The sequence below is a fragment of the Triticum dicoccoides genome, chromosome 1B (genome assembly GCF_002162155.2).
Source record: "Triticum dicoccoides isolate Atlit2015 ecotype Zavitan chromosome 1B, WEW_v2.0, whole genome shotgun sequence".
Taxonomy (NCBI): Eukaryota; Viridiplantae; Streptophyta; class Magnoliopsida; order Poales; family Poaceae; genus Triticum; species Triticum dicoccoides.
The window spans coordinates 59,835,475-59,887,975 of record NC_041381.1 but is presented as its reverse complement, the minus strand read 5'-3'; the positions used below and the strand labels follow the sequence as shown (position 1 = coordinate 59,887,975).

Below are 52,501 nucleotides of genomic sequence, written 5' to 3'. Positions count from 1 at the left end.
AGCCCCGCCGGCCGCCATCTTCTTGTTGGGGAACGTAGTAATTTCAAAAAATTTGCTACGCACATGCAAGATCATGGTGATGGCATAGCAACGAGAGGGGAGAGTGTTGTCCACGTACCCTCGTAGACCGGAAGTGGAAGCGTTATCACAACGCGGTTGATGTAGTCGTATGTCTTCACGATCCGACCGATCCAAGTACCGAACGTACGGCACCTCCGAGTTTAGCACACGTTCAGCTCGATGACGATCCCCGGGCTCCGATCCAGCAAAGCTTCGGGGATGAGTTTCGTCAGCACGACGGCGTGGTGACGATGATGATGTTCTACCGGCGCAGGGCTTCGCCTAAACTCCGCGACGATATGACCGAGGTGGAATATGGTGGAGGGGGCACCGCACACGGCTAAGGAACGATCCGTAGATCAACTTGTGTGTCTATGGGGTGCCCCCCTGCCCCGTATATAAAGGAGCAAGGGGGGAGGCCGGCCGGCCCCTTGGGCGCGCCAAGGGAGGAGGAATCCTCCTCCTAGTAGGAGTAGGACTCCTCCTTTCCTACTCCTACTAGGAGGGGGAAGGAAAGGGGGGGCGCCCCCCCTCCTAGTCCAATTCGGACCAGAGGGGGGAGGGGGCGCGCGGCCCATGCTGGCCGCCCCTCTCTCCTTTCCCCTAAGGCCCATAAGGCCCAATACTCTCCCGGGGGGTTCCAGTAACCCCCTCGGCACTCCGGTTTACTCCGAAATCACCCGGAACACTTCCGGTGTCCGAATATAGTCGTCCAATATATCAATCTTTATGTCTCGACCATTTCGAGACTCCTCGTCATGTCCGTGATCACATCCGGGACTCCGAACAAACTTCGGTACATCAAAACTTATAAACTCATAATAAAACTGTCATCGTAACATTAAGCGTGCGGACCCTACGGGTTCGAGAACTATGTAGACATGACTTAGAACCATTCTCGGTCAATAAACAATAGCGGGACCTGGATGCCCATATTGGTTCCTACATATTCTACGAAGATCTTTTATCGTTCAAACCGCATAGCAACATACGTTGTTCCCTTTGTCATCGGCATTGTTACTTGCTCGAGATTTGATCGTCGGTATCCAATACCTAGTTCAATCTCGTTACCGGCAAGTCTCTTTACTCGTTCTATAACACATCATCTTATAACTAACTCATTAGTTACAATGCTTGCAAGGCTTAGGTGATGAGTATTACCGAGAGGGCCCAGAGATACCTCTCCGACAATCGGAGTGACAAAACCTAATCTCGAATTATGCCAACCCAACATGTACCTTCGGAAACACCTGTAGAGCACCTTTATAATCACCCAGTTACGTTGTGACGTTTGGTAGCACACAAAGTGTTCTTCCGGTAAACGGGAGTTGCACAATCTCATAGTTGCAGGAACTTTGTATAAGTCATGAAGAAAGCAATAGAAATATACTAAATGATCAAGTGCTAGGCTAACGGAATGGGTCATGTCAATCACATCATTATCCTAATGATGTGATCCCATTAATCAAATGACAACATATGTCTATGGTTAGGAAACATAACCATCTTTGATTAATGAGCTACTCAAGTAGAGGCATACTAGTGACTTTATGTTTGTCTATGTATTCACACATGTATCATGTTTCCGGTTAATACAATTCTAGCATGAATAATAAACATTTATCATGATATGAGGAAATAAATAATAACTTTATTATTGCCTCTATGGCATATTTCCTTCAGTCTCCCACTTGCACTAGAGTCAATAATCTAGATTACATAGTAATGACTCTAACACCCATGGAGTCTTGGTGCTGATCATGTTTTGCTCGTGAGAGAGGCTTAGTCAACGGGTCTGCAACATTCAGATCCGTATGTATCTTGCAAATCTCTATGTCTCCCACTTGGACTTGGTCTCGAATGGAATTGAAGCGTCTCTTGATGTGCTTGGTCCTCTTGTGAAATCTGGATTCCTTTGCCAAGGCAATTGCACCAGTATTGTCACAGAAGATCATCATTGGTCCCGATGCACTAGGTATGACACCTAGATCGGAAATTAACTCCTTCATCCAGACTCCTTCATTTGCTGCTTCTGAAGCAGCTATGTACTCCGCTTCACATGTAGATCCCGCTACGACGCTTTGTTTAGAACTGCACCAACTTACAGCTCCACCGTTTAATAAAAACACGTATCCGGTTTGCGATTTAGAATCGTCCAGATCAGTGTCAAAGCTTGCATCGACGTAACCGTGTACGACTAGCTCTTTGTCACCTCCATATACGAGAAACATATCCTTAGTCCTTTTCAGGTATTTCAGGATGTTCTTGACCGTTGTCCAGTGATCCACTCCTGGATTACTTTGGTACCTTCCTGCCAAGCTTATTGCTAAGCATACGCCAGGTCTGGTACACAGCATTGCATACATGATAGAGCCTATGGCTGAAGCATAGGGAACATTTTTCATTTTCTCTCTATCTTCTGCTGTGGTCGGGCATTGAGTTTGACTCAACTTCACACCTTGTAGCACAGGCAAGAATCCTTTCTTTACCTGATCCATTTTGAACTTTTTCAAAATTTTGTCAAGGTATGTGCTTTGTGAAAGTCCTATTAAGCGTCTTGATCTATCTCTATAGATCTTGATGCCCAATATGTAAGCAGCTTCACCGAGGTCTTTCATTGAAAAACTTTTATTCAAGTATTCTTTTATGCTATCCAGAAATTCTATATCATTTCCAATTAATAATATGTCATCTACATATAAAATTAGAAATGCTACAGAGCTCCCACTCACTTTCTTGTAAATACAGACTTCTCCAAAAGTCTGTATAAAACCATATTCTTTGATCACACTATCAAAGCGTTTATTCCAACTCCGAGATGCTTGCACCAGTCCATAAATGGAACGCTGGAGCTTGCACACTTTGTCGGCACCTTTTGGATCAACAAAACCTTCCGGCTACATCATATACAACTCTTCTTCTAGAAATCCATTCAAGAATGCAGTCTTGACATCCATTTGCCAAATTTCATAATCATGAAATGCAGCAATAGCTAACATGATTCGAACGGACTTAAGCATCGCTATGGGTGAGAAAGTCTCATCGTAGTCAACCTCTTGAACTTGTCGAAAACCTTTTTGCAACAAGTCGAGCTTTATAGACAGTTATATTACCATCAGCGTCAGTCTTCTTCTTAAAGATCCATTTATTCTCAATGGCTTGCCGATCATCGGGCAAGTCAACCAAAGTCCATACTTTGTTTTCATACATGGATCCCATCTCAGATTTCATGGCTTCTAGCCATTTTGCGGAATCCGGGCTCATCATCGCTTCCTCATAGTTCGTAGGTTCATCATGGTCAAGTAATCTGACTTCCAGAATAGGATTACCGTACCACACTGGTGCGGATCTTACTCTGGTAGACCTACGAGGTTCAGTAGAAACTTGATCTGAAGTTTCATGATCATTATCATTAGCTTCCTCACTAATTGGTGTAGTTGTCACAGGAACCGCTTCTCGTGATGAACTACTTTCCAATAAGGGAGTAGATACAGTTATCTCATCAAGTTCTACTTTCCTCCCACTCACTTCTTTTGAGAGAAACTCCTTCTCTAGAAAGGATCCATTCTTAGCAATGAATGTCTTGCCTTCGGATCTGTGATAGAAGGTGTACCCAACAGTCTCTTTTGGGTATCCTATGAAGACACATTTCTCCGATTTAGGTTCGAGCTTATCTGGCTGAAGTTTCTTCACATAAGCATCGCAGCCCCAAACTTTAAGAAATGACAACTTTGGTTTCTTGCTAAACCACAGTTCATAAGGCGTCGTCTCAACAGATTTTGATGGTGCCCTATTTAACGTGAATGCGGCCGTCTCTAAAGCATAACCCCAAAACGATAGCGGTAAATCAGTAAGAGACATCATAGATCGCACCATATCAAGTAAAGTACGATTACGACGTTCGGACACACCATTTCGTTGTGGTGTTCCAGGTGGCGTGAGTTGCGAAACTATTCCACATTGTTTCAAGTGTAGGCCAAACTCATAACTCAAATACTCTCCTCCACGATCAGATCGTAGAAACTTTATTTTCTTGTTACGATGATTTTCCACTTCACTCTGAAATTCTTTGAACTTTTCAAATGTTTCAGACTTGTGTTTCATCAAGTAGATATACCCATATCTGCTCAAATCATCTGTGAAGGTGAGAAAATAACGATACCCGCCACGAGCCTCAACATTCATTGGGCCACAAACATCAGTATGTATGATTTCCAACAAATCAGTTGCTCGCTCCATAGTTCCGGAGAACGGCGTTTTAGTCATCTTGCCCATAAGGCACGGTTCGCAAGTACCAAGTGATTCATAATCAAGTGATTCCAAAAGTCCATCAGTATGGAGTTTCTTCATGCGCTTTACACCGATATGACCCAAATGGTAGTGCCACAAATAAGTTGCACTATCATTATCAACTCTGCATCTTTTGGTTTCAACACTATGAATATGTGTATCACTACTATCGAGATTTAATAAAAATAGACCACTCTTCAAGGGTGCATGACCATAAAAGATATTACTCATATAAATAGAACAACCATTATTCTCTGATTTAAATGAATAACCGTCTCACATCAAACAAGATCCAGATATAATGTTCATGCTCAACGCTGGCACCAAATAACAATTATTCAGGTCTAAAACTAATCCCGAAGGTAGATGTAGAGGTAGCGTGCCGACCGCGATCACATCGACTTTGGAACCGTTTCCCACGCGCATCGTCACCTCGTCCTTGGCTAGTGCTCGCTTATTCCGTAGTCCCTGTTTCGAGTTGCAAATATTAGCAAAAGAACCAGTATCAAATACCCAGGTGCTACTACGAGCTCCAGTTAGGTACACATCAATAACATGTATATCACATATACCTTTGTTCACTTTGCCATCCTTCTTATCCGCCAAATACTTGGGGCAGTTCCGCTTCCAGTGACCAGTCTGCTTGGAGTAGAAGCACTCAGTTTCAGGCTTAGGTCCAGACTTGGGTTTCTTCTCTTGAGCAGCAACTTGCTTGCTGTTCTTCTTGAAGTTCCCCTTCTTCTTCCCTTTGCCCTTTTTCTTGAAACTAGTGGTCTTGTTGACCATCAACACTTGATGCTCCTTCTTGATTTCTACCTCCGCAGCTTTTAGCATTGCGAAGAGCTCGGGAATAGTCTTGTTCATCCCTTGCATATTATAGTTCATCACAAAGCTCTTGTAGCTTGGTGGCAGTGATTGGAGAATTCTGTCACTGACGCTATCATCCGGAAGATTAACTCCCAGTTGAATCAAGTGATTATTATACCCAGACATTTTGAGTATATGCTCACTGACAGAACTATTCTCCTCCATCTTGCAGCTGTAGAACTTATTGGAGACTTCATATCTCTCAATCCGGGAATTTTCTTGAAATATTAACTTCAACTCCTGGAACATCTCATATGCTCCATGACGTTCAAAACGTCGTTGAAGACCCGGTTCTAAGCCGTAAAGCATGGCACACTGAACTATAGAGTAGTCATCAGCTTTGCTCTGCCAGACGTTCTTAACATCGTCAGTTGCATCAGCAGCAGGCCTGGCACCCAGCGGTGCTTCCAGGACGTAACTTTTCTGTGCAGCAATGAGGATAATCCTCAGGTTACGAACCCAGTCTGTGTAATTGCTACCATCATCTTTCAACTTTGCTTTCTCAAGGAACGCATTAAAATTCAACGGAACAACAACACGAGCCATCTATCTACAAACAAACATAGACAAGCGTAATACTATCAGGTACTAAGTTCATGATAAATTTAAGTTCAATTAATCATATTACTTAAGAACTCCCACTTAGACAGACATCTCTTTAGTCATCTAAGTGATCACATGATCCAAATCAACTAAACCATAACCGATCATCACGTGAGATGGAGTAGTTTTCAATGGTGAACATCACTATGTTGATCATATCTACTATATGATTCACGCTCGACCTTTCGGTCTCCGTGTTCCGAGGCCATATCTGCATATGCTAGGCTCGTCAAGTTTAACCTGAGTATTCCGCGTGTGCAAAACTGTCTTGCACCCATTGTAGATGGACGTAGAGCTTATCACACCCGATCATCATGTGGTGTATGGGCACGACGAACTTTGGCAACGGTGCATACTCAGGGAGAACACTTCTTGATAATTTTAGTGAGAGATCATCTTAAAATGCTACCGTCAATCAAAGCAAGATAAGATGCATAAAGGATAAACATCACATGCAATCAATATAAGTGATATGATATGGCCATCATCATCTTGTGCTTGTGATCTCCATCTCCGAAGCACCGTCGTGATCACCATCGTCACCGGCGCGACACCTTGATCTCCATCGTAGCATCGTTGTCGTTACGCCATCTATTGCTTCTACGACTATCGCTACCGCTTAGTGATAAAGTAAAGCAATTACAGGGCGTTTGCATTTCATACAATAAAGCGACAACCATATGGCTCCTGCCAGTTGCCGATAACTTCGATTACAAAACATGATCATCTCATACAATAAAATATAGCATCACGTCTTGACCATATCACATCACAACATGCCCTGCAAAAACAAGTTAGACGTCCTCTACTTTGTTGTTGCAAATTTTACGTGCCTGCTACGGGCTTAGCAAGAACCGTTCTTACCTACGCATCAAAAACCACAACGATAGTTTGTCAAGTTGGTGCTGTTTTAACCTTCGCAAGGACCGGGCGTAGCCACACTCGATTCAGCTAAAGTGAGAGAGACAGACACCCGCCAGCCACCTTTAAGCACGAGTGCTCGTAACGGTGAAACCAGTCTCGCGTAAGCGTACGCGTAATGTCGGTCCGGGCCGCTTCATCTCACAATACCGCCGAACCAAAGTATGACATGCTGGTAAGCAGTATGACTTGTATCGCCCACAACTCACTTGTGTTCTTCTCGTGCATATAACATCAATGCATAAAACCTAGGCTCGGATGCCACTATTGGGGAACGTAGTAATTTCAAAAAAATTCCTACGCACACGCAAGATCATGGTCATGGCATAGCAACGAGAGGGGAGAGTGTTGTCCACGTACCCTCGTAGACTGTAAGCGGAAGCGTTATCACAATGCGGTTGATGTAGTCGTACGTCTTCACGATCCGACCGATCCAAGTACCGAACGTACGGCACCTCCGAGTTCAGCACACGTTCAGCTCGATGACGATCCCCGGGCTCCGATCCAGCAAAGCTTCGGGGATGAGTTTCGTCAGCACGACGGCGTGGTGACGATGATGATGTTCTACCGGCGCAGGGCTTCGCCTAAACTCCGCGACGATATGACCGAGGTGGAATATGGTGGAGGGGGGCACCGCACACGGCTAAGGAACGATCCGTAGATCAACTTGTGTGTCTATGGGGTGCCCCCCTGCCCCCGTATATAAAGGAGCAAGGGGGAGACCGGCCGGCCCCTTGGGCGCGCCAAGGGAGGAGGAATCCTCCTCCTAGTAGGAGTAGGACTCCTCCTTTCCTACTCCTACTAGGAGGGGGAAGGAAGGGGGAGAGGGGGGAGGAAAGGGGGGCGCCGCCCCCCCCCCTCCTAGTCCAATTCGAACCAGAGGGGGGAGGGGGCGCGCGGCCCATGCTGGCCGCCCCTCTCTCCTTTCCCCTAAGGCCCATAAGGCCCAATACTCTCCCGGGGGGTTCCAGTAAACCCCCCGGCACTCCGGTTTACTCCGAAATCACCCGGAACACTTCCGGTGTCCGAATATAGTCGTCCAATATATCAATCTTTATGTCTCGACCATTTCGTGACTCCTCGTCATGTCCGTGATCACATCCGGACTCCGAACAAACTTTGGTACATCAAAACTTATAAAGTCATAATAAAACTGTCATCGTAATGTTAAGCGTGCGGACCCTACGGGTTCGAGAACTATGTAGACATGACTTAGAACCATTCTCAGTCAATAACCAATAGCGGGACCTGGATGCCCATATTGGTTCCTACATATTCTACGAAGATCTTTTATCGGTCAAACCGCATAACAACATACGTTGTTCCCTTTGTCATCGGCAAGTTACTTGCCCGAGATTTGATCATCGGTATCCAATACCTAGTTCAATCTCGTTACCGGCAAGTCTCTTTACTCGTTCTGTAACAGATCATCTTATAAGTAACTCATTAGTTACAATGCTTGCAAGGCTTAGGTGATGAGTATTACCGAGAGGGCCCAGAGATACCTCTCCGACAATCGGAGTGACAAAACCTAATATCGAATTATGCCAACCCAACATGTACCTTCGGAAACACCTGTAGAGCACCTTTATAATCACCCAGTTACGTTGTGACGTTTGGTAGCACACAAAGTGTACTTCCGGTAAACGGGAGTTGCACAATCTCATAGTTGCAGGAACTTTGTATAAGTCGTGAAGAAAGCAATAGCAATATACTAAACGATCAAGTGCTAGGCTAACGGAATGGGTCATGTCAATCACATCATTATCCTAATGATGTGATCCCATTAATCAAATGACAACACATGTCTATGGTTAGGAAACATAACCATCTTTGATTAATGAGCTAGTCAAGTAGAGGCATACTAGTGACTTTATGTTTGTCTATGTATTCACACATGTACCATGTTTCCGGTTAATACAATTCTAGCATGAATAATAAACATTTATCATGATATGAGGAAATAAATAATAACTTTATTATTGCCTCTAGGGCATATTTCCTTCACTTCTTCCCCGTCTCCGGCGATGCCCCGATCCAGATCTGGATCTCAGCAGGTTGACTTCCCCCCCCCCCCCTGAAATATTTGTCTTGAGATATTCACATTCCGATGCTATGTTCTACATGCCACAACTTTGTGTATACTACTTCGTTTACGGCGTGTAATATATCAAAATGTTCATCATGATGTGCTCTTAATTTCATTCCATTGTGCCATGCCTGTTTGAGTTCATCTTGATGCCCTAATCATTGTCGCAAGAGTGCTATATGATGTTAACCTGCTAAAACTGTTATGACTTGATGGATTTGTCTTTTTCCTTGCATTTTGTGTGTGCATCCTATGAGCATGAGCTCTACATGTGTTTTGTGCTACATCATGCCATCTTTACTGTGGTGCAATCCATGTATTTTTGTGAGTCTTGTAGTGAGTGCATCGAGCTCGTGAAGTAGGGTACTTGCTGTTACTGTTTTGCTTGTCTGAATCTGCTATATCATGATGCTATGTAAATCTGCTTCCACAAGTCATTATTTGCATAATCTGGAGATGTTCACTAAGGATGTTTTGTTACACATGTCATGCTATATCCAACCATGCCCCTGGTTGCATTTATAGCTTGATGTAGATTTTTCATATCATGCTCCAAACTTGCTAAATAATGTTGCTGTCAGCCTGTTAACATTAAGTTCGGTTTTGCCATCTGTTTTGCTAGTGATCCATGCAACCTATGAACTTGTTATTGCCATGTTTAGCTTTATAAATATGCCATATTACTGTTGGTCACCTTGTCATTCCATGTTTTGCTCTGTGATGAGTGGTACAAGCTCTCCAACATGTCTACTTATTGTTGTTCCTGCCATGTCTGAATCTGTCATATCATTTACCATGTTTGCATGGATGCTACCATCTTGTCTGTTCATCTTTGGAATTAGTTCATTAAGGGAGTTTTGTTCTTTGTCTTTAGTACTAGCATTCCATGTCTTTGTTTGCCATGTTAAGCTCCTGTAACATGTTGTTTGATAGCTCTAAACATTGCAACCTGATGTCTTTTCCGCTAAGTCTGTAAACTGTTATTATTTGCAACCTTGCCATGTCCTTTTGAGCATGTTCTAGTGATTTCTGGAGATAGCTCAGTGTTCATGTTTTGTCATGCTTTATCTGTACTTCATGCCCATGACTTCTATATTCATATTGTGATGTTGTAGCATGTTCTTTTTGTGCTTGCAATATGCCTAGTTGCTGTTTTGGACAGTATGCCCTTTAACCTTGTATGATGTGTATGTGTTGAACCGTTGCTCCGTTTTGAGTGTGCTCTATATGAAACTTGCTTAGAATTGCATGTAGTTTCATATTATCATGTTGCATCCATGTTTTGAGAGTGTTTGCTTGATGTTTGTATGTATTTTGCATCAATGCCATGTTTAACTTATTTTGCTCATATCTTCTAGGCCGTAACTCCGAATTAGATGAACTTTATATGTAACTTGACTAAAATCCCGTGTAGATCATCTTGGTGAATTTTAACTTGCTGTTTAACAACTTCAACTTAATGTTTGTTCAGATCTGGACCAATTTCGAAATTTGCATATGAGGACTTACCGGAATTGTTATATGTTGTTCCTGGCCTCATTTAAACTTGCTTTGATGTGTTGCTCTTGTTTGCATCATCTCTTGCCATGAGTAGCTTCATGTAGTCTTATATTGCATCATGCTTGGTTGTGCATCATGTCATGTATATATGTGGTGTGTTTACTATGTTGTGTGCTTCTTCTCGATAATTCCTGTTTCGTTGCGATCGTGAGGATTCGTTCGTCTACGCTTGGTTCGGCTTCATCCGTTCATCTTCTTCATGGACTCGTTCTTCTTCCTAGCGGGATCTCAGGCAAGATGACCGCTACCCTGGATCTCACTACTATCATTGCTATGCTAGTCGCTTCGTTCTATCGCTTTGTTTCGCTACCTATCACTTGTTCTTCAAGCCTCCCAATTTGCCATGTCAGCCTCCAACCTTTTCCACCCTTCCTAGCAAACCGTTGTTTGGCTATGTTACCGCTTTGCTCAGCCCCTCTTATAGCGTTGTTAGTTGTAGGTGAAGTTGAAGATTGCACCATGGTGGACAGGATTTTGTTGGGATATCACAATATCTCTTATATTATTAATGCATCTATATACTTGGTAAAGGGTGGAAGGCTCGGCCTTATGCCTGGTGTTTTGTTCCACACTTGCCGCCCTAGTTTCCGTCATATCGGTATTATGTTCCCGGATTTTGCGTCCCTAACGCGGTTGGGTGATTTATGGGACCCCCTTGACAGTTCGCTTTGAATAAAACTCCTCCAGCAAGGCCCAACCTTGGTTTTACCATTTGCCTCACCACCACCTACTTTTCCCTTGGGAGTAATTAACCCAAGGGTCATCTTTATTTTAGCCCCCCCGGGCCAGTGCTTCTCTAAGTGTTGGTCCGAACCAGAGCCCTTTGTAGCGCCCCCTCAGGGAAACTTGAGGTCTGGTTTTAGTTGTACGGATTGCTCATCCGGTGTTGCCCTGAGAACAAGATATGTGCAGCTCCTATCGGGATGTCGGCGCATCAGGCGGTCTTGCTGGTCTTGTTTTACCATTGTCGAAATGTCTTGTAAACCGGGATTCCAAGACTGATCGGGTCTTCCTGGGAGAAGGAATATCCTTCGTTGATCGTGAGAGCTTATCATGGGCTAAGTTGGGACACCCCTGCAGGGTATAAAATTTCGAGAGCCGTGCCCGCGGTTATGTGGCAGATGGGAATTTGTTAATATCCGGTTGTAGATAACTTGACACCAGATCCGAATTAAAATGCATCAACCGCGTATGTAGCCGTGATGGTCTCTTTTCGGCGGAGTCCGGGAAGTGAACACGGTCTTTGGGTTATGTTTTGACGTAAGTAGGAGTCAGGATCACCTCTTGATCATTGCTAGCTTCACGACCATTCTGTTTCTTCCCTTCTCGCTCTTATTTGCGTATGTTAGCCACCATATCATGCTTAGTCGCTGCTGCAACCTCACCACTTTACACCTTCCTTTCCCATTTAAGCTTTGCTAGTCTTGATACCCATGGTAATGGGATTGCTGAGTCCTCGTGGCTCACTGATTACTACAACAACAGGTGCAGGTGCAGGTTATGCGATGATCATGACGTAAGAGCGATGCTTGCTTGTTTTGGAGTTCTTCTTCTGCTTCTTCTTCGATCAGGGGATAGGTTCCAGGTCGGCAGCCTGGGCTAGCAGGGTGGATGTCGTTTGAGCTTCTGTTTGTGTTTCATCTGTAGTCGGATATTGATCTTATGGATGATGTATTGTTGTATTCGTGTGGCATTGTATGCCTTATGTATGTATCCCTATCTGTTATGTAATGTTGATGTAATGATATCCACCTTGCAAAAGCGTCTTCAAGATGCGCTTCTATCCTTGGTGGGACCTTCGAGTTCCTTTAGGAGAGGATCGCATCTTGGGCGTGACACCCCCCCCCCCCAGCTTGCAATGCCAAGATGGCGGCCGGAAGCGAGGGGACCTAAATTTCTTAGATGGTGGCAGTAGCACGGTGAGAAACCCTCCTTAGAAAGGGTAATAGTTAGAGACTACACCTGCACCAGTTGTTAACATTTGCTTTTAAATATGTGCAAACTAAATAAAAAAGAACACAATTGATCCGCTCGTCATCTAATATATTTGGGGAACTGCATGGATATTCTACCATGAGCCGCACACTTACAGTAAACCAGTACAAAGGCTATAGGTACCTTTGAAGGCATAGAATTTTTTTCAAGAATCAAAACCATAGCAATGGAAGAGTTATCATGATGAAGCAAAAAAAAAACTTGTGTGAATAATCAAGATCACTATTTATATTAAATTTAAAACGAATTGATAGTGCAATTGGAAAGTTGATGACAAAAAAATCTAAGTTTTGTTCTGCAATATTTGTTGGTGTTCTATGCAATATGAACATAATCTTTTCTTAACATAATCTCTATGAGAAGTTGAGTAAAGCTCATGGCTAACAATAATGAAAAATTCATGTTGGTGTAACCTCACAAAGAATTTCATGAGCAAAAGCATTCCAAGATCCATAACCCTAAAGAAAGTAATCCCCAAAACACATCGTAAGTTGTGGATTAAGATTATCGAACATGGAGAACGCATGTACCAAATGGGATGGAGACAACATGGTTCTTACCTTTTCCTTCTAATAAGGAGTCGGGCCATCTCCCCAATGCTCAAATTGTGAATTTCAATAATTAGACGTAAATACAACATAGGAATATGATGCACCAAAAATTAATCAATCAACTACTTCTAATAACTTCTGGACTTTATGTGTGTGGACCATCCTTTTAACCAAAGATCAAGTAGTTGCTTAATTCCAAATAAAAAAACATGATGTTGAATATAAAATAATAGACATAGGAAGTGCAATTTGTTATTATTACCTTTCCAAATTGACTAACACTGCCAAATGGCTTTTGCCGAGGACAGTCCTCGGGAAAGTCTCTGTCGAGTATTTTTGGGCCTTCATCGAGTGTCTCTTCGACACTCAGCAAAGTAGGTGATTCCGGTAGTGACCATATGATCAAATCAATTAGCAACACCCAATCATGAAAATAAAAGGGTTAGACAACACCTGCAGTAGGATGAGAGGCCTGACTGCTGGAGGGAGGTATGGGAGGGCCCTATGCCACGCCACCATAAGTCGTGTCTATTGGGGAGCTTGTGGTAGTTGACCCTGTCGGTGATGTGTCTAGTGTGCGATATCGGCACGAGGCCGTCCATGTCGTCCTGCAGCAGGTGCACCATGCAAAGTGGTTCTGGGAGTGTCATTAGGTTGAACTCCCACTTATGGAAACACACATCCTTGTCCTTGTAGTATGGATCATTAATCCCTTGCTACGTCCCCAGCTTCCTCCTTTTGAAGGGTGCTTTTGGCACTAAGGTTGCAGTAATCTAGGCATCGACCTTGTTTGGGAGGTAGGTGGTGTTTTGAACGATTGTAGGGAGGTGGGTAGCGGTAGCTCTGCCCCATCAACCAGTGTCTGATGCGTGTTCGAAGCCCATCATGTAAACCCCAACCTCCTCATGGACCTACTAAAATTGTAGTACATATGGTGTACACACATTGATGCGCCCAACATGTTGAGACACACGATCGAGGCAACGCACGACATGAGTGCTACTAGTAACTGGTGATGTGCGAAGGCAGTCGAGGTGGGATACGGTGAAGCCGTGGGAGAAGACGGCCCTGAATCACTTTTTTGCGATGTATGACTATGTCGCCACCACCCAACTCGAAATCTATCATAAATTTTGGGGTTGATGGGTTCTAAACTCATTCCTTTAGTTTTCATCTAACATCACATCTAAATTATGTGGGTGACTCCTGTTAGCTAGGGCCGGCCCCATAGGCCAGGCAAAGAGAGCATCTGCCCCAGCCCCCAAAGGAGGAGGGGCCCAAATATTAAGCATGGTAACCACTATACTATTAAGTTCAACATATTATTGCATATGTGTAAAATAAAAGTTCTAAATTTTTAGGAGCAAAATCTATATCACATCAAAGTAAGAACCAATTTGGTATATGACTATGAATCTGATAGGCAACTATGAACTTAGTTAACCTGCTAGTCTCTCTCCCCAATAAGTGTCCTACAGGTTGTACCATAATCTATGTAAACTAGATTTCTTTGTTTAATCTATATATAAATTTTTATTTTAGAAACTAGCAAGAGCTCTTGTATGCACCAAATAAAACCAAACATATAGCTGGCCATACCAAATGAACAAATTGTATCTAAGCATAACTGAATCGGCGATATTTTTCTGTTCAACGGTGATCGGTGATAGCATATGTTGAACTTATTATTGAATTTAACTTGTGATACATTTGCAAACAGTACCGTTTATACTCTACAAGGTTCTACAAATATGCACACATAATAATACACAAGAAACCACTATTAAGATACTAGATGGATATTATTCTTTAGAAACCTTTAGCATCGTATCAGATGAAACTAAACTATAGATGATCATATGCACTTACATACAAATATGTATGTGTGCACTGTATAATTTATCTAATTTTCATAAAAATAATTCAAATATAATTTTGTTACATCACTTAATTAAAATTATCATAAACAAAGTGATCGGTGAAATACGTTGCAACCGCTAATAACAAAGAACATTGATTAACTGTACCTACTAAATTAGGTGGTTAACTATACCAACTAAACAATAATATATGCTCCTTAACGCTGTAGTATGATTAAAAAAATAAGCACAAAAATTTGGGATAAAAAACTATTTATTCGATTTTGCCCATGTTTTCAACTATGTACTACTCATCTAATCACAAGTGGAGACATGGTATCTTCCTTGAAACGGAAATGCAGTGTCGCTTTTATAATTGCATAAATGAATTTCCACCGTGTAAATTTAGGCACGTGGTCCATAGATGCATCCCTACCCCTGAGTCGGCCACAACTATTATTTGGTCGCTTTGGTTCATAGATGTTCCACATGTGACAACAATTTTGTGGTGAATGCTTAATCATATTTGTGATTTAAGATAATTCATCTCCATAGAATAGAGATGTCATGAGAATTATACATGCGTGTACACATTGACAGACAATAGTTAGAGTACCCATATTGATGAATCTAATTAGAGGCAGTTAGATCACGCCATACTTATGAGGTTACTAGTATATATATCATCCTCGAGTTCACTACCTCTACTAATTAGTCTAAGGGATAAGCCTCCACATATAAGTCATCACACTATACTCCTTGCCGGTGGCGCATTTCACAGTGGCCGATGTGCATCCCTAACATTTTGCTCCTTCCATCTGAATTTATAAGTTCCCCACACAATGGATTCATATTTAAATAGATACGAAGAGTACAAGTTTTATGACATCTTATTTATATATCATTTGATCTAACTGCTGGTTAAAATAAATTTTAAATATGTGCTTGATTTATGAACCGGATGGAAGGAGGCCCAACAAGGTCAAACTGGTCTGCCCACCTGAATGAGCCTCCCTTTCTTTCTTTCTTTCTTTTCTGGTGAGAAATATGGACACTTTACAAAGGGCTTTTTCTAGATGCCATTGGCTACCCTTGATTATGTGTAAGTTTAGGCATGTGAGTTGTATAGATGCCTCTGGTTCAGCCACGCTACTGTAATGTACACAAATGCTTTCTGTGGCAACACATTTTTATTGATACAAATTTTAGTCATGAAGACTTAACGAGAGGCGATCTTGATTCTTGGATATTCATCTTGCACTTATTGATAAATTTATGCTAAAATGAGAACTAATTGCAGTCAGAGTTGAGGATTAATGAGTGTTATTTTTACGCTCGTCACATTTGAGTTTACAGTGGTTTATTTTGTAAAAACCGAGATATCCACTCTGATATGAGTACTAATGACTAATGATGCAAAGGGTTCCAAAATCCTTTCTTTAATTTGTTTCCACGTGAAATTGGGCTATACATGGCTTGGAGATCATCACTCATCATGCTCAAGCAAACATGATTAATTTGGAAGACGAGGATGAGCAGATGGTTGATCAGGAGCACTTGGAAGCTGATGTGGCCAATCATCTGGCGTTGGTCGCCATGGAGGCCAAGGCTGGCTGCAAGAATGCCCCAATAGTGGTGGAGCAGTATGAGTTCTCGGTGCAGTTTGAGCAGAATGCTCAACGCTCCCATCGCCGCCTGGCTCACCATCTTCAGCATCTCCAAACCCGTTCTAGCTAGTGATGAGGATCTGACATGTGGATGCCCTTTGAATTACAAACAGTATGTTATTTCAATGTGTTTAATCAGCAGCTGCATGCTATGTTTCGGTTTCGTACGTTGAGTGGGTTTTGCATGTTCAAACATAGTGCAACATGCAAAACTTACCAAAAATAGTAACATGCAAAACTTACCAGAAAACAGCATCATGCAAAACTTACTTAAAATGAGATAAAACTTACAATGTTGACTTTTCAAAACTTGTGGTATTGCAACTTTATGTTTTTCCCACCTACTAGTCCACACAAGAGGGCTTCATGCACTAGGATTTTAATTTTTCTAGCTTTTTTCATTTTCTTTGATTTTTCCGAAAATGGGGTAAAACTTGAAATGTTGAACATTCATATCAAATGGTTCGAAATTTTAAATTTGGTTGTCCCAAGTGGATTCCCCACCAACATTACAACATAAAATGATTTTTGTCAATTTTCAGTACCAAACAACATCGCACTTGTAGTTCAAATTTGAGGAAAATCCCATAATTCACTGTAAATCTTGAAAATATTGAAATAATACTCTGAAATTCATGAAACTTGTTCAGTGGGCTTTCAATGTGTCTACCTTCTATGAAAAATGAAAAGACCAAATTTTATAACTTATTTCAGGTATTTCCTTCACAAAAACCCATTTCTGGCACTTGAAAAATGGAAATCATATTTTTTTTATTCCAAAACAGTTATTATTCCTATGGCAACAATGTTCATGATGGTAACCCATATTTGTGCCAAATTTTAACTTATTATAATGGAATATATCATGGAAGTGGCCACGGCTATGGGTATATGTCTTGAAATCCATGCAACTTCATACTATATATGTCATTTTGTGAAGGTTTTTTTTAAGTTGTGGTATTACAAGTTTATGGTTTTTCCCACTAACTAGTTCACACAAGAGGGCTTCATGCAGAAGGATTTTAGTTTTTGGGGCTCTTTTCAAATAAATTCCCCGAAAATGGGGTAAAACTTGAAATGTTGAACATTCATATCAAATGGTTCGGAATTTCAACTTTGGTTGTCCCAAGTGGATGCACCACCAACATTAGAGCATAAAATGAATTTTGCCAATTCTCGGTACCAAACTACACTTGTAGTTCAAATTTGAGCAAAATCTCATAATTCACTGTAAATCTTGGAAATATATCAATAATACTCTGAAATTCACGAAACTTGCTCAGTGGTCTTACATTGTGGTCTACCTTCTATGAAAGATGAAAAGACCAAATTTTATAACTTATTTCAGGTACTTGATTCACAAAAAAGCCATTTCTGGCACTTGAAAAATGGAAACAATAACTTCTATTCCCGAAAAATTATTATTCCTATGGCAACAATATTCAAAATGGTAGCACCCATAGTTGTGCCAAATTTTAACTTGTTATCATGTAGTATGGTATAGAAGTGGCCAGGGCCATGGGCATATGCCTTGAAATCCATGCAACTTCATACTAGATAGGCCATTTTGTGAAGGTCTTTAAAAAAAGTGTGGTATTGCAAGTTTACGATTTTTCCCACTTACTAGTTCACACAAGAGGGCTTCATGCACAAGGATTTTAATTTTTGAGGGTTTTTTTCATTTTCTTTGATTTTTTTGAAAATGGGGTAAAACTTGAGATGTTGAACATTCGTATCAAATGGTTCAGAATTTCAACTTTGGTTGTCCCAAGTGGATGCACCACCAACATTAGAGCATAAAATGAGTTTTGCCAATTTTCAGGACCAAACTACATCACACTTGTCGTTCAACTTTCAGCAAAATATCATAATTCACCATAAATCCAGTAAATCTTGAAAATATAGCAATAATACTCCGTAATTCATGAAACTTGGTCAGTGGTCTTCCAATGTCGTCTACCTTATATGAAAAATGAAAAGACCAAATTTATAACTTATTTCAGGTACTTCCTTCACACAAAAGCCATTTCAGGCACTTGAAAAACAGAAATAATAATTTTTAATTTAGAAAAATTATTATTCCTATGGAAACAATGTTCACAATGGTAACACCCATAGTTGTGCCAAATTTTAAATTTTCTTTGATTTTCTTGAAAATGAAAAATAATAGTTATGTGCTCTAGTTTGATCAGATAAATTGTGAAAATGATGTCACTTGTAAAAAAATTCTTTTATTATAGTAAGACCATCTATGCTTACTTTGTGAAAGAGATGAAGAGATGGTCAAATATCAAATCATCATCTCCTTCACAAAGCGAGCATTGATACTCTTATTACAATAGAATTAGTTTGTTGCATATGGTCCTCTCCGCTATTTAAGGTCGGCGAGCCTCTCGCCGGTGATGAGGGACTAAACCACATCACTCAATACGGTGCTGTGGTGAAGGGGGGGGGGCGTGATCGGGCGATGTTCGTGGGCCAGCGTCTCAGTTAATCCCATCAGCGTGAAAATGTCCGTGTTTTTGTGAACATACATTATATTCATAGTTAATTTTCTAGATGGTTTTACAAATTTTTGATCTAAAATATATTCAAATATAAAAGGAAAGGACAGAAATAGAGAGAGAGAGAGAGAGAGAGAGAGAGAGAGAGAGATGAAAAGTTACGTAGCGGGCAAGCACTATGCAGCCCAGCCCACCTACAGGCAACCCCATTTTTAACCTCACACCTAGTGGAAGTGGACGACGCGTCCGAGAGCGCCTGCTCCTGCTTTGCGCCTTCGAGGCCTTCTTTGTCCCCAACTATACGCCAAGAGACAAGCACGATACCACTAGTTCAAACCTATCTACTATCCAGAACTATCCGCTCCTCTTGCTCGCTCTCCAACCATGACCGAGAACGCCATGGCCGCGCTGACATCAACCAACGTAGACACTGTGCTCTCCTCGCCTCACCACCATGTCCTTTAGCTCTGCCTCGCCATCGTTAACCAATACGACAAAGATCGCTAGATAGGACGCCATGAATCGTCGCCTTCTTCGTTGTCTGTAGCCTAGGACGCCATTGTCAATTCGTCGCCTACGGATGTGAGCTCCCTGTCAACATTTTCGTGTCGTAGTGCCATTAATCGCAACCTCCCTTTGTTGGTCCAGCATGAGCTCGTGAAGATGCTCCGGTAACCATTTGTTCACGTGACCGTGTCAAACTGCATAGCCAGAAGCTGTAGAACAACACCAGCACAAAAAATCGTTTGAATCCATGCTATAGCTTTGTTGCCTACAAACACCAAACTCCGTCACGATGTTGCTCACCCACTGCCTTTGTTTCCGTCCACCCCCGGCCACCCTGACGCCGCCACTCAACACGCACGAGCACCAGCTAACGGTAGAGGCCAAGATATTGTCCAGCCATTGCTGGAATCGGCCAGACGAGCAACAATCGGCTGGCTGATGTGGCCGTAATTTACAGTGGAACACATGTCGTATTCTCACAATCATGCATGTAATAGTCAAAGGGGCTGACCCAATGAAAATGTTGCATTTGATCATATGTGAGGTTCAGCTACACAGAGCATGGCAAAAATGAGCACAAGTTAAAGGGTTGGGCAAAACTGAGTAGAACTAAGGAGCTGAGGGCATGAAAATAGAAATCTCTTTAAGAAAATTGCATCCCAACATGCAAGAAAAAAGCAGCGCGGGAAATTATCTACTCCCTTTGATCCAAATCACAACACTTATTTTGGATCAGAGGGTAACCGAAAGTAAGAGCACACGTCATTTTATTTTGGGCAGTGATTGGTGCCGGTTCGCCGGCCGAAACTTTCGGCCGGTCGGCTCTCAGTCGTTCGATCGCGCCAATCGTACGTGCACAATCTCGCGGGCCCGTCGCAGAAAAAAGGGGGAAAATCCTCCTGCACGGATCACTTCGTCTATCTCGTGACGCCAGTAGTTCCTGCCCAGATCCACAGCTCGCGCCGCCGCTGGTCTTCCCTCGTCGCCACACTCAAAAATATCCGCACAGCTCGTTGTCGTGCTGGTCGTCGGTGGTAGCTGCCGCAGTCGCTGGTTGTAGAAAAAAAAGTGGGCCGTCGCCGTCGCCGGAGATAGCTGTCCTTGTCGCCGATTGCAGCAAAAAATTGGCCACTGCCGTCGCCGGTGGTAGCTGCCGCTGTCGCGGTTGCAGCAAAAACGGCCGTCGTCGTTGCAGGGCTGCCGCTGTCGAGGGTTGTAGCACTGATTTTGCTGGTTCCAGCACTAGGCTGGGTGGTTCCAGCTAAATACACTAGGCTGGATGCTTGCAGCTAAAAAACGATGCCGCCGCTGCCGTCACACCACGGGCATCGCCGATGGTAGCAAAAACAGCTACCAATTGTATCATTCGGCTGGCTACTTGTAGCAAAAACTGATGCTGGTTCCAGCAAAAATCAAGACGGTAGTAGCAATAAAGGATGTTAGTTCCAGCAAAACAAAAGGACAGGTGGTAGCAAAAAAAGGGCGCTAGTTCTAGCAAAACAATCAAATAGACTGCAGTAGCAAAAAATAGGAAAGGTTCCAGCAAATAAAATCCATGATTCCAGCAAAAATACCACCGTCTTCCGTCACTGGTCGCCCAGTCGGAACACCTTTAGTCTTTGGTTCCAGCAACTCCAAGCATGATTGTAGCATTCCTCACAGCGGTTCCAGCACCACGTCTGAAGCTGACAGGGCGGCACGTTGCATGTTTCAGAGCGCGGCAGCCCTGGCTGCAGCACCAGTCAGCCATCGGTGGAAACATCGACACCGACCAGATTCCAGCCAACAGTGAGACCATGCATAGCGCTGCCTGTCCTCCCATCCTCAAAGGCACGACTGCCTCGAAGCGTGCGACCATGGCTGATAGGAAAAAAGTTGAAGGACGATTCCCTTTTATTTTCCTTGTTTTTCTTCCTTCCTGTGTCACAGACCACAAATAAAAAAGAACACGTCGTACCATTTTTCCTTGGATGGTCCAAAAACCGAAGCGCTTGCTCAATCTTCACGGAAGCGCGGGTTTCTGGAAGCAATTATTATTATTTCCCCTGCTATTCATCAAGAGTAAAGATCCAAATTTCCCTTGCCCATTCACAACGGTTATCACTGCTCAATCCAAACGAAAACCACGTAGCGGTCACACGGCGGCATACCGTTGCTGATCTCTTCAAACACGCCAAACACCAAAGCCGAGCCACGTGGCGTCAAAAGCTGAAAGATTCCACGTACTACCCAACAAGGCCGCGTCAAAAGCTGAACGTAGTTATTGATAGCCCGAGTTTTCTTTTCAAGGGTAGGAAGATTCAGCTCACCAACGCTAACCAAACCACCGATGATCGATCGTGTCGTGTCTTCTTCCTCCTGCTCGTTGCCACCTTCTCCATCAACTCTGAACAACTCCACCTATAAATCAATCACGGATCAGAAGAACAACAGGCAAAAACCAAGGCAACCACCACCAACAGAGAGCAGTTGTCGATCCTGACGGTGTAAGTTGTTCAAGGAAGGAAGGGGAGCGAGAAATGGCGGTGAGGGCGGTGACCATGCTGGCCGTGGCGGCCCTCGTCGTCGTGGCGGCGGTCCTGGCCGGCGGCGCGTCGGCGCAGTCGACGAGCGGGTGCACGCAGACGCTGATCGGCATGTCGCCCTGCCTCAACTACATCACGGGGAACGAGACGGCGCCGTCCAAGTCGTGCTGCTCGCAGCTCGCCGCCGTGGTGAGCTCCAAGCCGGAGTGCCTCTGCGTCGCGCTCAACGCCGACCCTGCCGCGCTCGGGCTCGGCACCGTCAACAAGACCCGCGCCCTCGGCCTCCCCGACCAGTGCGGCGTCAAGACGCCCCCGCTCAGCAACTGCGCCTCTGCCCCCACCGCGTCGCCGTCCTCCGGCTCGCCGGCGGGACAGACGCCAACATCCTCCGGGGCAGGTAATAATTGGTCAAAGTTGTTGGTGAAAGTTGATGCGTCTGAATTGTGGTACTGACCGACGTTTTGTTCGACGCACGCGCAGGGTCCAAGTCGACGCCGACGGCCGATGTGGGGAGCGGAGGCGGGTCGCTCCAGAGCTCGGCCGGCATCGTCGCCGGGTTCATCGTGGCGGCGGTCTACGCCGTGTCCGCCATGTGATCTGACTGACGGATCGACGCGGTCTCTTCTTCTTCTTGTCAGTCGGTAGTGATTCCATTTGAGATTTATACTGGGGTTCCGGGATAGAATTGGCGATATGTGAATGTGATCAATGGCCGATTCCGTTTGTTGTACCGTGAGCTTATTTAGTTGATTCATTGTTGCCTTCGGAATAAACATTATACATCTCTTATCTTTACCTGGTACGTCGTCGCTGTTTTTACGAAAAGTCCTTGTGATTTAGAGTAATAAACCCGCAGTCCATATAATAAAGTCAATCGAACCGGTATGACGAGAAAGAAAAAAAAAACAGCCTCCCGATCTACTCCCCGAGGACGCCGGGAGTAGCTCGTACGCCGCCGCCTCGTGCTCTGCTCCTCCCCGAGGCCCCTCGCTCGATCTGGAGCAGCAGGTCCCGAGCGCCTCGGCCTGCTCCTCACGCCGGCGTCCCGCGCCACTGCCGCCGACCTCCAGCCGTTGTCCATTACCCTCTCCCCCACACTCTATCTCTCTTCTTCTCCCTTTCTTTTCTCTCTCTCAAATCTTGTCTCTGTCAGGAACGACAGCGCCATGGATCCCGATGTGAAGCTTCACTGCAGCCTGATCTGACCTGGGAGGGGGTCGCGTTGCGCTCGGGCGCCGCATCAGGTGGCGGTGGCGAGGTGGGAGGGGAGCACGGAGATGGGCGCGCGGAGACGAAGGAGGAGAAAAATGGAGAGGCGGGGAGGCTACGCTCGGGGTCCGCATCAGGCGGCGACAGCGAAGCGGGAGGTGCGCACGGAGACGAAGGACCCGAGAATGGAGGCGTCCGGGAGCGAGGACTTCGCCGGCGTCAAAGCCACTGCCAGGCGGGACGCGCAGGCGCGCGAGGGGCGCATGGCTCCTCTCCTGGTGCAGCACACGAGGGAATGAGGTGGGGATCGAGCTGCCGGCACACCACCCGCCGTTCACCCTTGCTCCACACTTCGTCGGAACTCCATCTGTTGGTTCTGCACTTAGGTATTCACTGAAGCAAACTTTGTAATTTCCTGATATATCTTAATGATTGTTGAAGCCAAACTCGCATCTCATCTGCTTTTTAATAGTTTTGCATAATTTACTTTCTTGAACTGGTGGTCTGAACTCTGAAGTGGTGTCTTATACATGGTTAGATAATGTAGTGGGGAATTTTTCTGATGTACAACCTATATATCAGAAATGGTTGAGCTTGGAATGATCTATCCCGGTTATTAGTGTTTGTGTTCCTGTAGATCAAATATCTATTTGTAATTTTGGATTAGTATATTTGCTTTGAAAGTCAGAATTGCATTTACTGTTTTCTTTTTGGCGCAAAAAGAAGTAGTTAGTGTTAAACATATGTTAGACAGAGCTACTTACCAATGGCAATTTGTCTGGAGATATGATGTTTTTTGTACATTGTTGTGGCTGAAAACCTGAAACGATTTGTGTAACTGATAGTCTGTTGCTTTACTTCTACACTGCTTAATTAACCTGCGATTAATTTTGATATTTGATTTTTGGCAAGAATCATCGGACTATAGATTATTGATCATGCATGAAACGTTTTAAAGGAAGCGAATCTACATTTGCATGCTCGGTTTGAAGACTTGCCAGCTGGGTGAAGAAGCTTTCTGACAAACATCCAAATCACTCTAATAGGCCCAAGTTGAGCATATGTTAGATGGTCTGGATGACATGGATGGTGCCGAGGATGTCCCTTTTGATGAGCTCATAGGCATGCAAGGCTTAGTATTTCACTTGGTTGAGAATGCAATTACAGTAAGGATCTCTTCTTTGTCTTATTTTAGTTAGACAAATGTGTTTCCTTCATGTTTACATGTATCTGATGTTGTTTCATTTTATTTTCTTAAGATATGTATTACATACAAGTCTGATGGATTCAAGAGAATGAAGAGTAAATAATACTATACTATAAATACGTCAACTACAGATAACCCTCCCAACTACAATGTTGCACCTGACAACCTCCTACTCAACGAGGCCAAGCTATCTGCAGGGGACCATGCCCCTGGACGTTCCTAAGAGGTATGGACCTAAGGATGGCCTTGCTTGCACTATATTGTAGCAATATAATCCATAATGCATGCAGTTTGCTTTATCCCTTTCTCCCATGGACTCTGAATATGCTATCCACCGTCCTTTGTAGGTTCATTAGTTTACTTTTTGTTGACGCAAAAATTAATATGTAGTTGTAACCGCAGGTGTGCTGCTAGATGACCTTCTTGCTGCTGAAACAACAAATGCTTGTAACTGCAGCTCCTGCTAACATGCAAGCTGGATGAGCACCGGGCATATTTGCTACGATGATGAACAAACATGCAAATGACTGCAGAAACAACAGCTGATGGAGCTGTGGTTCTTGGAAACCTAGTTGCTCCTCCTGTTAATGGGGATGTGTATGCGGATATCAGCCCTGAGAATGTTGTGGTCCAGTGACACCGAGGTTTGCATTATTTCTGTCCTAGACTTGTGCAGACCATCTTTCTATGGATGGTCTTCTGTTCATATTAAATGTGAGCTACCACATACTGAGATGTGTTTCGAACTTATTTTGTGTGTGTGTGCAGAAGATAGTGCAAATGTGCTAATTATTTGGTTGAAGCATCTGCTGCAGAGGTTGAGGTAATTAGTGCTACTTTAGCTGCTATAAAGGCCAGACAAGTTGGAGATGAGATGAGCATTTTATCATATTGCTTTGCCTGTAATAACCAAAATTGATTGATTTAGTTTCACACAACATAGATAATTATATCGTCAGGTTCAATTTTACTTATGAAAGTTGAACATTTCTTATCTTGTTAGATTTCCTCTTTGTAAGTTCTAGGACTTTAGTTAATTGAATATCTTAAGGCATGCATGCCAGAACTTTCCAGATGGTAACACTTGATGCAATTCTGTTCCTACTATTCTTACCTGATACTACCTGGACGACCTTCAAGCATCAATAACTTAATCCTTTTAGGTTTTCTACTTCTTTCTCCAGTACAGACATAATATTGTTTGGTGCTTCCCAATATTTGGTCGTGAAAGTAGAGAAGCTTTACATTTCAAGAAATATTAGATTATCAATAAGAAAATATGGTCCAAGCTGGACTACTACTTCTAAATGTTTTGTTTTTCACCAAAGGGGATATTTTACTTCTCCTAATCATGGTCGCCGTGTAACCCGATGATAGTAGGATGGTAAATAACTACATCCTTTTTCGGCATGGCAAAAAAAATACATCCTACCCATTTGATGATTTGCAACTGCAGCTGAACAATAATGAAAGAAAAAAGAGTACATGCTTTACATAATGTACCTACAACAACAATAGGTTGCCCCACCAAACATCACCAGAGGACTGAGAAGGAAAACGACGCTTCCTCAGTCAGGTTCTATTGGCCGTTGTAGCATTAGCATGATGAAGATTCTGGAACAGTGCATGACATGTCCAAGCCCAAGGTCTTCCCTTAGTGTGAAGCACCTGAGCTGGCGTCGAGCAATATCCCTTGAATATTATTTCATTGTGTTCTTTCTAGGTGTGCAACCATATCAGCTGCACCAAGGAGCTCCATGCACGGGGCACGGCGGTACTACTTCCCACAAAACCTATTATAAACAGTGTGCTAGCTGCCAGGAATGTGCAGATTTATGGAAGAGCTTTGTGCAAAAAATTAGGAGAAAGAGAAACATAAGAGACATTTCAGCAAGTTTACTTATGGAGGCAAAAGATAATTCTACTTATCACTGTAATACGAGTTGTAATAAACGAGAAAAGACGTGTGATATTATCTTTTTTCTCCCGTTGCAACGCACGGGCATTTGTGTTAGTATTATTGATTTCTAGAATCGGGCTTTGGAATTTTCGATCCTGTGGTTACTGCTCGCTACAATTTCTGCCCTTCATGTATCACATCGGTGGGTATATGCCCGTGTATTTGAGCAACTTTGATTGTACTGTGTTAAAAAAAACTCCTACCCTTCATGCGAGGAATGTGCCGGTTAAGTACTAGAAATTTTTTATTTTCTTTTTGCGAAAAGCTTAAGTACCAGAATGATGCACGGTCTTGTTGAGTTGTGCGTGCATCATTCATTGGATGTGTATTCAACGTATACAGAGGCGCCTGCAGCTAACACCTTATTTTCGGACAAAAATTGCAGGGCCACATTTGAACATGTGGAGTAAATTGCACAAAACCACCACATTGAAGGCAAGGTTTGCGAAAACCACTACAATACATTTTTTTGCAGAAAACACCATGTCTTCGGTAATCTTTTTGCAAAAGACACTGATCGGCGGATCGGGCTCAGCTAAGTGAGTTTATGATAGGTGAGGCCCGTTTTTTGCCTACGTGGCATGACTTTTTGTGCCAGGTAGATTTTAATATAAAATTACAAGCTAGACACTAGAATTTTACATAGACACCCCTAAATCAAAAACGAAAAAGCAATTAGCCCCCACTTCGACCACCCGGGGCCGGGATGCGGCCAGGGCGAAGCAGAGGGGCGCGGCGACCTGGCGGCCGGGCGATGGCGAAGCCGGCCGCGCGGACAGAGCCGGGGCGACGCGGGAGGGAGCCGGCAGCCGGCGGTGGAGCAGGCGGCCATGGGCGCACCCGGCGGGCGCGGCGCGCGGAGGCGGAGCCGGGCTGGCCGGGGAACCGGCCACGCGGGCAGGCGAACGCCTGCGAAGGGTGCGGACAAGGGGCTCGTCCCGGGTGGAGCCGGCGTGCAGGAGGCGGCAGCGGCAAGCCGGACGGCGCGGGACGCGGAGCCGGCGCGGAGCAGAGGCGACGCGCGCGGGCCGGGATGCGGGCGCGAGCTGGTCTAGGGACGGCTGGTCTGGGGACGTTGGAGGCCGATTTGACCGGATCCGGTGACAGGCGACGACGACGGCGACCTGCATCCTGGGGAGGGAGCGGCGGCGGCCTGCATCCTGCGGAGGGAGGCGGCGGCGGTTTGCGTCCTGTGGAGGGAGGCGACGGCTGCGGCCGTGGAGGTAGAGGCGGCGGCCCGCGTCCTGCGTAGGGAGCGTCGGCGGCCATGGAAGGAGCAGTGGCGGAGTCCTGCGTCGTGCGGAGGGAGGGGCGGCGGTGGCCCGTGGAGGGAGCAGCGGCGGGCATGCTAGTCGGCTACGGAGCCCATGGGGAGGGTCTGGGCTGCATGGGAAAAAAAGTTGAGGGACTTTTTTGCTTTAAACCCAAACCGTTACGCCATGTAAGCAAAAACAGGGACCCATTTGTCATAAACGCGCTCAAATGACTCTAATCCGCCGATCAGTGGTTTTTGCAAAAAGATTACTGAAGACATGGTGTTTTCTGCAAAAAGAAATATATTGTAGTGGTTTTCGCAAACCTTGCCTTCAATGTGGTGGTTTTGTGCAATTTACTCGAACATGTGTATTTCGAGTAAAATCGTTGACTTGTGATATCCTTTTCCATCACCCATGTAGTAATAAAACTGGTCAGAGGAACAAAATAATACTCCCTCTGTCTCAAAATATTTGTCTTAGATTTGTCTAAATACGGATGTATCAAGTCACGTTTTAGTATTGGACACATCCGTATTTAGATAAATTTAAGACAAGAGTTTTGAAACGGAGGGAATAGATGTTTGGAATATCTAACTTGCTATTCAAGCATTCAAGAAAAACCACTCCGTGTAATTGTGCACAGATAAAAAAACCAAAGTAAACACTGAAACAAAATTAAATCAAAGAAAATCAAGAAGAAGAAAAAAACGGAGAAAAAGAAAACAAAAAACAAAAAGGAAACTGAAAAACACAAGAAAAAACAACGAAAGCAATGTAAAACAGTGGAAAATACTCAAAACAATTTTACGGAACTGAGCCGGCCAAATAATGCCGCCCTGTAGGCGAGACACAGAAGGAGGAGAGCGCTTGATAGAGACACTGATTTTCCCGGTTTGCAGCTCGTGGTTCACCTGTGTCCGCCGTTGACCGGTGGACCATCCACCTTTCAAGAAAAAACTATTTTCCAAATAAATCAGGAAATAAAAAACTCACGAATTCAAAAAAAAAAAAAATCATGGTTTCAAAAGAAGTTCATGAGTTCCAATAAGTTCATGGATTTCATTCCCCTCAAAAAAAAGTTCATGGATTTCAAACAAGTCCACAGATCCAAAAATAAGTTCACGGGATTCAAAGAAAATTATCAGATTCGACAAACGTTCATGACCTTGAAAAAGTTCACGGGATTCAAAGAAAATTATCAGATTCGAAAAACATTAATGACCTCGAAAAAGTTCACGAGTTCAGAAGAAGTTCATGGATTTCACAATATGTCCACGGGTCCAAAAAAAAGTTAGCGGGATTCAAAAAGAGTTTGCGGATTTAAAAAAAATATGTATTTTTTTTGCAAATTTCGAAAGAGGTTCATGCATTTGAAGAAAAAGTGAAAAAATTCACGTGTTCCGTGGACTTGAAAAAAGATTCATGATTTTTAGGGGAAAAAGTTCACAAATTTTGGGAAAAAATGTTCTTGGATTTCAAAAGAGTTCACATATTTTAGGAATTTCTTTTGAAAAGTTCACAGTTTTAAGAAAAAAACATTCACAAAAAATACGAATTTGAGAAAAGTTCATGAATTTTCAGAAAGTTTCAAATTTCAAAATTGTGCACACATTTTAAAATGAAAAATAAAAAAGTAAAAATAAAATGAAAAAATAGAAAAGAAAAAACCGATTAAAACCCATCCAGAAAGCCAAAAAAGAAAACATGTCAGAGTCTTCTAGAAGCTTCTGACCAGTTTTGAGAAACTTCTAGAAGGTTCTTATGGGTTTCTAGAAGCTTCACAAAACCGGTTGGGTCTCTTCTGGAAGAAAAAAACAGCATCATTGCCCCATTTCAGGTACGAAGTGTGTTCAGTCTAGAAAGAAAAAAAAGAAATGGGTAGAGCCCAGATGGGTTTACTTTCTGTGGAGGCACAGGTTTGTTTGCGATGTGCTTCTTAGAAATGAAGAAAAAACATGATTTTTTTGCACACAGATTTGCTTCTCGTTGAGGCACATATTTGCTTTCTCAAGAAATATAGTTGTGCGCGAACCAACCTATGGTTGGATGGTTAGAGGGACTGTGGTATCCCCAGCCCACCAGGGTTCAATCCTGGTGCTCGCATTTATTCTTGGATTTATTTCAGGATTTCCGGCGATGCATTCAGTGGGAAGAGACGTTCCCGTCGATGACGAGGTGCCTACGATGACTTCATAAATTTCAAGATGATATGCCGGCTCAGTCTTTCGGAGGTGCTCATAGGGATAGGATGTCGTGTATGCGTTCATAAGGGTGAGTGTATGCGTATGTATATGAGCGCTTGTGTCTGTACTGATGTTCAAAAAAAATATAGTTGTGCATCTTGGAAAAGAAAAAAACATGTTTTTTGTGCTTCTCAAAAAGGTTTTTTTTCCTTGCTTTCACGAGAAGCACATATTTGCTTCTTGTGGAGACGCTAATTTGCTTATGCGAGAAGCATAGTTGTGTTCTCGAAAAGAGAAAAAATGTGTTTTTTCTTCCGTGAGAAGCACGGATTTGCTTTGCATGGAGGCATAGATTTGCTCCTCGAGAGCTGTTCTTCTCAGAATGAAAAAATAGTGGAAAAATATAATACATCGGGCTTTGGGTTTTTCTCTACCGGTTATCTTGGGTTTTTTGGTGAAAAAAGTCCGTCAAAACATATTAATATAAGATCTAGTTTCAAAGAACTCGACACGAGAAATACAATGATGAAAATATTTCAGGATTCAAATGCACAGTTCAAGAGATAAAACGTTTTAAATAAACGAATCTAAGAGAAAAAAAGTAAAAAAATCTTAAGTTGTGACAAATGATGCACATGCAGTGCGCTACTTGTCAGCGTCGAGAATGTGAGAGTGCTTTTTGCAAGGGGACATATAGCATTTAGATCGTGCCCAAATCTAGCCACATGGGCCGAGATGGCACGCCCCGACTATAAAAGGGGTCGGCCACGGGGATCGGCCCGACATGCCAGTTGCCCAGCCCGACACCATTCCAAGCCCATGTTACTTTTCGGCCTTATGGGCCGTTTCGGTCAAACAAATTAAGGGAAAAATACATTAAAAACTAGAAAATCAAGAAAAAATATAGAAAAACGGGTCACTTAAGTACTACTCCCTCCATTTGAAAATACTTGTCATCAAAATGAATAAAAAAAGATGTATCTTAAACTAAAATACGTCTAGATACATCCCTTTTTATTCATTTTGATGACAAGTATTTCCAAACGGAGGGAGTAGAATTTTATATTTCATTTTTACGAAAAGCTTAAGTACTAGTATAATGGTGCACGGTCTTGTTGAGTTGTGCAGTGCTCTGATGACCGTTCGACACTTTTTTTTCGGAAATGGGACCGTTCGACACTACAATTCATTTGATGTAGCTGATGAATATATGAGCTATTTTCATTAAGTTTAATTCAGAAAAATGGTAGATAAAATATGAATAATCATAGTATAGATGGTAATTGCATCATGTATCAAAGTGATGTAAACAGTCATGCAATTGGAATCATCATATCCATACCCATGACGGCTATGAGGCCAGTTTTCAAGTCAGCTACATTGTCCGTGTTGGAGTACCCGAGTTATTTTCATATTAGACAAAAGGCCAGACAAAATTGTTATCTAACTTGCTATTCAAGCCTTTAACAAAACCACTCCGTGTGATTGTGCAAAACCAGAAGCTGATTAGTGTTGTCGTGATGTTTAAACCCGGTTGAACGTATATCAAACTTCGAAAGCTGTGGACACAGATATAAAATATATTCCAAACTTGACAACACCTTGATTTTGGTCAACGCGGATGAATTACATTCAGAAGAATGTTGACATGAATCTGATATATGCAAAGATATGCCTCTGCCTCGGAGTACGTGCAGACGTACACTACAGCAAATCGGGTGACCTCTACCAAGTGGCACTTCTACATCCTAATTTACCACCTAAGATGATCTTCAGACTATTTTGGGGCTTCTCCATACGTCAGCTTACTCCCTCCATGAAACCGGAGCGCGCCCGCTGGTAGCCGTCCGGTGTTGATCATCTTCAATGAACACTTGCGACAGCAGGTGCTGGGCGAGGTACCGCCCTTCCGGCTCCTCCAGATAAACCTTGTCGTCCAGATAATTCTGCAGGCTGCTGATAGCCTCTGCCTGGACCTTTACGCCTTGTTCTTTCAGAGCTGGTATGAAGCGATGCGATATTACATCTAGGATCTTCATGAACTGCGATCCATATTTCTTGTATAGTGCGAAACCGGCCATCTAGAAAGAATAGTCCTGGTTAGCTACACAGATAGTCAGACACAAAGGACAAAGACTCCTGATGATGATGCAGGTTTCTACCTTGAGGAAAGCATGAAGGGCAAAAGCAGTGGCTGTGATGGCTGGGAGAGTATTGAGGAACATCGCGAGCCATTTCCATCCCTCGGCTAAGCCATGTGGATGCGGCATACCCTTGATCTCTGTCTGTACATAATGTTAGGCGGTCATATTTCTCTTCTATTCCCGCAAAAAAAAAATTCTCTTCTGTTGCAAAAATAACAGTTTGGTTGAAACAGAAGTCTAATAATGTGATGGCATAACATGGTACACAATAATTTGTCAAGGTCCATCATATGCTGTCACTGCACAAACCATGGCAAAACGTAACTTGGGTTTTACATGAGGTGTATATCGCTGCGCTAAAGTTTTTAAAAAATGGATTGCAATTAACAGGGAAAAAATCTGTTAGGAGGGAAAAGGCAGAAAAAAAATCTCAAATAACACTTAATTGATGTTTTTACCAAACTGGTTATATCTAGACAAGGAAAGTCACACACCTGAATCATGGCAGCATACAGTTTGACGTACGCAACAACATTTACCAAATACGACTCAGTGCTCTGAGATTTTTCATCTTCTTCCTGGTAGCCAATAAGCCTGTAGTAATCCGAGTTTCGTGCTTGTGCCTAAACAATTGCAGAATCATGAGATAATCCAAATACATGGGCCCAAATAATACAGAATAGTACAGATTTTCGAACCATAAATCAGGTGCATTCACAGTCAAAAATCTGTATGTCAAACTGTTTTTGGCCCATTGCCAATTGACGTGGCAGTGTCCACTGTTCGCCTCCGCGCTGACTCTGGTTCAGCCGCACGGACAACACCAGAGCATGGGCAGGCCTAGACTTGCAATTCACCCCCGAGGAGCGCGCATTCTTTTTCGCCTCGACCACCATGGAGGTTGGGAATGGCATGCAGGTCCTCTTCTGAGAAGACCGGTGGATTGGTGGGCGCTCCATCCACGAGATCATACCACTCCTGTACACATGCATCCCCGAGCGCCGCCGCAAGCTCAGAACCGTCGCCAAAGGGCTCCAAGCCAACCGATGGGCGCAGGACATCCATGGCACGGTTGGCATCCATGAAATCGGGCAATACCTGCAGCTTAAGCACATGATCGACCACACGACTCTCTCTGCCGAGCCAGACGCGTGCTGCACCTACTCCGCCAAATCGGCTTACATCGCCACGTTCAATAGCTCCATCATTTGTGACGCATGGAAGCTCACCTAGAGGAACTGGGCACCGCCGCGCGCCCATTCTTTCACTGGCTCGGTCACCTGGACTGATGTTGGACTGCGGACCGCCTTGCCCATCGCAGCCTGCAGCACCCTGGGCGATGCCCCCTTTGTGATCAGGCACCTGAGGCCGTGCACCACCTTCTCCTAGCCTGCCCCTGCGTCCGGCAGATCTGGCACGAAGCTCTGCACTGGCTCAGGATCCCCTGCACCCCGCCCGACAATGATACGTCGCTCAACGACTGGTGGCAATCGGCGTGGCAGCACGCCCCCAAGCCCATGCGCAAGGGCCTCGCCTCGATGACCCTCCTCGTCCCCTGGATGATCTGGAAACACCATAACGACTGCGTCTTCAACCGAAGACGCCCATCGGTAAACAATCTGCTCACGAAGATCAAGGATGAGGCTGCCCTTTGGGCTGGCGTCGGTGCATTAGGGCTTAGAGCCATCACCCCCAAAATGTGGGATGTCCACTGATTCGCTCACGCGCATTGTAACTGCCTCCTAGGAGGATTGTAACCCAAACTCTCTCTTTTCAATGCAATGAAACGCAAGCTCTCCTGCATTTTCTCGGGAAAAAAATCTGAGTATTGAAATGGTGTATCTGTTGGCCACATACTCTAAACATCAAAACATGCCGATTTCTTATTATTATTAGCAGCACCTCAATGTAAGCAAGAAGATAAGAAAACACAACAATGCTGAAAAGTTCAGTAATACGCAGACTTACATTTAAAGCATGCAGATGCTTTGGAACTGTGTACATGCAAACTTTGTGGAACTCGGCTAGAAGATAATCCATTGCATCTGGTACCTGAGCATACACATGTGCCACATGACAAAAAAAAATTGTCTGATTTTCCTTGTAGTTCTTACAAAAATGTGTTAAAAGATGAGTTAAGGATGGAATATGGAACTGATTGCACGCATCTGAACCCATAGAAATAGGAAACGACACATCATGGCAATATGAGGACGCAAAACTGCATTTCAGACAGACAGATTGATAGCATATGTTTATGGCAGGATATCTACAGTGGCCCTGTGTTTATCAGCAGGGGCGGAGACAGGGGGGCGAGCAGGGGCTAGACACCCCCCAACCGTTCGCCCCCCTCAGCAATTTACGTGAGGTACTAGGCTGCAATTAGGCCTTGTTGGTTACTGATTAGACTTAACCTGAAGGTCAACCTGGCGCGTAAGCCCAGAGAACTAGCAAACTACATAAGCCCAAGCCCACTTCGAGCCTACACTCGTACTCCCTCCGTTTCAAAATAAATGACCCAACTTTGTATTAAACTTAATACAAAGTTGGGTCATTTATTTTGGAACGGAGGGAGTAACTCTTAAGCCATCGTGGCTTGCAAACTGCCTGTTCTTTTCCACCATAGCGATCTGGCGCTGCCAAACAATCAGTCGATCGTAACTTTGTGCCTCGCTGCTAGGGCTAGCCACCGCTCCCCGTCCGCATGCGCTGTGGACGACCAAACCAGGACACCGCCGTGATTCTGCCGTGGTGCTAGGGCTCATGAACTCTGTTGATTTTGCACTCCCGCCGGCTGTCCGGCCAATCAGGTATTTTATCACCATACGTATACCTATTTACTTGATGAAGCACTGAATTTTAAAACCAGATTTGTCTACACAATCTACCACTAGTAGTACCACTATTTAGTTGTTTCCAGAATTACAGTATACAAGGTTAATTTGTACACTATCCTATACAACGATCTACTAATTTACTGATAATTAGTGTGTGTTTATTTTTCTAAAAGAAATATGCATCACATTATTGTTACTGTTGGAAATAAATACCTAAAAAGGTCAACTCGGATGAGATAATCAACTTGCGTCGTGCACGGGGGCTCCGACGGGCCAGCTCGCTCGCTGCCTCAGCAACCACCTGCAGCGAGCGACGTGGCGCACGGGGCTCCTGCACCACCTCCGACCCGCGGTGCCATCATCGAGCCAAGGCGTATGGCTCCACGGCGCGACCTGCAGCGTTCGGCGCCGGCTCGGGATGACGTGAGCTGCCAGGTGGTGCAGCGCCCACATGGGGAAGCGCGCGTGCTTCCAGCGCCCCAGCACCAGGCTCGCGTGCCGCCACATGAGGTGGCGGTGCGCGGGCACCAGGACCACGTTCCACCCCCTCGACGACCTCCGGTGACAACGGCACGATGCCGCGCGTTCACTCCGGAGCTCCGCAACGTCGTCTGGCCAAGCAAGTTCAAGCCCGACCTACCTCCGCGCTACGACGGCACTGCAGACCCCGCCGAGTTCTTGCAGCTCTATGAGCTAAGCATCGAGGCGGCCAACGGCGACGAGAAGATCATGGCAAACTGGTTCCCGATGGCCCTCAAGGATGGCGCGCGTTCTTGGCTCCTGAACCTGACCGAGGGGTCGGTCTCTTCCTGGGAGGAGATGCGCAGCCGCTTCCCTCCGAGTCTCCTGAGGCTCGGCGCCGGAGCGACTCATGAGGAACGGCTTTAGGATCGTTGCACGAGAAGACTGGGCACGGCGTCTGTGCTCGGGTCCGTCCCTGCAACATCGATAAATCCAGCGGCTGAGCTCTGTCTGGCGGGCCGGCCCCGTTCACGTCACCTCCCGGGGTCATTGGTGTCTGGCCTTCTCATGCAATAACCTCAGGAAACTCATTCGGCGCAGGCTGCCTAACCATCTCGCAGGACCAATTTAAGCACCTCCAATCAAGACCAGGCGCAACCCGCCTTGAGGTAGGGCCTCATGAGTCCCGCGCTGGCTTACGGGTGCCCGTATACACCTCCTGCAGCCCTGACGTGCAAGCCACGTGTCAGGGCGGGGCTGTACACGCCCCGAGGGCTCTCCTCAGAGGGAGCCCCCTCCCACGCACCAGTGGAAGTACCATGCTCCGCGCTGGCCATCGACACTGCCGAGGAGCGGCTATGCCCCCCTCCCACGCTCCAGTGGAAGTACCATGCTCCGCGCTGGCCATCGACACTGCCGAGGAGCGGCTATGCCCGTGCAAGAGGGGAAGCACTATGCTCCGCGCTAGTGATAAACAACTGGGGGTGGCCTCACGGCCGCAGTAACCTCAGGGAGTCTCCGGGCTCAGTGACTAGCCTCACCGCGCTGCTCTCCCTCGGGAAGGTAGCGCGAGGGGGCTGGGCACGGGGGCTACGCTCAGGTCACGCCTGGCGTACCCCACCTCGCCAGGCCTCACGGGCCTGGTCTTCGCGCACCCCTCCCAAGCGAGAGCTCGGCGAGGAAAAGGTAGGATGGTCTGTTCATACGTCAAGGGAGACTCCTGAGCATCGCGTCTCAGGAGCCTAACCGATCACGTAGCCCCTCACCTCTTGGGCTCGTCCTGGTGATCCGGACGACTCAACGACGGCTGAGGCATGCGTAGGGCCGGGCCGTGCCGGTGCAGAACGCCAAGGCCTGGCTGTCACCCTTTTTCAAGCCGTTCGCACGTCAAGGGGGACTCCTGAGCATCGCGTCTCAGGAGCTTAACTGGTCACGTAGCCCCTCACCTCTTGGACTCGTCCTGGTGATCCGAACGACTCAACGACGGCTAAGGCATGCGCGGGGCCGGGCCCTGCCGACGCAGAACACCAAGGCTTGCCCCTTCACCTTTTCCTAAGTTGTTCGCATGTCAAGGGGGACTCCTGAGCATCGCATCTCAGGAGCCTAACTGGTCACGTAGCCCCTCACCCCTTGGGCTCGTCTTGGTGATCCGGACGACCCAACGGCGGCTGAGGTATGCGCGGGGCCGGGCTCTGCCAACGTAGAACAACGAAGCAAACGGAAAAGTTGAAGCAGCATAATCTAGTTATTACAAGACATATTGTCCCAAGCAAATAGTTTTAAACGCCTCCCCCAGGCATGTTGCATGATACGGGACAAACAAGGAAAAGCATAATCGCCCGGCCACCTCTTCAGACTTGGGCATCACCACCGCCCGCCAGCAGAGCCTCATCGCCAGGCACGTCGCCCATTCCACCGGCTTCAGTCGGAGGGCCAACGACCAGGAACTTGCTCAGCATGGCGTCCACGAAGCTCTTCACGACGGCAGCAGCAGCATCCTAGGAGTCGGAGTCCACCGGAGCAAGGAGGAGAGGTCGAAGTTGGCGTCCCGGAGATAAAGATGGCTGAAGACGCACGTCAGAGCCAAGGAAGAAAGTGAGCGCGCCTCGCTTTCCACCAAGGAGGCAAACCCGTCGACAGCATCTTCGAGCACCGCCACGACTTCAGGAAGCAGAGCAGCAGGGCTCTCTTTCGGGGTCATCACCACCGCCTTCTTCGAGGGATCACCTCCAAAGAGCGCCTTCTGGGCCTTGTGGAAACACGCCTCGAGGGAGATAAGAGTGCTGCACTCCATGGCGGCCACCTTCTTGGCCTTGGCGAGGGCCGCTTGGGCTGCCTTCGCCGCCTCCTTCAGCTTCGTCAGGCGGTCGCGCTCCCCAGCCTGCTCTAAGGCCGCCTTCTTCAACTCAGCGTCTCGGTCGGCGACGGCAGCTTCCTGGGCCTTCAGCTTCTCCTCACGCTGCTGGAGCTGGCTGGCCTAGGCGGCCTGCCAGTCCTGGAGAATCTTCAGATCAGCCTCGGCCGCGCGGCACCGATCCTCAGCTTCTGTGGCCTCCTGCCGCGCCAGGTCGCGCGCCGTGGCGGCCACCCCGAGCGCCTTCTGGGCTTCCTCCGCAGAACCCCAGGCCGTGCGAACAGACGCATCAGCCTTGAGCCAACCAGAGATCAGCCCCAGGCATCCCTGCGACGAACGATGATCCGAGCCCTGAAGCTCACCCTAGAGGAGGTCCAGCGTCGCCCTTGCCTCTTCCAGGGTCCCGGAGGGAGCAGGAGCACCATGACTCAACCACGCGCTGGGCAAGGGAGGAAACGCCCTCGGCGCCAAGGCAGAAGAAACCTCAGCCTCAGGAAGGACTGAGGGCTCCGGACGCTGGTTGGCCTCGGCAGTCGTGGCCAGGCTGGGCGCCGGAGGAGTCAGGCCTACTGGGGGCACCGGCACCTCCTGAGGGCGGGCGTTCACGTCCTCCGGGGACGGCGTCACCTCCGGAGCCACGGGGGCAGTGGCACTCTCCTTCACCAGGGTCGCAACAGCCTCTTCAGCGCCTGCGGCCATGGCACCCTCCGGGCCCTCTTTCTGCTTCTTCGACGACTGCTGCCTAACGACTGGCGAAGATGCTAAGTATCGCTCCAAGGATCAACAAACAAGATTAAGGAAAAAACTTACTGGCCCGCGAAGGCATAGCTCCTCTTCATGCTCAGCAGCGGGCGCTGGGGTGGAGCAGTTGGCGCAAAGCTTTTGGGAGCGGGAGAGCTTGCGGTTGGTGCTGCTCGGGACGTCGTCGGCGAAGGTGGAGCACCGCCCGGAGGAATCAGCGCAGTCCTGCCCTTCTTCGTGGCCACTTGCTTGGGCTGTTTCGAAGAGGACACCCCAGATCTCGTGGTAACTCCGGTAGGGCGCGGCACCTCCACCACCGAAGGTTCATCGTCATCGTTGTCAGGGAAGTCGCCGAGGAGCTCCCTTTGCTGCGGGGCGGAGGATTCCTCCACCATCTCGTCCGCGGTGGCCTCGAAGGAGCGATCATCGGAGGACAAGTGCACCAAGGCAGTAGGCTGCGGAGGAGGCCCTGGCCGCGCAAGCCCAAACTCGTCGAAGACCGGCATGGCCGCGACGACCTCCTCGACGTCATCCTTCCTCGTCAGGTCCTTCCTCGTCAGGTAGAGCAGCACCTTGCTCATCTCCTCCTTGGGAAGGGCGTCTCGGCGCAGGCAGATTTCGTCGTCATCCCCACCAAGCTTCCACAGGGGGCGGGAGTGGTCCTGGAGCGGTGCAATACGCTGCCTCAGGAACTCCTTGATGAACATGGCCCCCATCAGCTTCTGGCTCTTCAGGTCCTTCTCCATCTTCTTCACAAACTTCGTCAGGAAAGGGTCATTGATCTTCTCAGAGCGCCACACCTTATCGGAGACGGGGAACGCGGTCGGCAGCTTCAGTGAGCTCTGGGAGCACTTGGCATCCATCAAGACCCACTTCTTCACGGCATCCTCCACCTTCCCGGCATGGGAGATTGCGTTACCACCCCGCGCCGTGACGAAGCCAATGCACCCAACTGGGTTGTCGCCAGTCATGCGGAGGTAGAAGAAGTGGCGAAGCAGGTCGACGGAGGGCATCACCCCCACGAACGCCTCACAGTAGAATGCGAAGATGGACAGGAGGAGGATGGAGTTGGCATGGATGTGGAGCGCGTGGAGGCCATAGTGGTGAAGGACAACGAAGAAGAAGCGGGAGAATGGGGCACCAGGCCCGAGTAGACGTTGTGCATAAAGAAGGGGAAGAAAGTGCTGCCCGCGGGCTCCGGTGCGGCGGTAGTGACCCGGAGCGCCGTCTCCTTCCACTCGTTGTCGCTCGCCGTCAGGAGGAGCGTGCTCTGGAGGTTATCCCCGGCCACGCAGGGCGGCAGCAACAACGGCTCGTACCAGGCGGAGCGGCAGCCGAGGCGGGGTTGTGGTTTTCTCAGCGGCCATTGAGCAGGAGATTTGGGGGAGAATCGACAGATCTGGTGAGTTCTTCCGCCGAGGAGAAGGAGATCTGGAGCAAGACGAAGGAGCAATGAAAGCCTGGCGGTAGGCAACACCCCTTTTGTCAGACAGGAGCGGTTGCCGAGGCAGCGTGGGGAAACGGAGTCGCCCACGTCCAATCAATCGCCACGCGTCATCAAGGCCGCAAGCTGATAGGGCCCGCGGCGCTCCACCCTTGCCCTTTGGTTTTGCCTGGAAGCCAAGTCCGAGCGTTCCTTGGGCCCGGGGGCTACTGTCGGCGTCCTGGATATGGGGGTATCCAGCCCTGCTTGCCTGCAGCCCACCACGTGGCTCCATCGACGGCCTGGTACGGCCCGGCATCAACACCAACACCACAAGACCCTCGCGAGGGGCCAAGCCTCACGAGGCGGACGACGCCAAGAGCCCCGAAGGAAGCAGCCTCCTCAGGAGGGCTCCTGAGGGGCGAAGAGTTCTATGCAAGCTACCTCATGAGGCTCAGCTGACGTGAGCCATGACGACCAAGGCCAGGCGGGCGCCAGACGGATGCAGAGCGCAGGTTTCCTCTTCGGTGCAAAGGAGGCAAGCCACAGGCGCAAAGTCCCAAGGAATCAGCCAAAGGTTTCCACTCCGGTGCAACAAGACCAAGACCGTCAGGACGGCAGGATGGAGGTCATCGACGAGCCCACCGCAGCGTCACGACCAGAGGCTTTTCGCAGGCGAAGACTACTTTTGTCAGGATAGACTGTACTACTTGTCCCCTTTCAAATCCCGTCGTTGTGGGATCCCTTCCCGCTCATATTTAGGAAGAGGACTAAGGCCACTACAAATAGGACTAGCCACCACCATAGGAGGGGACCGAAATCAGAACAAGGAGAGCACCACCTATGTTTTTAAGGCGACGCTTCGCTTTAAGGCGCTGGGGGGGCGCCTCGACGCCTAGGTGACGCCTAGGCGCCTAAAGAGGGCATATTTGCAAAGCACTGGGGGAGCGCCTCGACGCCTAGGCGTCGCCTTACAGACGCCTTAAAAACATAGAGCACCACACTAGCTCAAGAACACCTCTCCTCCGGAGGCTTGTTCATCCACTATACTTGCTCATCCATAGCCCTTCGAGGCAATCCACCACACCACATTGGATTAGGGCGTTACACCACAACGGTGGCCCGAACCAGTATAAATCTCTGTGTCTTTGTGTCTCTTTGAGCTCGACGCGTTAGGCCTAGGAGGATCGCGAGTAGGCAGGCCGGGCAGGTTGAGATCTCCGCACGCACCCCAAAGTTCGAACCTCTCAAGGGTTGCCGAACCCCAAAATCCGACAATGGTCATCATAGAGATTAAGTGAAAATAAATGTATTATTATTGCCAAAGCATATGCTTGGTTATCAATACGCTATCTATACCAAGACCTAGTATATTGTAACGTGTGATGTCTTCGCCCCCCTCAAGTCTAAATCCTGGCTCCGCCCCTGTTTATCAGCACCAAGTGGCACTTCTATATCTGAGCTACTCAGGCCTTGTACAATGCAAGGTGCTTAAGAGAGGTCCTTGGAGAAATAAAACAGGTTTTCCTTAAGCACCGGTGCTTATTTGTACAGGGCAGACGCTTAATCAGGCGTCTCTCCTGTATAATAAACACTAGTGCTTCAGAAAAACCTGGTTTATTTTTTCTAAGCATCTCCATAAGCACCTAGCATTATACAAGGCCTCATAGAGACCATTTAAGTTTAGCATAAATTATATAAAAATATTCTTTGTCAGACATCAGTTCCCCAGAGTTCAAGCTGATATGTCATGTAAGCAAACTATATTTTCGCTGCGGCTATTTTAAGTAATCACAAGTTCACAGTAAGTACCGGTAAACAAGACTGCAGGATGTCCACATGTGCCCTCCAGGATGTCAAAGATATGTTATGTCTACCAGAGAAAGCTAACAGAATTCTCAACTTTATTAACTACTTCCTTGGTCTCAAAATAAGTTGTACTAAAGTTAAGACACTTATGTTGGGAAGGAAGGAGTATATAGTAATTTTAGCTGTTACATATTGAATTAACACCAACAAATTACAAATTGTAGGGATCAATTTACTCAGTAGTACCTAATGCGTAATAACACTCTATAAAAAACATAAAAACATACTATACCTGATTAGTGACTAGTAGCATTACATAGCCACAAGCAAAGGCTAACGGTCCAAAGGTTTTGTCCTTTGCATTTCGACTCTTGACTATTGAAATCATCTGCAAAGCAATATCACGCAAATTAAGTAGAAGTTCAATATGTATGAAAATGTATCAAGTATAAGTTTTTTTCTTTTGAGGGAATGTATTAAGTAGAAGTTCAATATGTGAGAAAATGAATAACAGTGTATAGGAATCTAAAATCTAGTAGAAGGCCAGAAAAAATCTTAATCAGGAATGCCAGAACACCCTTAAGATCATATTAGCAATTACTCCCTCCGTTCCTAAATATTTGTCTTTCTAGATATTTCAATAAGTGACTACATACGGAGCAAAATAAGTGAATCTACACTCTAAAATATGTCTACATACATCCGTATGTAGTAGCCATTTGAAATGTTTAGAAAGACAAATATTTAGGAACGGAGGGAGTAGATAGCACGTATTCTTGGTAGTAAAATATCTTTTAAATTTAAACTAAATGAATGTCATTAACTCATTATCCTCACTTGCTCTGTTACTCGTATAAATATGTAGGCCCATACTATTCAAAATGAAAAGAAACGCAAAGCTTTTGCGTTTTCTCGGAAAAAAAACTATTCAAAATGCTCTTTATATCCCACGTGTGTCATAAGCGATACCACAGAGCATGTAATAATACTAGAAGATACATTGTTGAGTTAAAGGAATTCATCCCCATTCATAACTCCATGTTTCCTACACAAAACTTGCACGATTGTGGTCTTCCTTTTTTGCGAATAATTCATGATTGTGGTTTCAAATACACAATTTTGTAAAGTAAGAAAATGCATACAATTTCATCAGTAGTTAAGGCACCATCATTACAGCATAAGTAGGGTAGCAGGGGAGGGGGGAAAGAAATTAGGTAAACACTAGGTTACTAATTGATTGCTTGATCATAGATGTATACGCACCCCTGACTATATAGGGAAGCTTGCTTAGTTCTCAAGCAACCTAATTGAAAGGATACTAATCTGTAACCCTAACTTTGCCAATATATATTTTCTATTAAAATAATCTGGCCATGCATATAACATATGAAGTTAACTGCATGATTCAAAGAAGAAGAAGGCGCCATTTCAGGCTAGAAAATTTGAGAATTTATCCATGAGATATTGAAAAGTTAATTATGTGAAAATAGAAGAGCATAGTTGTCACAAATAAAGCAGGTGGTTTCTGAAATGAGACTGTTTGGTTTTTTTATTTTGTGCAATTTTTCTTGAGATTTTCATATTCAAATGATTGAACCATAGGTACTAATATGCAATTAAGGGGCTGAAGCAGATAATAAGCCTAGGAAACCTGTACTGATACGTTCAGGATTACCAGCCAGCAACCCACTATTTTCCAAACCCTGCACAGCATGGTAGCATTCTGGGGTGGGGGTGCTCTGAAATATAACAGATGAAGTACCGCTATATCTTTCCTAAGATTCTTTTTTATCTGTCTAGTAATTTGATCAGTGTGCACATCAGCTAACGTTCCACCTGGGAGGAATAGCTACATAGTTTAAGGACTAAAACGGATGTCAGTATGCTTGGTTTTTACATAAAAAGGGGTAGATTTCCACAATTACTAGTTCCAATCATACATGGGTGCTTAACTCTGTTCAGAACAAAAAATAGCAGCCACGAGAAAACATACCATCTAGACCCTTGATCTAGACTGTAAGTACAACAAATCAAGTAGTAATACCATGTTTCTCCCCAAAATAAAAGGCACCACCACCATCGCACCAGCCAAAGTACATACGAGAAAAATAGGAGTTGCTAATGGTCGTGATTAATAAAGGTGTAAAAGATTTGATTTATGTTTGTAACTCTACTATACTTATTAACTCATATAGAACTAATCCAGTCAATAGCCATGCAATGCATGATCATGCTATAGGCCCCTGGATTTGTTTGATATGCCAGACATATATCATGATGTTCTTCTAAAAAGAAAATGGAGCAGATAAAAGTAACTACCTTGTCTGCAAATAAACGACAAGCGATAAGATGAGGACAATCTTGTCCATCTAAAGCTTTAATAAGCTCACTAGCCCTGGCTCTGCAAGGAACAATAAGTAAGGATTCAAGGTAAATAAGAGCTCAGATGAAATATTGACCTAAACAACTAGTATGGACAAAAAGGTAACTAGCTAGTACTCCCTCTGTCCCACAATATAAGAACGTTTTTAAAGCTATGTTAGCTTAAAAAACGTTCTTATATTATGGGACGGAGGGAGTATTTGTGTTTATCGTGCATAACCAATTGAGAAAAAGAAGATAAGTGAATGATAAATCAGAACTAACAATCTTGTAGGTGTGCTCCTAAAATTGATAGCACCAGATGCTTAGAAGCATGCATCCACAACTTGAGTAATTGAATGGTGCAAGCAAATGGAGCATGCAGGATAAACATGAACTTGAACTGCTACTAGAGCAATGTTATTCTTACGTAATACTTCTACAAAATCTTACGCACTAGTACAATCCGATGGCTGTTATTCTCACGTTCAGTTCCAGGTTGTTATTATCTCCCCCACAGTACATAATTTGTAGAAGTACTACGTAGGATAGGATTTATTTGATCACTAGGTCAGTCCGGTGGCATGTTGATTGCATCATGGTTCCTTATGTAGTCATACAAAACAGCTTCTGCCGGTTGAATCGAATGTGTTTGTTCAGCTTATAGTACACCTTCCTTCTTTACTGAACCTATGGATGTGTAACCTGTTTCCTATTTCCCAAACCATATGGAATCACTACAATATAGATAATCTTTCAAATGAATAGAACAAGATTCAGTCACTCAATTTTCTATAGATAGCAATCCTTTCACTTTTGGCGAGAGCACTGAATCACATCTGTTGTGGCATTTATTTAACCATTGTGATGATTTATACAGGAGGGAGTTCTACCCCTTGATTTAACTAAAGTATATGAATAAGTAAATATCTGCTGCATTTGATATTTTCTGTCACCCAACAACAGAAATGAGTGTTTTTCTTGAAGAAACAAGTTCTTGCTATTAGCCATTACTGAGCCAGAATGTAGCCAAAATAGCATTATGGCTTGCATATTATTAGTCTGAGACAGCTGTTACCACTATTTCAATCCAAAGTGATACGAAAATATTTGTGAAAGACTACACCTACTTCATTAGCTATAATGGCAAAAGGGTGCACGTAACACAAGATTATGAATCCACAATCTCTACCAGGTTTATCTTAACACTTAGCAACCTATGCACAATGATTAGGATGAGGGAACTATATGCAACAACCGCAAAGCACTGGAAATAACTTTAACCTTGATGCCTTATGGCATATATTATGGTTGTCATTTCTTAAGAAAGATATGGCATCGATGTAGATGGTTCTTCAACTTTGCAATAACCCTTACCAAATTAGCTCAAAGTTACCACAATAGTAGCTTTCTTGTATTTTACAGGAACTTATCTGAACTGAGCTCTAGGATTTAAGAAGTATTGTAATGTTAGTTGTATACTCACTTGACACTGTCAGTAGTTGGTGTAAGTTTACCAATTGACTTCCCAATTTGTCGGCCATATTGGCTATACTCCTGCACAATATAACATGGTATCAGTCAAATACAGCCATACAGGTAAACAGCATGCTACATACAAGTCAGGGGCTAACATTTGGCAGTAAAATCGAAATTGGGAAAGGGTTGACAGATATGAATTATCATATCAACGATTTGCAGCAAGTTGTTCAAAAATGCAATTGAAGACCGAGATCTTTCAGAGAAAAGTAAGACCTTGCTTAGGTAAATATTTGAAGGCACTTGATCATGTAATGCGCGCCTCCGCGATTCCGCTTCTAATGCGATACTATCAGCAAAAACTTTGATTCCTGGTATTAATGAGACAATTAATTAATTTACCGCCACCCCTATAAATCAAGCTACAACAGATAGAAAAAACTTGAACAAGCAAGAACACCTCAGCCCAAGTTTATATTAAAAACAGGAGCAATAACAATGTTGTACCTCCATCTCAAAATATAAGACGTTTTTTAAGGCTAGTTTAGCCTACAAGAACATCTTATATTTCGAGACGGGTGTAGTAGTTGGGAACCAACAACTCATATAGATAGCAATAGCAATACTTGATACAAACATGAAATTTTTGATGAATAATGAAGGTGAAATACCAAAGTTCTATTTCCCTGTGTGTGCTTAAAGTGCACAATATGTGTTTCATCATGCAAGCACTGCACAATCCTTGGCATGGTTCCTAGAATCCAACGCACAGAATTTAAAGAGTAAATAATGCCTGCAGTAAAACAACTTGGCTTGCTGGAGCACTTTAGACTCCAACATCCCACAAAACGCTCATCTGGCAGCCTGTACTTGGCTTGAGGGAGCGCACACGGCACGCCATATCACTATCACTTCCTTCCTTGAATATGTCAATCAATTGGATACAGGGAAGCGATTATGAGGATTCCAAAGTTCCAGGGGGGCTGCAAAACATATGGAGGCCAGGAGCCGCGTGGGCTCATCATGATCAGCGCACGTGAGACTGCCCGCGCACTTTCCACGTGGGAAGGCCACGTCGGTAGTAATACAGCATCATGGCATAGTTTGGGCCATAAGTGCCCCCAGAAGCCAAGTTTAGGGTACTGAACGAGCATTTTGCAAGCTATTGTACTGCTCCCGTCACTTCCTCGAAATTTAACAATACAAGCTGGCCCATTGGCAATTTCTGAAGAATATAAGAAATAGCTTCTGCAAAAATGTATATCTCCACCCAGGTTGCGAAATAATTTGAAAAACGCATGGATGTTATTGAACATGGTAGTATATGTATACTTGCAAAATTTGGTGAAAATATGACTCCATCCACAAAACACACAATAGATAAATTTTGCATCTTTGGATAGCATACTAACTACTCAACCTTGTACTAGTTTGTTAATTTTGTATCAGATTGCAAGTGTACATGCTATGTCCAGATGAACATTCATGAAAAAAATCAACATATTTCGCAACTTTTGAAATGGACGAACGGGAGAGACATTGGGTGTAATTGATCCGGTTTGAGAAAATCCGCTTTAATAACTTGTGCCAGCACTCTTGAAGTATAGAAAACGACATAAAATTGTCGAGTTAGAGAACGTGCAAACAAGCATTTGCACAGCTTTTCATTAAGAGGATGAAAAACATAGGTACAGGAGTTTAGAGGTAGCTTTAAAAGTATTGCAAGTCAGTTCTATAGAAGTCAAACACACCTGGTAATTCTGATTTGACTCCAATGCTGTTCACCGTTGTTGCATGCAAAACACTGTTCTGAGAAAAAATAGAATAAGAAAAAATGAAGAAAAAATGTTTCCTGAAATAACAATTGCTAGTACAAAAAATCTGAGAAAAAATAGAATAAGAAAAGGGAGGAAAGAAGTAACAACCAACAAAATATTAGATGCAACAAAACCTGATGAAACTCAACAGTCTACTTTGATCGATACAAAACAACACACCAAATGTTACAGAAATGGATTAAGGCCCCAAATACCACAAATTGTATAGAAACAGATTAAGTGAACAACAAATTCGAGCAAACAAACCTCTGCTTCTTTTCTAGTCCTTTCCTGATTTACTTTTTCTTCCTTCATAGATTGATCCTTTTTTTTAGCTTCTTCAACAGCTGCATCATCTCTTATTCTACGTTCCACAATCTGGGATTTCTGTTCATGATCCCTTTGTACCAAAGACAAGTGTTTATCAAGTACTTCTGCACTACAAGAAGCAATAAGGTAACATGATACTGAGTATAACAAAACAGTGTTATAGGCTAAAAGTTTTACAAAACTGTGCAACATATATCATGTGAATCAGAAGATAATCTACCCACAATCTCTACCAAACAACGTTTCTGAAAAAAATGGAACTCTGAAGAATGAATTGGAATGTTAGGCTTTAAATGGTACAGTTGTCAGATATTGTAATGACAATGCGCAGAGTTACAAAATTAATAAACAATTAATCATACAACAGATATAACAGAATCTACTCCTAAAACAAGAAGGCAAATGGAATTTTGAAGGAGACACTTGTTACGAAAAAGACATTATCATATCAAAGCCCCAATAGAAGATCCCTTAGGATGCTAAGATGGATATATGGTACCAAAGCGGACAGATCACACGACCAAATATTGTTTTCAACATTTAACTAAACTCGCACTTACAAGCATACTAGCATAGAGTATACCGATAAATTATATGCATGCCAGAGCTAAACCAGTAAGCAAGAAAAGGCAAACCCATTACAAACTAGTGCAGTTCGCATTTGAATGCTGAAACCTAAAACTTCAATTATTATTTTACTCCTAAGTAGCAAACTTCAACAAATTATGATCAGGGATGTTGTATATGGTGGAAGAATCACTAAACATAGTACTCCCTCCGTCCCGAATTACTTGTCGCAGAAACGGATAAAAATGGATGTATCTGGAACTAAAATATGTCTAGATACATCCATTTCCGCGCCAAGTAATTCCGGACGGAGGGAGTATTAGACTAATAGAGTAGCGGCAGACTGGCATTAGTCATCAGTCGTCCGATCAATCTAACGGAGATGTGTCTAGTAGTTGTAGTAGTTGTGCATAAGAGGTTGCCAGTGTCTGAGAGGCAGCACAACACACAACCATTCGCCCCAGCCGCCATACCCATCAAGAGAACCACGGGTATGTCTCTCCCGCGACACAACAGTTATCATGAATTAATATTGGACTAGTATGAGAACTCTCTTTGTATCTTTAAGTGATTCAATGAAATATAAATTTCTCTGAAATTTCTAAAAATATCGCAGTATAGTTTTAGAAGCATTACAAATAAATAAGTTAGTACATACATTTTTCTGTGGAACTGGACATCCAGCCTTCTATCTACCTCTTTTCGTGATTCTGCATATTTCTGAAGTCGGGCAAATGCAGAAATTGTTCTCTGGATTTCATTTTGATGGCATACCTCCAATGAAGATAGCTTACTTCTAACTTCCTCCTGAAGATCAAACATCATGAGTGAAGAAAACAAAAAACTAAAAGTACTCCGTATCAATTAAGGCTGTATACACTGTGGCCAAAGCAAGCCAATGACACCATTAAATAATTAAATTCAACAAATTGCATGATGAGTATTGTTTGATCCACAAAGGAAATTGTCATCGCAGATATACATGTCTAGTACAATGATATTTTTTTACTTTCTGTCCTGTTATCACATTAAATGAGTTGTAGCTTAAGAAACGGCAGTATTGTTAAAATTCCTGGAGGAACCCATACTCCACAAATCAGCTATAAATCCAAGATGCAAAAAAAAAAATACACAAACGAAAAGCCGATAAGTGTATGGAGAATAAATGAGTCCCGGGATGCAATAATAAGAAATTTGGTTCTTTGGGGTCCCCATTATTTCGCTTCATGGGTCGTAATATTCATTGTGCAAAAAATTTGTGTATTTGAAAATTTCAACATCAAGTTGCCAACTAACGAAAGTAACTTTCTTTTCTTTTAGTACCATATATGCAAATTATGTTCAAAATCTTGAGGTGTGTTCTATCAATATCAGTATGGCATGTCTAGTAAGCATAAAATCAACCAGTAAGCTCCATCTAGATATTGAGACTGTAAGCCAGACAAGAAGATAGTGCGCAATATCCACATGCCCGGAGCACTTAAAAGGTCGTCGTGATGCACAATCCTTTACAGGAAAAGACAGTGAACGCGGTATAACTAATAGTCTAATAGTTACTCTAAATTGCAATGGGTGCAAATGGCAAAAATTAATGGTTTATTACTGATACATCAAAGGAAAATCATTAAACCATCACTAGCATACTGTGCTTATTAAAGAGGAACAACAAAGTAGTACACACTTGAATTTTCAGATGATGCTCAAGTTCCAGCTCAAGCAGAATGCTCTTCTCTAGGCTCCTTTTCTCCATCAGGTGATATGGTGTACTGCTGCAATTTATTTCATCTCCAGAATCTTCAAATCTGCTAGGAATAAATAAATGGTATAACTTAGCATCAGTATGTGGTTAATGAACTGTGATGTGTCCCCACAAAAAATAAACGAAATCGGATGTGGTTATTTTTTAAGCTGTTACAAAAAACAAATCATGAATTGGGCTGACTGATGATTGTCCTCTCACATTTCCTCTTATGTGTTCCGCAATGAAAAGCTATTAACTGATTAAAAGATAAGCAGGTAGCGGAACACTCAATTTCCAAAAGCAGTTCAATGCGACGAGGGTACCATAATCCGATCCACCCCAATGTCAAACGGAGCCTTAAAAAATTGACATGCCTAAACTCATAATGCAGACTTCTACAGTTCTGCAGAGAAACAGGAATGCAGTAGGCACAGTTAATGGCTTGATGGTATCGCTATCCTTTGCAGATTGTCCCTAGGACCAAAGGCTATCTTCCTTACAAGCATACAGCTAGGATGGCACTCAAAATTCCAAATGTCTTCCTTTTTCGTTGAGCTAACGCTTATGAACTGTCAAATGATCCAATTCAGGTGATATTGACAAACTACATTGTGTTAATTTCACAAGAAAAATGCAACTGACTGCAGGAACCAAATTGCAGTACCAAACTCTCACCCGGATTCGAGATCATTGCATGAGAACCTTGCCCCGGTGGTCGCAAGAGCCCCGGCATCCTCATCACTGGTATCGTCTTCCTCTTCCGAGTGGTCTTCCTCCCTCATGTTGCCACCGCTAGCCCTAACAATAAATAAATAAAAACAAAAAAACAAGTACAGTCAAATATGCATCCGCAAATCAACCAAGCGTAAACTGCGAGAGTGACGCGAGATACCACTCCGGCGGCTGCTTGAGGGGCGTGGGCGGCGCGGAGCGGCGGCTGGCTTCGAGTGCGTCGGTGAGGACATCGCCCAGCGTCCAGCTTGGGCGGGGGTCGAGCGCCCTGGGGTACCGCAGCTCCAGGCCCGCGAATGCCCTGCAAGGAGGGGCGGCAGGGATGAGGGTCAGTCCCGAGAAACACTAGCCAGATGGACGCAAGAGTGGGTGCGGAAAACGGGGATGCGGGGATTACATGGTCGCGGTCGTCGCCGGCGAGACGGGCGCTCCGCCTCTAAGGCCGGCGTCGTCTTCCTCGCGCGGAGCTGCCGGCGCTGGCTTCCTCGCGTGGGATGGTCAGGCCAGGCGGCCGCTCGGCGCCCTGCTCAACCCTTCGCCCCCGATATAACACCCGAATGAAATTCCTCTCTGCAATTGAGCGAGAGGAGGAGGAGGAGTTAGCACCGTGCTCCTGCAGTCAACCGCGTCGGCGTCCCCTCGTGCTCAGGCCGCCGCCGCACCACGGGCCCACGGGCCGCCGCGCGCCGCTGCAGAAGCGAGAGCGCGGGACAAACGGGAGGTCGGAGGAGAGAGGGAGAGGGATGAGACAGATGAGGGAGGAGCTACCTGGGTCGCCGCCGCCACCGCCGTCGTCGACTCGTCGCCCTAGGTCCGGCCCACCGCCGCCGCCGCCTACACGGTCTGAAAATTTCGTGCAGAACTGTGCGCTCGCTGTGCCCCGCGTCGTGTGTGTTTCGCGTCGGTGTGTTCTTTCGTCGGCCCGTTTCGCGTCCGGCTTGTGGTGTTTGTCCTGTTTATTATATCGGCCTCTGTTTTGGTTATGTGGGCTGCGTTTTGGATTTCATCGATGATGAAGTGTGTACGAACAAACTGTTTCATTTTCAGTTCTTTTTAATTTATTACAGGCGACCAGCTTGAGGATTTTAAACCCACCCATGGAATTCGTCAAAGAAATCCCATTCCGCCATATCTATTTTTACTTGCAGCAGAAGGATTGTCATCATTGTTGGAGTTGAAAGGAAATAATATAGTTCTTTATTTCAGAAACCTCGTGTGAGGGCAAGGGGGCATGCATCTCATTATAAGTGAGTTGGTCCAGTTTACAAGAAAAACCGGACCCAAAAACCTAACATTCTCAAATGAAAACCAAAAAAAAAAGATAAAAAAGAAAGAACAAGGAAACAAGAAAAATTAGGCACCGGGGCTTGGGATAGGGACAAGACAAATGCTAGGTTGTTAGCCATTTGCTTTTTGTCAACGACAATCTTTTGTTCATGAAGGCTAGTACATCTGCAGCTCATGAGGTGATGCAGATGTTGGATCTTTATTGCAAAGCTTCAGAGCAAGCATAGACCTTGACAAATCCCCTCTGTATATTTCAGCAAGGGAGTACCGAATGAATTGAAGAAGGCATTCAAGCTTACTCTTAACGTATAATCTAAAACTCTAAATGAGAAGTACTTGGGCGCCCACAGATGTTAGGAAATCAACCAATGGCGTTTTTCAGTATTTGAAAGACAGAGTGTGGAAGAGGGTACAAGGATGGATTGAGATGATCGTATCAATGGCTGGGAAGGTAGTTCTGATAAAGCCAGTTGCACAAACATTACCCACTCACTCAAAGGGGTGTTTCAAATAACCCCGAGACTTTGTGAGCGTATTGATAAATTGTGAAGGCAATTTTGGTGGGGTGCAAAAGGGGGCAAAAGGAAGATAGTGTGGGTATCTTG

The 52,501-nt window shown here is 44.8% G+C and overlaps 2 protein-coding genes and 1 long non-coding RNA gene across 3 annotated transcripts; 2 read left to right on the top strand and 1 right to left on the bottom strand.

Annotated features, from left to right (window-relative positions):
- Nucleotides 1-21,901: 21,901 nt before the first annotated feature.
- LOC119301189 (non-specific lipid transfer protein GPI-anchored 2-like) lies at nucleotides 21,902-22,793 on the top strand. Its single transcript, XM_037578109.1, has 2 exons — nucleotides 21,902-22,395; nucleotides 22,479-22,793. Exons 1-2 carry the CDS (start codon nucleotides 21,993-21,995, stop codon nucleotides 22,592-22,594), a joined length of 519 nt encoding a protein of 172 aa, XP_037434006.1. The 5' UTR covers nucleotides 21,902-21,992; the 3' UTR covers nucleotides 22,595-22,793.
- Nucleotides 22,794-24,041: 1,248 nt separating this feature from the next.
- On the top strand, nucleotides 24,042-24,965 carry LOC119301184. Its single transcript, XR_005146943.1, has 3 exons — nucleotides 24,042-24,373; nucleotides 24,467-24,640; nucleotides 24,817-24,965. It is a non-coding gene; the product is annotated as an uncharacterized LOC119301184 (long non-coding RNA).
- Nucleotides 24,966-31,404: 6,439 nt separating this feature from the next.
- On the bottom strand, nucleotides 31,405-51,518 carry LOC119318980 (protein GLE1-like). The gene is made up of 16 exons (XM_037593515.1): nucleotides 51,378-51,518; nucleotides 51,007-51,179; nucleotides 50,770-50,910; nucleotides 50,553-50,675; nucleotides 49,818-49,938; nucleotides 48,795-48,943; nucleotides 47,507-47,678; nucleotides 47,174-47,231; nucleotides 45,699-45,793; nucleotides 45,430-45,500; nucleotides 43,902-43,983; nucleotides 41,875-41,970; nucleotides 33,926-34,009; nucleotides 32,452-32,580; nucleotides 31,976-32,098; nucleotides 31,405-31,894 (listed from the first exon to the last, which is right to left on the bottom strand). Coding segments are annotated over exons 2-16 (1,722 nt in total). The 5' UTR covers nucleotides 51,009-51,179; nucleotides 51,378-51,518; the 3' UTR covers nucleotides 31,405-31,618.
- Nucleotides 51,519-52,501: the final 983 nt, after the last annotated feature.

Excerpts from the sequence above, each read along its gene's own strand:
- LOC119301189 (XM_037578109.1), top strand. The coding sequence starts at position 21,993 with ATGGCGGTGAGGGCGGTGACCATGCTGGCCGTGGCGGCCCTCGTCGTC. Across the intron at positions 22,396-22,478 it reads GCCAACATCCTCCGGGGCAG|GGTCCAAGTCGACGCCGACG; the intron begins GTAATAATTGGT and ends ACGCACGCGCAG.
- LOC119318980 (XM_037593515.1), bottom strand. Across the intron at positions 50,676-50,769 it reads CTCAAGCAGCCGCCGGAGTG|GGCTAGCGGTGGCAACATGA; the intron begins GTATCTCGCGTC and ends ATTTATTGTTAG. Across the intron at positions 32,581-33,925 it reads AGCATCTGCATGCTTTAAAT|GCACAAGCACGAAACTCGGA; the intron begins GTAAGTCTGCGT and ends GCAATTGTTTAG.